General features: G+C 43.7%; 4 protein-coding genes and 1 non-coding gene across 6 annotated transcripts; 2 read left to right on the forward strand and 3 right to left on the reverse strand.

Annotated features, from left to right (window-relative positions):
- Window positions 1-17,145: 17,145 nt before the first annotated feature.
- Window positions 17,146-17,733, reverse strand: LOC123440099 (wax ester synthase/diacylglycerol acyltransferase 6-like). The gene is made up of 2 exons (XM_045116681.1): window positions 17,583-17,733; window positions 17,146-17,421 (listed from the first exon to the last, which is right to left on the reverse strand). Exons 1-2 carry the CDS (start codon window positions 17,724-17,726, stop codon window positions 17,224-17,226), a joined length of 342 nt encoding a protein of 113 aa, XP_044972616.1. The 5' UTR covers window positions 17,727-17,733; the 3' UTR covers window positions 17,146-17,223.
- A 41-nt stretch (window positions 17,734-17,774) lies between these two features.
- LOC123440101 (wax ester synthase/diacylglycerol acyltransferase 11-like) lies at window positions 17,775-19,471 on the reverse strand. 2 transcript variants are annotated; one of them, XM_045116682.1, is made up of 4 exons: window positions 18,857-19,471; window positions 18,677-18,743; window positions 18,508-18,581; window positions 17,775-18,200 (listed from the first exon to the last, which is right to left on the reverse strand). In XM_045116682.1, exons 1-4 carry the CDS (start codon window positions 19,469-19,471, stop codon window positions 17,928-17,930), a joined length of 1,029 nt encoding a protein of 342 aa, XP_044972617.1. In that variant the 3' UTR covers window positions 17,775-17,927. The 2 variants fall into 2 exon arrangements, 1 of the variants encoding a protein (XP_044972617.1); XR_006630277.1 differs by lacking the exons at window positions 18,677-18,743; window positions 18,857-19,471 and having other exon boundaries at window positions 18,108-18,322; window positions 18,508-18,584.
- Window positions 19,472-21,053: 1,582 nt separating this feature from the next.
- TRNAG-GCC lies at window positions 21,054-21,124 on the forward strand. Its single transcript has one exon. It is a non-coding gene; the product is annotated as a tRNA-Gly (tRNA).
- Window positions 21,125-22,754: 1,630 nt separating this feature from the next.
- On the reverse strand, window positions 22,755-29,576 carry LOC123444118 (beclin-1-like protein). The gene is made up of 10 exons (XM_045120735.1): window positions 29,163-29,576; window positions 28,122-28,480; window positions 27,289-27,459; window positions 26,335-26,459; window positions 25,787-25,835; window positions 25,009-25,167; window positions 24,203-24,285; window positions 23,963-24,034; window positions 23,447-23,596; window positions 22,755-23,151 (listed from the first exon to the last, which is right to left on the reverse strand). The coding sequence occupies exons 1-10, from the start codon at window positions 29,317-29,319 to the stop codon at window positions 22,962-22,964; spliced, it is 1,515 nt and encodes a 504-aa protein (XP_044976670.1). The 5' UTR covers window positions 29,320-29,576; the 3' UTR covers window positions 22,755-22,961.
- A 336-nt stretch (window positions 29,577-29,912) lies between these two features.
- On the forward strand, window positions 29,913-34,234 carry LOC123444120 (replication stress response regulator SDE2). The gene is made up of 3 exons (XM_045120736.1): window positions 29,913-30,705; window positions 31,305-31,947; window positions 33,949-34,234. Exons 1-3 carry the CDS (start codon window positions 30,086-30,088, stop codon window positions 34,108-34,110), a joined length of 1,425 nt encoding a protein of 474 aa, XP_044976671.1. The 5' UTR covers window positions 29,913-30,085; the 3' UTR covers window positions 34,111-34,234.
- The last annotated feature ends 37,202 nt before the right edge of the window (window positions 34,235-71,436 follow it).

Genomic DNA, 71,436 nt, shown 5'->3' on the forward strand with positions numbered 1-71,436 from the left:
TTTTGAGATATATTGAATGAAACGCTTATAGAAACCAGTATGACTAAGAAAACTTCTTAGACCTTTGATATCTGTTGGGCAAGACATTTTCTCTATTGCATAAACTTTGGCCTTATCCACCTCAATACCACGTTCAAAAAATTTATGCCCAAGCACTGTACCTTCATTTACCATGAAGTGGCACTTCTGCCAATTCAAGACAAGATTAGTTTCTTCACATCTCTGCAAAAATCGATCAAGGTTGCTCATGCAATCATCAAAGGAAGTACCATAAACTATAAAAATTATCCATGAAGACCTCAACAATATTTTCACAAAAATCGGAGAATATAGCAGTCATACATCTTTGAAAGGTAGCGGGTGCATTGCATAAACCAAAAGGCATACACCTATAAGCATAAGTTCCAAAGGTGCAAGTAAAGGTAGTTTTCTCTTGGTGCTGTTTTGACACATGTATTTGAGTAACCATCAAGAAACCAGAAGTATGTGTGCTTAGATAATCTTTCTAACATTCTATCAATAAAAGGCAAGGGGTAATGATCTTTTCTAGTAGCCTTATTCAATTTCCTAAAATCAATTACCATCCTATAACCAGTTACTATCCTTTGTGGAATATGTTCGTTTTTATCATTAGGAATAATAGTTATACCACCTTTCTTAGGAACACAATGAAAAGGACTCACCCATCTACTATCAACAACAGGATAGGTTATACCTGCTTCTAGAAGTTTTAGTATTTCAGTTCTTACCACCTCTTTCATTTTAGGGTTGAGACGACATTGATGATCAACAATTGGTTTAGCATCAGGTTCCATATTAATCTTGTGCTGAGAGAGAGTGGGGCTTATGCCTTTAAGATCATCAAGAGTATATCCAATAGCAGCCATGTGCTTCTTTAAAGTTTTGAGTAATCTCCTTTCTTCATGTCCTGAAAGGTTAGAACTAATAATAAGAGGATATACCTTCTTGTCTTCAAGATAAGATATTTCAAAGTAGCAGGTAAAGCCTTATGCTCAGATACGGGATCTCCCTTGTGGAGGAGGATCACCTAAAATTTCAACTCGCAAATTGTGCTTAACGATAGGTTGTTGATCAAGGACTATCCTATCTGTTTGATTCCTGTCATTCAAATTCATATCATTATCATGGTCTAGCAAATACTATTCTAATAGATCGGTAGGAGGTACAACAATAGAAGCAAGACCAATTATTTCATCCTTACTAGGCAATTATTTTTCATGTGTCTGCTTTCTAAATTTAGAAAGTTAAACTCATGAGAAATATCACCAAAGCTCACTTTAACCTTGTGAGTAGCACAATTAATTTCAGCATTAACCGTATTCAAGAATGGTCTACCAAATATGAGGGGACAAAATTTATCTTGTTCTGAACCAAGTACTAAGAAATCAATGGGGTACTTGACTTTTCCGCACAAGACTTCAACATGTATAACAATCCCAATTGGCGAAATAGTATCACGATTTGCAAGCTTAATAGTGACATCAATCTCTTCAATTTAAGAGGGTGCTATAGCATGCATAATTTCTTGATATAATGTAAAAGGTATAACACTAGTACTAGCACCAATATCACATAGGCCATGATAGAAATGATCTCCAATTTTAACTGAGATTACAGGTGTGCCTACCACCGGTTTATTTTTATCGAGTTCATCTTGTTTGTTTCTAACAGGTTTTGCAATTCTAGAAGCTTCATCACAAAGGTAAATAACATGCACATTGATATTATTAACTAGGATATCTTTAACTATAGCTACATTAGGCTCAACATTTATTAGTTCACAAGGTCTAGGTGTTCTAACATAACTCTTATTAACCATTGTTGTAGCTTTAGCATGTTCTCTAATCCTAACACGGAAAGGAGGTCTCTCAGTATAAGTAGTAGGAACAATAGGATCAACATGCTTAACAATTATTTCTTCCTTCTTAATTCTAATAGGTTCCTTGGGTAATGTTTCAATGGGAGGATGATATTTGAACCACTTTTCCTTAGGAAGGTCAACATAAGTAGCAAAATATTCACACAAAGAAGATACTCTCTCAGTGTCAAGGCCATATTTGTTACTAAACTCATGAAAATGAGAAATTACCATAAAAGGTTTGACACAATCAAAATTAAGCCTTATACCTGACTATTTACCTTCATTGAGTCCCCAATCATTAGCGTTGCATTTAATCTTTTCCAAAAGATCCCACCTGAATTCAATAGTCTTCTTCATATAGGAACCGACAGCACAAGCATCAAGTAATGTTTGATCATCATGAGAAAGTTGAGCATAAAATTTATGTATAATCAATTCCTTTGAGAGTTCATGGTTGGGGAAGGTGTGCATCATAGATTTAAGTTTTCCCCAAGCTTGAGCGATGCTTTCTCCTTCACGAGGCCAATAATTATAAATAAAATTCTGATCGTGATGAATTAGATACATAGGATAAAACTTCTGATGAAATTCCAGCTTCAAGCGATTCCAATCCCATGATCCAATATCATCCAGTAGTATATACCACATTAGTGCTTTTCCCTCCAAAGATAAAGGGAAAACTTTCTTCTTAACTTTGTCTTGTGGTAAACATGAAAGCTTAAACTACCCACAAATCTGATCGACATATGGTAATCAGGATGACTTGAACCGTTATAATGTTTAGCCAGCAGTTTCTCTACCATACCCGAAGGAATATCATAATAAATATTTTTAGTAGGTTTAACAGGTTGAGGAAAAATTTCCTCAACTTCCATTCGAGGCGAAGATGCCCCGAACAAGCCACTCAAAGGGTGGCCGTTCATAGTGATAAGCGATAGTAAATTTCAGCACGTAACAAAAATGTTTCTTTACCAATTGTAACTTACCAAAGGCACTTCATTCCCCGACAACGGTGCCACAAAAGTGTTTTCATTACCCACAAGTATAGGGATCAATTGTAGTCCTTTCAATAAGTAAGAGTGTCGAACACAACGAGGAGCAAAAGGAAATGATAATTATATTTCAGCAAGGAATTCTCTGCAAGTGCTATAAGTAGCAGTGATAGATAGTTTTGTAGCAAGATAATTTGTAACAAATGACAAGTAAAAATAGTAGAAAATGTGCAGAAAGGTAGCCCAATCCTTTCTATAGAAAACGACAGGCCTGAAAGTTCTCTCGTATGAAACAAGCGCTCCCAAGGACACATGGGAATTTCTGCCTAGTCATGTTCATCATATTAAGTTGATTCATGTTCACTACTTTGATGATTTTATATGTGGGTGGACCAGTGCTAAGGTGATGTTCTTACTTGAAATAACAACCTACTTATGATTACCCCACTCTTGAAAGCATCCGCAACTATGAAATGCGAATTAGGAATAATCTAACCATAGCATGAAACATGTGGATCCAAATCAGCCCTTATGAAGCAACGCATAAAGTGGGGTATAAGCTTCTGTCACTCTCGTAACCCATCATTTATTTGTTACTCCACAATGACTTCCCTTAGTCCCATAACATGGTGAATTTCCATGTAGTCGACATTCACATGACACCACTATGAGAAGTAACAACATCCATATCATCAAAATATCGAACCTATACCAACTTCACATGATTACTTATAACAAGACTTCTCCCATGTCCTCACGAACAATAATTACTACTCACACAACATCAACATGTTCAAGATTAGAGGTGTAATAATAATAATTAAGGATCTGAACATAATTTCTTCCACCAAGTAATCCAACAAGCATGAACTACAAGATGTAATCAACACTACTAGCAACTCACAGGTACCAATCAGAGGTTTTGAGACAAAGATTGAATACACGTGACAAACTAGGGTTGGAGATGAGATGGTCCTGGTGAATATGTTGATGAAGATTGGTCTTCCCACGAAGGAAGAAGCGTTGGTGATGACGATGGCTTTGATTTCCCCCTCCCGGAGAATTCCCCGGCAAGATCTCTCTACCGGAGAGCAAAAGGACATATGCCGAGGTTTCTGCCTCGAGACACTGGTGCTTCGTCCCGAAAGATAACTTATGATGTTTTCTAGGGTAAAACAGAATTCTAGTTTCCACATATTTCCCTCTCAGTGATGCACCTTGCATATTCAGAGAGAAAAGGCATAAGAATCTTATGATAATAATGGATAATGGACAGGATCAACACAAATATTAATAGTAATTCATGATGCAAAATGAGCGTATCACCTACCTATCAAGAAATTTCAATAGCCATTCCGAGATATATTGCCATGCAACTTCCACCGTTCCGTCTCATGACTTATGTGTTCACCATCATATTGCTTTGCATGATCATGTAGGTGACATAGTATTTGTGGAAAATCCACCGTTCATCATTACCTATATGTTATGCTAGATCATTGCACATCCTGGCACACTGCTAGAGGCATTCATATAGAGTCATCTTGTATACCTTTACCATTATATCAATTGTAAGTAAATAAAGGTGTGATGATCATCATTATTAGAGCATTGTCCGAGTGAGGAAAGGATGATGGAGACTATGATTACCCCACAAGTTGGGATAAGACTCTGGACGAAAAATGAAAAAAGGGAGAGGCCAAATGAGCCCACCGAAAAAAGAAAAAGAAAAGGAGAAATAAAAAAAGAAGAAAAAGGAAAAGAAAAGAAAAAAAGGAGAAAAAAATAAAAAAGTGAATGAGAGAAAAGAGAGAAGGGGCAATGCTACTATCATTTTGCACACTTGTGCTTAGAGGGAGCACCATGTTCTTCATATAGAGAGTCCTCTGAGTTGTCGTTTTCATATGCTAATGGGAATTTTTCATTATAGAACTTGGATTGTATATTCCGATGAGAGGATTCCTCAAATGCTCGAGGTATTCATGAGGAAGCAAGTTCGATGCATGCCCGCTTAGCTTCCACTGAGCTTTCATACACTTATAGCTCTTAGCGCATCCATTGCATGGAAATCCCTACTCCTCGCATTGATATCAATTGATGGGCATATCCATAGCCCGTTGGTCCGCCTAGTTGATGTAATACTTTCTTTCCACATCGACTCCTTTTTATATCTACCACCATACTATATTCCACCCATATGATGTATCCATGGTTCATGCTCATGTATTGAGTGAGGTTGAAAATGTTGAAGCGCGTTAGAAGTACAAGTCGATTGCTTGGTTTGACATTGAGGTGCTCATGATTTATACTTTATGCTAGGAGACTAAGCATGACAGGCTATATGATTTTGTAGGGATAACATTCTTTAGCATCGTTATTTTGAAAGACATGATTGTTTGTTGGTATGCCTAAGTATTGATTTCTTTATATCAAACGATAAACTATTGCCTTGAATCACTTGTATCTTAATATTCATGCCATGATTAGACATTTGTTAAATATTATGATAGGTAGCGGTCCACATCAAAAATTACCTTTTTATCATTTACCTACTCGAGGACGGGCAGGAATTAAGCTTGGGGATGTTGATACGTCTCTAGCGTATCTACAATTTTTGATTGTTTCATGTCAATACTCTCAACTTTCATATACTTTTGGCAAAATTTCAGAATATTTTTGGGGCTAACATATTGATCCAATGCCTAGTGCTAGTTCCTGTTGTTTTTGCATGTTTTCCAGAAAATACAATGGAGTCCAAATGTGATAAAAAATTAGGGAGATTTATTATAGAATATATATGAATTTTGGGAAGAAGAATCAGCGCAAGACGGTGCTTGAGGTGTTCCCAAACCAACATGGCGCACCCAAGGGTGGTCGCGCCCTGATGGCTTGGGACCATATCGTAAGTCGGTTGGGGCCCTTATTTCGCCACAAGAATGATAATTTCCCCAGAAAAATCCCCTCAAAATTTCAGCCCAATCAAAGTTACAGATCTCCGGATATTAAAGAAACGGTGAAGGGGTAAGAAAACAGAGCGAAAACAGAATACAGACAGAGAGAGAGACCCAATCTCAGAGGGGTTGCTGCCCTGCGGGAGCCATGGAGGCCATGGACTAGAGGGGAAAATCTCCTACCATCTAAGAGGGATACTAAGGAATAAGAAGAAGGAGGGGTCTCTCTCCCCCTCTCTCCCGGTGGCGTTGGAACGCCACCGGGGCAACCATCGTGACAGGGATCTACACCAACAATGTTGAATCCGTCACCACCAACTCTCTTCCCGTGTGTGCCGCGGTGTAAAACCTCTTTACTCTGCTATAATCTTGTTGCGGCAACAAAAGTCTTTCCCTGGCGCTTAGGAATTCTTCTTGTTACTTCTCTGGTTTGCGTCAGTTTTTTCCTTGAAGAGGAAAGGGTGATGCACCACAGGAGCAGTAAGTATTTTCCTCAATTTGAGAACCAAGGTATCGATCCAGAAGGAGGGCCTCGTCAAGTCCAAAGTACCTGCGCAAACACAAACAAGCTTGCACCCAACGCTTCAAAGGGGTTGTCAACCCCTTCAAGATTGTTTGCAAAGTGAGATCTGAAAATATGGTGTGGAGTAGACCCTGGGGGCCATAGTGTTCACTAGAGGCTTCTCTCATAATAGCAAATATCACGGTGGGTGAACAAATTACTGTCGAGCAATTGATAGAACCGTGCAAAGTCATGACGATATCTAAGGCAATGATCACACATATAGGCATCACGTCCGAGACAAGTAGACCGATACTTTCTGCATCTACTACTATTACTCCACACATCAACCGCTATCTAGCATGCATCTAGTGTATTGCGTTCATGACGAACAGAGTAACGCCTTAAGCAATATGACATGATGTAGAGGGATAATCTCAAACCAATGATGAAAACCCCATCTTTTTACCCTTGACGGAAACAACACGATGCGTGCCTCGCTACCCCTTCTGTCACTGGGTGAGGTCACCGCACGGTATGAACCCAAAACCAAGCACTTCTCCCATTGCAAGAATCATAGATCTAGTTGACCAGACAAAACCCACAACTCGAAGAGAATTACAAGGATATGAAATCATGCATAAGAGAGATCAAAAGAAACTCAAATAAGATTCATAGATAATCTGATCATAAATCCACAATTCATCGGATCTCGACAAACACACCGCAAAAGAAGATTACATCGGATAGATCTCCATGAAGATCATGGAGAACTTTGTATTGAAGATCCAAGAGAGAGAAGAAGCCATCTAGTTACTAGCTATGGACCCGTAGGTCTATGGTGAACTACTCACGCATCATTGGAGAGGTCATGGTGTTGATGAAGAAGCCCTCCGTGTCCGAATCTCCCCTCCTTTAGGGCACCAGAACGTGCACCGGATGGGATCTTGCGGAAACAGAAGCTTGCGGCGGTGGAAAAGTGATTGCGATGATCTCCTGATTTTTTGGGGATTTTTAGGGAATTTATAGGCGCAACCCCTAGGTCAGGGGACGCTCAGGGGGCCCACAAGCCTGGATGGCGCGGCCTCCCCCCTGGCCGCAAGGTGGGGGCATGTGGGGCCCCTAGGGCTCCCTTGCCTTGGCTCCCAAGCACCCCGATCTTCTTCCTTTCCAGAAAAAATCTTTTCGGGGATTTTCTTCCGTTTGGACTCCGCTTCAAAATCTCCTCTGAAAGGGGTCAAAAACATGGAAAAACAGGAACTGGCACTTGGCACTGAGTTAATAATTTAGTTCCAAAAAATATATAAAAGGCATGCAAAACATCCAAAGTTTGACAAGATAATAGCATGAAACCATCAAAAATTATAGATACGTTGGAGACGTAACAAGCATCCCCAAGCTTAACTCCTCCTCGTCCTCGAGTAGGGAAGTGATAAAGAATGAATTTTTGATGTGGAATGCTACCTAGCATAGTTGTCCTTTGCAACTTCTTTCACGTGACATGAATGTTCAGATCCGTAAGATTCAAAACAATAGTTTGCTATTGATATGAAAACAGTAATACTTCAAGCAAACTAGCAAAGTAATCATGAACTTTCAAAATAACAAGGCCAAAGAAAGTTATCCCTACAAAATCATATAGCCTGGCTATGCTCCATCATCCGCACACAACTAATGTAAATCATGCACAACCCCGGTATTGGCCAAGTAATTGTTTTCGCACTCATACTTTCTCAAACTTGTTATAACTATCACGCAATACATAAGCGTGAGCCATGGATATAGCACTATAGGTGGAATAGAGTGTGGTGGTTGTTGTGAGACAAAAAGAAGGAGATGGTCACACTGACTCGGCGTATCAATAGGCTATGGAGATGCCCATTAATAGATATCAATGTGAATGAGTAGGGATTTCCATACAAGAGATGCACTAGAGCTATAAGTATGTGAAAGCTCAAAAGGGAAACTAGTGGGTGTGCATCCAACTTGCTTGCTCACGGAGACCTAGGGCAATTTTGAGGAAGCCCATCATTGGAATATACAATTCAAGTTATATAATGAAGATTCCCACTAGCATATGGTAGTGACAAAGCAAGAAGCTCTCAATCATGAAGAACAAGGTGCTATCATGAAGCACAAGTGTGGAAAAAGATAGTAGCATTGTCCCTTCTCTCTCTTTTTTTCATTTGGGCTCTTAGGCCTCTCTTTTTTCTCTTTTCTTTTTTTTTGTTTTTTTGGGCTATTTGGCCTCTTTTTTTTCCTCGCATGGGACAATGCTCTAATAATGATGATCATCACACTTTTATTTACTCACAGCTCAAAGATCACAATGATGATTCCATAGGAAATGCCTCCGGCAGTGTACCGGGATGTGCAACGATCTAGCATGGCGTATGACGTTGAAACATCTCGCTAGCTATCTTACGATCATGCAATGGCAATATTGGAGTGACGGCACAAGTCATGAGACGGAACGGTGGGAGTTGCATGGCAATATATCTCGGAATGGCTATGAAAATGCCATAGTAGGTAGATATGGTGGCTGTTTTGAGGAAGGAATTTGGTGGGTTTGTGTACCGGCGAGAATTGCGCGACACTAGAGAGGCTAGCAATGGTGGAAGGTGAAAGTGCATCCATACCATGGGCTCACATTAGTCATGAAGAACTCACATACTTGTTGCGAAAGTTTTTATTAGTAATCGAAACAAAGTGCTAAACGCATACTCCGAGGGGAAGGGTTGATAGGTGTAAAACATCGCGCGATCCCGACCTCAACACAAAGGATGACAATCAATAGATCAATTATGCTCCGACTTCCTAACATAGCAGTTCACCATACGTGCATGCTACAGGAATCACTAACTCCAACACAAGTATCTCTAGATTCACAACACCCTAACATAACTCTCAATATTACCAAATCCACGTCTCAAAACTAATTGAAAGGAATTGAAACTTCTCTTTCTACTCAATGCACATGAAGATGGAGGTTTTTGCATCCTCTTTGGGTACCTATCACATTTGGGACTACTTTCATAGCATAAGCCAACTACCAAATCACGCACCGCTGTGCTCTAAAAGATATAAGTGAAGCACACAGAGCAAAAGTATCTAGCTCAAAAGATATAAGTGAAGCACTATGAGCATTCTAGCAAAAATCACGATGAGTGCATGTCTCTCTCTCTCAAAACGGTGTGCAGCAAGGATGATTGTGACACAACAAAAAGAAAAGACTCCTACGATACAAGACGCTCCAAGCAAAACACATATCATGTGGTGAATAAAAATATAGCTCCAAGTAATGTTACCAATGGATTGAAGACGAAAGAGGGGATGCCTTCCTGGGGCATCCCCAAGCTTAGGCTTTTTGGTGTCCTTGAATTTGGCTTGGGATGCCTTGGGCATCCCCAAGCTTGAGCTCTTTCCACTCCTTATCTCTTTGTCCATGAGAACATCACCCAAAACTTGAAAACTTCACAACACAAAACTTAAACCGAAACTCGTGATAACATTAGTACAAGAAAATAAACTACCACTTCTTTTACTATTGTAGCAAACTTGAATTCTATCTATATTGATGATGGGCTAATGTATTCTCACTTTTCCATGGCTAGTACCCCCCCCCCCCGATACTAACCATAGTTTCATCGAAACAAGCAACCAACTCAACAAAAACAGAATCTGTCAAAAACAGACCAGTCTGTAGCAATCTGTATACTTCGTATACTTCTGGTACCTCAAAATATCTGAAAAATTACGACGGCCTGGGCAAAAAGCATATCAATCAGAAGCAAAAAAGAATAACTCAAAAGCTCTTTCTGAATAAAAATGAAAAATCATCTTGTGAGCGAAAAGTTTTTGTCTTTTTCCAGCAGGATCAAACAACCATTACCAAGACTAGTCATAAAGGTTTTGCTTGGCTCAAACACAAAAAGAAACACAAAAAACACGATCACAACAGAATTGTGATGGTGCAGACGCAACAAAACAGAAAGAAAAAGATAAATTTATTGTGTTGCCTCCCAACAAGCGCTATTGTTTAACGTCCTTAGCTAGGCATAGAAGCAAAAGAATCACGTATCGTCGTCTTTGGTGCTCAAACCATAAGTAGCATGATCACTTATCATCTTAAGGTTTTCATCTTTCTTGCTAGAAGATTCACCACTACTTTTAGGAATAAAAATAGACTTGGTGATTTTATTGTGGGCAAAATTTGGAGTATTCTGCACAGCGGCAAAAGCGGAACCCAAGTTGGTTATAGCAACCTCTAGTTTGCCAATCCTAGCGGAATCATGACCTAGCTTTTCGTTAACTGTGGGTTCCTTCTCCTTTAAAATTTTTCAAAACCATTCTCACCTTGGATCCGTACTGAGTGATTTGATTGTGGATCTTTTTATCCAAATTCTCAATGAGTTCAATCGTAGCAAGTTTATTTTCAATAACGTCCAGCCTACGCATCACAGGTTCCAGAGTTAAGGTAGTTCCATTAACCATGAGTGGGGGTGAGCCTACCAAATTTATCACAGCTCCGTAGGAATCAACGGTATGGCTACCCAAGAAATTTCCACCTACGATGGTGTCAAGAATATACCTATTCCAAGGAGAAACACCCACATACAAACTGCGAAGCAAGACGGTAGTGGATTGCTTATGACTAGATCTACTCTGAGCATTGCAAATCCTATACCAAGCGACCTTTAATTTTTCTTCCTCAATTTGTTTGAAATTGAGAACTTCGCTCTCGGGAGTATCGTTCGAAGTGGTGGATCTAGCCATGAGAATGGATAGACTATCCCACATAGACGAATAGAGAATAAGCAGAGAAAAGGGGCGAACGAAAAGGACAAACGAAAAAGGCAAATTGGTGAAGTGAGGGAGAGGAAAACGAGAGGCAACTAGCAAACAAAGTAAATGCAAGAGATGAGTTTGCGACACCTACTTGGATGAGTTCTTGACTTGATCTTCCTCCCCGGCAACGGCGCCAGAAATTCTTCTGCTGCGGCAACAGAAGTCCTTCCCTGGCGCTTAGGAATTCTTCTTGTTACTTCTCTGGTTTGCGTCGGTTTTTCCCTTGAACAGGAAAGGGTGATGCAGCACAGGAGCAGTAAGTAATTCCCTCAGTTTGAGAACCAAGGTATCGATCCAGAAGGAGGGCCTCGTCAAGTCCGAAGTACCTGCGCAAACACAAACAAGTTTGCACCCAACGCTTCAAAGGGGTTGTCAATCCCTTCAAGATTGTTTGCAAAGTGAGATCTGAAGGCGGAAAGTGCAACGAAGTAAAAAGTGTAAGGCTGAAAATATGGTGTGGAGTAGACCGTGGGGACCATAGTGTTCACTAGAGGTTTCTCTCATAATAGCAAATATCACGGTGGGTGAACAAATTACTGTCGAGCAATTGATAACACCGCGCAAAGTCATGACGATATCTAAGGCAATGATCACACATATAGGCATCACGTCCGAGACAAGTAGACCGATACTTTTTGCATCTACTACTATTACTCCACACATCAATCGCTATCCAGCATGCATCTAGTGTATTGGGTTCATGACGAACAGAGTAACGCCTTAAGCAAGATGACATGATGTAGAGGGATAATCTCAAACCAATGATGAAAACCCCAACTTTATACCCTTGATGGCAACAACATGATGCGTGCCTCGCTACCCCTTTTGTCACTGGGTGAGGTCACCGCACGGTATGAACCCAAAACCAAGCACTTCTCCCATTGCAAGAATCATAGATCTAGTTGGCCAAACAAAACCCACAACTCGAAGAGAATTACAAGGATATGAAATCATGCATAAGAGAGATCAAAAGAAACTCAAATAAGATTCATAGATAATCTGATCATAAATCCACAATTCATCGGATCTCGACAAACACACCGCAAAAGAAGATTACATCGGATAGATCTCCATGAAGATCATGGAGAACTTTGTATTGAAGATCCAAGAGAGAGAAGAAGCCATCTAGTTACTAGCTATGGACCCGTAGGTCTATGGTGAACTACTCACGCATCATCGGAGAGGTCATGGTGTTGATGAAGAAGCCCTCCGTGTCCGAATCTCCCCTCCGGCAGGGCACCAGAACGTGCCCCAGATGGGATCTTGCGGAAACAAAAGCTTGCGGCGGCGGAAAAGTGATTGCGATGATATCCTGATTTTTTTGGGATTTTTAGGGAATTTATAGGCGCAACCCCTAGGTCAGGGGACGCTTAGGGGGCCCACAAGCCTGGATGGCGCGGCCTCCCCCCTGGCCGCGTGGTGGGGGTTTGTGGGGCCCCTGGGGTTCCCCTGGCTTGGCTTCCATGCTCCCCGATTTTTCAGGGATTTTCTTCCGTTTGGACTCTGTTTCAAAATCTCCTCTGAAAGGGGTCAAAAACATGGAAAAAACAGGAACGGGTGAAAAGGATCGAGATGGACCTAGAGGGGGTGAATAGGTACAGTTGCAAGTTTTAATAATTACTTAGCAATTTTAGGCAAAGGTGCGGAATATGAGCGTAGGCCTAATAATTGCTATGACAAGGAGTAACTATTTAGAGTGAAGTAAGGCAACCGGTAAACAATAATCAAATACAAGTACGTAATAAGGATTGACACAAGTAGAGAGTTAGGGTTAGGAATAACCGAAACTCCAAGAGAGACGAGGATGTATCCCGATGTTCACTTCCTTGGAGGAAAGCTACGTCACCGTTAGAGGGGCGGATGTTACCACGAAGGCACACCAACGCCACGAAGGCTCACCCTATTCTCCCTTTGAGATAACTCCACGAAGGCGTTTCTCAACCACTAGTGGTAAGCCTTGAGGTGGCTTCCAAACCTTCACAAACTTTCCGGGGGAAATCACAATGGTTTGATTCCTCTCCGAAGACTCCTACTGCCTAGGAGTCTCCAACCTCCAAGAGTAACAAGATCACGGGGATTGCTCAAAACTTGCTCAAATCACAAATCACTTTGGTGGAGAGGAGGAGAAGGAGGCGATCTATCTTTTGATTGTAACAACACTCAAAGGGACTCACAAATGCTCTTGGGATCTAAGATTGGGTGTAGACAAGAGTGAGTGAGAAGAAAGGTGTTCTTGTATGTGTTCTAGCTGTGTTGGACACCCTCTCACGAAGTGGGAGGGGTATATATAGTGGGGAGTGTAAAACAGCTGTTGGGGACACTTTAAGTCACACAGGGGTCGGACATCCGGCAGTTCACGGATGTCCGGGCGTCCACAATGACTCGGACGTCCGACAGGGGTCGGTCGTCCGAGGGATGCAAATATATCTGGAACCACTGTGGAGTTGAACAGGGACCGGACGTCCGGAGAAGGCCGGAAGTCTGAGTTATTCGACTCAAACTTCTCTGGTGCAAGATTCCGGATTTCCGAAAGGGGGCGGACGTCCGGTCCTCGGACGTCCGGAGGGAGCCGGAAGTCCGAGTTATATGGCTCAAGTTCTTCTGGTGCAGAGCTCCAGATTTCCGAAGCTGGTCGGTTGACCGGCCCTCGGACGTCCGAAGGGAGCCGGAAGTCCGAGTTATATGGCTCTGATCTCTCTGGTATACGATTCCAGATTTCCGAAGCAGGTCGGACGTCCGACCCTCGGACGTTCGGAGGAGGCCGGATGTCCGAGGCATTGGTTCTGTTTTGAGATAAGAGCAGAGTAGTGAAGATGTGGTATGAGCAGAAAAGTAGAGATGTAGTATGAGCAAATTCATCGCAAAACCTGTGATCCCCTCTTAATAGTGCGGGATCCCTATACTCAAGAATAGTAAATTTAAAGGATAGTCTGCATCATCTTTTCTCAACCCCGAGCCTTCTTGACATATAAGTCCCAATCTTCTCAGACCACTTTGGCACATAATTCTCAATCTACTAAAGTACTTGCCATCCTGAGATACACTCAACAAATAGGATTAGTTTCCTATGTATGTGTTGTCATTAACACCAAAAGTCGATTAGGGGCATGACTGCACTTTCAACAGGCACTTGGCACTGAGTTAATAAGTTAGTTCCAAAAAATATATAAAAGACATGCAAAACATCCAAAGTTTGACAAGATAATAGCATGAAACCATCCAAAATTATAGATACGTTGGAGACGTATAAAATCTCTACTTAAACATGGTGCTTAATGCTATATATTATTATCCAATGATGTGTGGCTATCCTATGATGTTTGAATAGATTTATTTTTTCCTATGGGTTAATTGTGCTATGGTGTGATTGACATGAGTTGCATGTTAATATGGTGTTGTCCTATTGTGCCCTCCGTGTCGCGCAAGCGTGAGGGATTACAATTACAATATGTTCATGAATCGCTTATAGTGGGTTGCGTGAGTGACTCGAAAACAAACCCGAGTAAGGGGTTGTTTGCATATGAGAGTAAAGAGGACTTGTTATTAATGCTATGGTTGGGTTTCACCTTAATGATATTCAGTAGTTGCGGATGATTGCTAGAGTTCCAATCATAAGTGCATATGATCCAAGTATGAAAAGTGGGTTAGCGTATGTCTCTCCCTAATTGCATATGATAAGTATCTATCATATTATATTCAATTGCCTATGGACAATCTTTCTGTTGTGTTACAAAAACTTTTTACTAGAACTTTTGTTATCTTGCAAATTATTCATAGTTCTATTCTAGCTAAGTAATCCTAGTTTTATTCTTGCAAACTTATCTTTACACCTACATAATAGTTTCATACTTGTTCTAGGTAAAGTAAGTGTTAGCGGGCATAGAGTTGTATCGATGGTCGATAGAACTTGAGAGAATATTAATTCTACCTTCAGATCCTTGTTGTGTTCGACACTCTTACTTATCGAAAAAAGGCTACAGACGATCTCCTACACTTGTGGGTTAACAAAGACCTTCGTGCCTTCTCCTTATTTGGGTCGGCCTAGAGGATCATGCCTAAGTCGTCCTAGTGGTGCCTGCTTAGGGGAGTTCCACTTTGATGAGGAGTCATGTACGAGCATGGCCCAAATTCATTGTAAACACTCAGGATTGACCTAGTATATAAAGACAAACCCTAGGTCGTCCAAGAGACAGATCCAAGTCAGAAGCTCTCGAGCCACAGGTAGCGAAACAACACCCTTGTAATCGAGATCTTCACATCGAAAACGAAAACACAAGCAGGAGTAGGCCTTTACCTCACGAGAGGGGCCAAACCTAGGTAAACTTGCTTCTCCCGTTCCTGATCAACCCCACCCAAGGCTTCGCCTAGCTGTCATGGCCTCACAACTAAGCTCTTCTATGAGGACACTTGCCATGACATCCCCACGATAGTAGCAGCCCTTATGATAGGCACCCCAGTTAGGGACAAACAACAATTTGACAACCAGAAACACTTCAAACCCATGATCTAATGGTCAAAATTGCAAGTGGGTGAGAGAGCTGAGTTTAGGTGCGGTTCTACTATCCTAAAAATGACTTCTTTTTTTCTTTTTTTTAGAAAAGGATGATGACCCCCGGCCTCTGCATCTGGAAGATGCATGCAGCCATTTTATTAATTATTCACAAAGATCTTACAAAGCAATACATCAATATATCTGAAGCCGTCCTCTTGACAATATCTGTCGCTACTCCTATACAATGATGAAGGGGTGGAGAAAGTGTGAGCCACATACCCAGACCTCTCACCTAGCCTAACATCTAAAGCCGGAGGCCCGGACCAAGCCACATACCGGGTCAGGGGCACAAACCGGTCCAACGCACCCTCATAGGTCGTCGCCGCCGCTTTCCATCAATCCATCTTCAGAAGAGTTACTGACACATCGACCTTGCAAGGCCTGCCGTCGATGCCCCCACGGCGCCAGGCAGCGCCTCCTCCCTACGCGCGCTCATCATCACGCATCCGTCGTCGAGACTTTTCTGCGCCTCGCCGCCGAGACTCCACGACGTCGATGTGTCACAAGGAACGCCGCTCCATCGTTGATGCCGACCAATGATCCCTCGAACCCGTGTGTACCTCCATGAATGACGCCCCCAAGAGGGAAACGACACCAGAGCATCGCCATCATCCGATCTACTGATCTAGGGTTTCCCCCGGAGGTAGCAAAGAGTGGCCTTGAACTTCTCCTCGGCGATGCCTTCAGTAAGGAAACGACGTAGACAACGCCGCCATTGCCGGCTTTGGCAGTAGCCGAAAGCAAGCTTTTACCCAGGTCTGTTTGAATAACCCATCTCTCCTGCACGGGCCACCACATCCTGCGACGTCCCCGGGAGCGGGATCCCAAGATCCACCGCCACCGGCAATGCCACAAGGACCCACCACCTGACCGTCATCCCTGACGAAGGGGATGGCGCCACCACCATGTTCAGATCCAGCCTCCTCCGAGAAGGAGAACCGATCTGGGGTTGTTAACCCCAGATCCGCCGGCAGCCCCGCAGCGCTGCCAGGATCCCATCGGGCCACCGCCCGAGCGCGCCAACTCCGCCTCCATGTCGTATGCCCAGGAGCGCCGTCGCATCTCAACCAGAGGATCCCTTCGTGAAGAAGGGAGGAAGGCCCGCCGTCCGCCGTCCGCCGGGCAAGCTTCGCTTGCCGACTTCCTCCGGCGGCGGAGGGAAGCAGGGGAGGAGGGAGGTCGAGAGCGGCGGCGGCTAGGGCGCCCGAGTCGCCCCCCTGGAGGTGACGCGAGCGGTTCTGCGATTGGGGGCGCGGAGATCCGGTCCTGGTGTTCGCCGCCGAGCTCGCTGCTGGTTGCGGGCGAGACTCCTTTGAGCGTGAGTCAACAAAGTACTTTGCTTGTGTTGTGTGCATTGCATGATTAGTCAACCTAAGTACAACTTATCACGATCTCTTATGTAATATGTGCAACACTCGTGAGATTATCTCCATAAACACTACTTTTATTAATAAAATAAGGCTCAGGACCTTTGGACACTTTATGTAGTCATGCATTCATGCCTCTCCATGTCCATGTTCTTCCTGGGAACACTCTTCTACAATACGTGGTTTTCCTAAAGCTGCCTCTCGAATTAGCCTCAGAGACTCGACAAAATCCTCTAAAAGACCATCGACATCTGGAAACTGTGCTTCATCTATTGCTAAGATTAGCTTAACAATGTTCATGTAACTCTGGTAATGAATAGTCAGTGCCTGTGGTACACATTAAAATAAAATATTAGGAATAGTTGCATATTAAGGATGCCGTATTTATAGGCAAAAACTACAAACGTATCCCGTGAAACAACTAAAGACAATGCTTTGATCAAAGAAGTTTTTTTTTGTTAAATTGAGATTTTTTTTTCATAACTTACATATGGTTGACCATAGATGCTTGGGGCAATGTAGAGAATGGGGTGGTCATACAAAGCAACCTGCTCAGTTGGCCCAATCATGTTGGAGAATAAAATGGTGGTGTTCTTGAACAAGGAATGGCACAAAGAAGCTGCTGCCTGCATACAAGGTTGGACTGCCAAGGTTTTCAAGGTTTACAGTGTGATCCAAGATTCCAAGTTAGAGACCTAACATTGAGTAGCATTGGTATGTATGGCAAGAATATACATGATATGACCTATCACGTGATGAAGCTAACCGTTTTAAGCCTTGTTCGATTTGGTGGGGGGTTGAGAGGGAATCCCATCTAATCCCCTTGGAGAGGATTAATTGAAAGAACACTTAAACAACAAGATGAAAATAAGATCAAAATGACGGAGGACCTTAATACCAAAGATTTTCGTTATCATCAATGCACTCCAGTTCGTGAAGACCGATTCCATGGAGCTCTTCTTCCTGTGTGCTATCCTCATTGCCTTCTCGACGTACTTGAGAGGGGCGTCGTGCTTTTCTATATGGAAAGGGAGTACCATGTAGCCAAGTTGATTTCCCCACTTCACGTCGTTCTCCTTGCCCGATTTCATCATGCTAGCTAGTGTCTGCGCATGACACAAATTGACAATTGTGCATGCATGCATGTTAAACCTAAATGAAAAAAGACTCAGGGGTCTCCTCCGCAACAACACCCCCGCGATCAATAGAAAGTTCCTCCTTTTACCCCCTGAAATATTCACGGTTGACAACAAATATATTTTTAAGAGTATTTTCATGTGAGTGCTCAGGTGGATCTCGGATGATTTTTTTCAAGCTTTGGATGATGTTTACTTTTCCAATCTTGCACATGTAAGTTTTCTGTGTACGATCTTTCTAATCTAATCAAATAGACAACTCTAGGAGGGGGCTTACATGTAGTCCAGTCATCTTCCTTAGGTTGACGATAAAGGTAGATCGCACCTTGATGTTCTTTTTGCCGCTTTCACCTGAAATTGGTTAACTAAGGCTATGCTAGTTTCATAAAGTAACAACACAACCATCTCAACAATGTACAAAAATATCTAAAATTACTTGAGCTCACCTGTTTTTCGGAAATAATACCGAGACAAGGCGGCAGAAGTCACTCCAAGCAAAACATCATTGACAGTCTGCAAGGTACACATGGGGAGCGGAATTGTGATTCACCTGTAATTGTCTTCTAACTTGAGAGAAAAAGATGAAATAGAATATTCTGCCAAGAAATAGGGAATCATGTACATACACAACACATGACGCTCTTGACATACTTGATGTCGTCAAGGCTCAACATGCGGTTCACGAAGCGCTTGGGTCGAAACTCGGCGCCCCCAGGACCTTTGAACAATGTCGGTGGGTCGCGTAGCATCGATATGGCCGTTGCAGCAAAACATACTATATCCACAACTGTGTGCCACACAAGAAGAAGCAAAGACACGATCCACACAGTGAAAACAACCATGACACCCGCGCCCGTAGATGAAGGTGAGCGTGGTGTCAAGGCTTTCATTGTGCTGACGCGGCGTGGGGCGGTGGTCGGCAACACCTTGGACGGGTCGGCGGCTGCAATGAGAAGGGATAATAGCGAGGCACCATCCCCGAGGGAGTGGTGTGCACGAAAAGCAAGGGCAGCTGTTGCATCGGAGGTGGGGAAGTCCAGGACATGAAACTCCCAGAGAGGACGGGAGTGGTCCATGGGCAGTGTGGATAGAGACGCCAAGTAGTCTTCGAGAGTCCTGTCCGGCTCGATCGACATGGCAACGGGGTCAAGGTTCGGGACGATGATGTGGTCGTCGAGTTCTACCGTGGTCCGGACCCACTTCAGGCCCGCGCCCTCTTCCAACTCATCCATCACCTGCATGAGTTAGATGCCCATGAGAAGCTTGACAACTGTTGCATTGGCGTTTTTCTTTCGGGCTTTCACTGTCACTCACTCTGGCTGGGCGCGTAGGGTGTGCGTGTGTTTTTGGTTGTCAATTTCACACGAAATGTATATTAATAATATCTAGTATAACAGATCATCAAAAACACATCACCGGATTCATATGGGAACGAAGTTTCATCACAGACAGGAGGAGTACTAACTAGTTTCTTCACAGATGTCGCTCGCAAAAAAAAAAGGTTTCTTCATAGATGAGGGTTAGTTTGGCTTTGTTGTGCACGCTGTTAATCAGACGGTCTGCTTGAACTGCGCATCGACGAACTGAAGTAGGTACTCCAGTAGGCCTCGTACGAGGGAATCGGCAGTTCTCTTTTTTCTTTTTCTTGCGGGGGAGGGAATCGGCAGTGCCTTTCACGCACAAGGCGAACCAAGGATTTTTTTCACTGTTTTGACCCAGGAGACGAAAGTAATGCACAAAATGAACTCGATCTGAAACTATTTTACGATCTAACCCTTTTAGAAACGCCAGAACCCGTGGCGTTGTTGGTGTACATAGAAACGCATGTCTACCGTGACGTTTTCGGTCCACATTCAGACGTCGGTCTAGCTCGCGTTGCAGATCATCTAGAAACGTCACCCTCAGTGACGTTTCTACACAGGCGCCAAACGCCATTATGCATGGCGTTTCTTACACAGGCAGAGCTGAGCGTAGGGAAGGAGGCCAGCTGGGAATGAGCGGAAGCCAGCTGGGACTTGGCTGGGGTACGGCCGGGACGCAGCTCCCGTCGCCGCTCTGCTCGCATCTCCCGACGCCCTGGACACGGTGCATGGACCGCCTCCAGAAAAATCCACCCCGGCCGACCACCTGCGCTGTTCCAGTGACTCGAGTCACGTGATCATTACCATAATCCATCGGCGCTTCGTAGATTTTCAACTAAAAATATTTCCACTGCAAGTGCGCAACCTAGCAATCGGACAGCAGTTTGACCACAGCGTTTTTCACTTGAATGAAAAATGCATGCCGTCGCGTCTTCACGTAGATGAAAATGAACACAGAGCCTGCCGTTCGGACGCGGCGGCTGGTTTTTGATCCCGCGCGGTTCATGGATCGGGCTCACGCGCGGCTCCTGCAGCTGGCCTCGCCTTTCGTTTGCTGCCCGAAAAAACATTGTAGTTTGCCGTGCTGTCCTCCTCCCTCCCATGTGTCTGTCCCACACACTTTACCATGCGGGCGTGCGACGGGAGCTGCGTCCCGGCCGTACCCCAGACTGGGCTGGGATGTTGGAACGTGGTGGGATGGGATGTTGGAACGTGCAGACTGTTGGCGGACGGGAGTGGTACTTGATTGGTTGGCATGTCATCATTTAATTAGCGGTAGCAAGTTGAGAAACGCACAGCTGGGACGATTTACTCTCGACCGAGCCGATGCAAATGACAGAGTGCACAAAAAAACACATGAACTCTGCAGGGCAGTCTACCGCTGTTTGCAAGTTGGTACGCTTTTGTCTCGAGTTTACAGCTGAGGGTAGATTAGTGAGCACGAAATATAAACGTCATCGACGCACCAGTGGTCTAGTGGTAGAATAGTACCCTGCCACGGTACAGACCCGGGTTCGATTCCCGGCTGGTGCATTGTTTTTTGCTTCTCATCCGAAATGCTTTGGGCCGTCATCCTAGTAGGCAGAAGAACGGGGCAGCTCAGACCGTGCCAACATGTAAACCGGCTTCTGTTTGCATGATGGGTCAAGCTCCAAACACATCAACCGAGGGCGATATCAGATTCCATAGCGGAGTAAAAGAGGGACATGCTATACATGAACGAATACTAGCAGTATCGCTACTCCGGTCCAATTGCAATCTTTTTATTGAAAAGCCCTGGCAGTATTTCGTCTGTAGTAGCAAGAATTGATACGGATGTCTTTAAGACATTTCATTATAATTCTTAGCTGTAAGATTAACTTTGCAGTTTTTCGGATCTTTGATCCAAAACGTTATACCTGTGATATTAGCCAGTATAAATAAAGCTACACGTACTTCTAGAAAAACACGAATGAGTTTAGGTGCCAGTCATAACGCTGCATTCTTTTTGTCGTTCCAACTTCTCTGCACTCTGCAGTGCTACATACTATTATTGCTTAGCTTTCGACTTTTCGGGAATATATTGGCGGATGAATTAGTCGTTGTTTTTTTTTTCTTTACTCCCCTTAGTAAGAAAAGTGTACTTCTACACCCGAACTCAAATGAGCTTGAATGAACAGTAAATTTGTAAAATATTTTTAAAATGTTTAAAAAAATCTGAATTTTTTTTACAACATACTCTCTCCGTTTTAAAAATTTTGTCTTAGTTTTATCTATAAATGAGTATATCTAAATACTAAAGCATGACTAGATACATTCATATCTAGACAAATCTAGGACAAGAATTTTAGGACGGAGGGAGTACTTTGACAAATGTTTTAGTAGTTTGCAAAATTTCAGCACAAAATCACATTTTTAAAGTCGTGGCGAAGAAACAAAATTAGGATCCAAAATGCTTTGAAAGTAGCATTTTCAAAGTTTCAATTTTTTTTGCCACGACTCCCATAAATGTGATTTCATGATGAAATTTTATGGACATTTAGAACATTTGTCAAAGTTTTTTTTAAAAAAATCAGATTTTTAAAATATTTTTCGAATTTACTGTTCATCCGAGCTCATATGAGCTCGGGTGAAAAATCATCATGTCCCCTTAGTAATCCCTATACCAGTCATGTTTCTTGGATTATTTAGAAGCGGTATTCAAGCTCTTATTTTTGCAACATTAGCCGCAGAATCGGGTCATCATCGAATTGACTAGTTTCAGCTTAGCTCAATTCATGCATGGTTCCAGATAATCTGCTTGGTTGCAATGTAAGAAATGCGTATGAATATATAGCCTAGAGTTATACTCCCTCCATTCCTAAATATAGGTCTTTTTAAAGATTTCACTAGAAGACTACATACGAAACAAAATGGGTAGATATATACTTTAAAGTATGTCTATATACATCCGTATGTAGTCTTTTAATGAAACCTCTAAAAAGACTTATATTTAGGAACGGAGGAAGTAGGAGAGAATAGAATAGACTATATTATGGAACTTTCAAAGTATATATGCATTAAGGAGGGTGGAGCCAGGCTAGATCTATACTATAATATCCTTAATGTCTATAAGTGGAGTCCTCTTTTATGCGGGTTTCCACTTTAAGCAATGATTTTAGAATCCGATTCAATAGAAAATGAGAAAATATGCAAACAACGCTGCATTCTTCTTGTCATTCCAATTTCTCTGCACTCTGTAGTACTACATACTAATGAAACCCACTCAAGTCCATATTTATATACAATGGGCAGATAACTTGCAAGCAACAAGGAAACTAGCTACGCCTGGTGTTTATGTACATAAATTTCATATTGTATTGTGATTGGTCAGCATGCAGCTACAATCACATCAACCCTTCTTGTTTGGAGACTGCGCCAAGTACAAAGATGCAGATGGAGGCGCGAAACTTGTATTGCCAATAAACCAGTAGAGAACCCACTTCAGGTTGCAAAGCATATATTTTAGAGCCTTTGTCCAGTTCTCCAGTTTATTAAAACTTAAGAAGATTGTGTAGCTCCCTACTTTGTCACCATCAATCCTGTGAAACCAAGAGATGAAATTAATGCTGCATATACTTAAGATATCTTTCAATCTTATGGTTATGTTCATCCCATAAGTGATCCGGTACTTGTAGTCAAACTAAGTTTCATAGGAACCAAAGAAAAAAAAAATACAATCACAGAAATCACTTGACCACATACAATAAGAATTTATATGGTTGCCAGTAAAACCTAGATCATCTGAACAGATTTCACGTCATGTTAAAATCATCAGTGAAATGCCGTGAAATTCAGAAATAGTGCCAGAACCAAGAAAGTTGCAAGAATCCTTACTTGTAGGGAAGCTTCAGTGACTTTTCAGCTGGAACATTGTTCTCTTTATCCAAACTTATGGCAAACTCAGAGAACTCTTGAAGGCAAGTGAGAAACCATGTCATGGCTTTGTCAAATCGGGTGCTCCAGAACAAATTCACAGGACCAAACCTGAACAACAACAATGCATCTTGTTAACTTCCAAGCTCGATAAAACTCGCACTGCTCAGCAAGAAAACAAAAAAGCAAAACAAACACCCGAAACGCACTGCCAGCAGCTAGAAAGGCTAAAGATGATTTGTAACTTCCCTTTGATATACCCCCACATGCACTGACCAACGTAACAAATGCTAAGTGAAGGTTAGATTAGCAAATGATAAATAAGTCTGTAAATCTGCAGAAGATGTTCAATCGAGCTATTTTACTACCATATACATGAACAGGTCCAATAATATAACCATCATTATTCTATTCCATGAGAGAGACCTAGATATCATCCTAGGTAAAAAGGGAGTAAATTTGGAAGATAATGCTTACAGTTCGTAGGTATTACTGTTGATGTCTGTTACTCTTGGGTAGCTTCCCATAGGGTGAATCTTGATCCGGTATCTGGACAGAAGTTCAGGAACTCACAGCAAAATCATCTCCTCTTGGAACAATTCTAGTGTACGTAAGAATTACTAAAATTTATCATTTAAGCAACTTAGCAATACAAGAATAGGGACTTGTCACTAGTAAATAGATCGAGATAAAAAAGGCCGCATGTGTCAAGGATACTGAAATTTCGGGAAGTACTGAGCCATCGTGTGTAACAGAAGAGCAGCCTGACCCCAGGCAGCATTTATCTCATCCCACTCAACCTACGGCCAAGGCAACAGAACAACATAACACAAGATAAGATAAAATGTGTGTACTCCAAATACAGATTGAATAGATCAACAGAACACAAGTGAAGCACACAGGACAGTGAATGAATCAACAAGGGGTCTGCATATCCAGTCAAAAAAATAACCAAGGGATCTGCATATCTCTCTTTATTCCAAAACTGATTCATATTGCAGGAGTGCCGCCTCCTTAATAAGCCAAATGAACTATGAAATTATAACTGTTGGATCACTACCAGTTAGGCGAGTAACAAATGGATGTGTCCCTTGACTGAATGACTGCATAGAACTTTTTCTGTACTGCAAATAGGCATATATGAACTACAGATGCATCTGAATGAAAATTTATAGTAATCTAATGTATGGCTCGGTTCAATCCAGTGTGCACACAACCACGGTGCACTGCAGCTCCAGCATAATCTTGTACAACATAATTATCCAAAGTTGCAGTGTCAAAAGCCAGCAGGTCCATGTTAAGTTAATATTTTAGTAGCCACTATAAATATCTATAAAATTGGCAGTGCCCGGTGCATAGAGTTGATCACCATCATCCACGAACACTACATGGATGTTGCATTCCGTACCAATTATACAAATGTAACCAACTAATGTCTTGATTGCCATCCTTCAAACACATTGATGTCATAATTGAAACAAATAGCAGTAGTAATGCACAGATTATATAGTTTGTATAGTTACCTGTACATTAGGCAGACGACCGAGACGGAAGCTGTTTATTGTTCCAATCACTCCATCATGTGAAATATAGAATGCATCATTGAGAACATTTGTGCGCTTTAACAATTCCAGGTGGACCTGGGAAACTTCTATCTTGGCCATAACCGCATCTCTTTCTTCCTGCAAAGTGGAGTACGCAATATATTTTCAGCCATGATTTGGAGCATCAAAGGAAAACGCTAACAAACAGTTCAGACATTAAAAAATGCATTTTGAGATGACAAAATCATGATGCTTTAAAGGAAAGCATATATGAAACATAACAATGCTGACACAGTGTAGACCACATTTGCTTTTTAAGACTAATGGAGTGTTGCTCAGTGACTAGAGGGTGGGTGCATGCCCAGCCTACCCGCTTTCGAGGTTTCGTCTCTACCAAGTGTGCTCACTGTTGTTTTCCCAATAACAATGCCAATGGTGCTAGTGCCTGTCATTCGCATTTTTTATATATTGGCTTTTTCAAAATATTTTAGTTATGCCAACAAAATACAGGAGCATAAAATAAACTATATAACTGGTTTGCTGATCTGGAATAAGATGCATGGCTGATTTGAAACATCAGTCGCAAAATGATGTTAGTTGTGGTGCCAACAAGAATGTACTCCCTCCGTTCACTATTATAAGATGTTATAAAAATAGATCTTATAATAGTGAACAGAGGGAGTATATCTCAAAATATGACAGAACGGTAATTATATATTCTTAATCTGACAATGTGTGGCCAGTAATAGGTATATACCTGGTGAGATGTCAGCTGAAACTGGAAGCTGTTGAATTCATGCCAATACCTGAATACAAGTATGACACATTAGCTTTGTTTACAAAGTAGTTGGAGCTTGACATAAGCCAACGAAAAATAAACAGATTGCCCAAAAGCACTGTTTAGTTGGAAAACCAAACTGGTGATATCTTTTGGTGTCAACCATATAGAAAACTATTTTCAGTTAACAGTATACTACCTAGTAGAACAGAATCAGTTTAATTTCGAACAGCTACATTTTGAAATGAGGAGTGTTTACTATACTAGAAACATTATAACGCTGTCCTTATGCCTTCAGTAATCTTAATGCCTTTTATTGTAACTGTATCACAGCTATTATACTCTAGAACAATACCATGCTGCATCATGAAGAAAAAATGATCAGGTTTATTGCCTCTATTGCCAAGTATACATGTTCACACCCAAATGTAAACAGAAATTAATTTGAGAATCTATCCTTCTTCTAGAAAAACTGTAAGACTAAAAATATGATGCCTGAACAGTGGCATGGTGAAGAAAACACCAACCGCTCTTCTAATTCTTCAAATTGTTTAGACTTTGTTTCAAGATCCTTCATCTCAGAGCTAACTTCTGAATACTGCTTTTCTGCTTCTTCAATAGCAGCTTTTAGTTTCTTTTCTTCTTCCTCTATCTGAAATGACAAAATACACATAATGCAAAATCGAATTTGTAAATACCTGAAATTATCTTACAAGAAACTAATGAATGCTGCCAGTTCTGAAAATAAAAGGCATCGATTAAAATTTTAACACATAAGGAATATTTTCTACAGTATACTGGCCAAAATCATGAATGGATACACTTTAATATATCTATCTATATATATATAGAGAGAGAGAGATAATTTATTACACTGTAGAATTGAAAATGAACACATTTTCATTGATGGTACTGGTGCAGAGCCTACTATGATTTATTAAAAATATATTCCTTTGTCTTCCATTATCTTCTTGACCGAAGCTGAGCACTTCTCTTAACTAGATAGGACTTAAGTCTATGTATAGAAAATTAAACATCAATTCAGCATAGCGATCATAGATTGTTTCCTACTTCTCCATGTTGTAATTAGCTTTGTTTAGAAACTACAATACAAGGTCAATTACATAACTCGTACAAAAATAACCCCGAAATCGAGCTAATAATAATATTTCATGTAATTTCCGCTATCTCTGATGTAGCTGCTCAAGCAATATTATACATATGACTCGCAAGAAAAATGTGTTTTCTTTTCTTCACAGGAGACTGTTACACATTTTCATCTATTGTTGTTTGATATGACATGAGCAAGCAGCATGAAACTGGAGTTTACTATGGTTCTTAGAATTAAGAATCTGTTGCATGTAGATCCGTAGGATAAAGGCATACATCTAGGATAACAACTACACAATAAACCCTGCATCTTGTGACCTCATTCATTACCATCTAACATGTATATGTTATTATTGAATAAAGATCAACACCTTTTCTTTCTCCTTGAGGAAATCAGTTTCACTAAGGATGTTGTAGGATTCCTGCTCCAAGCGTTGAAGACATGCATCATAAGCTTTGATATCAGTATTTACATCCTCAATCTCCTTGTCCATCTTATCAGATAGCACCCTCATACATTCCAGACAGAGTGGCTGCTCAACCTGCAATATATTTCATATTGACATATTCACACATGTGTTAGCGCTGTTTTTTTCCTTCTAAAAACCAAGACACTAATTAGTGCAGTGATGCAATGTACACAACATGCAGCAGCAAAAACAATGCAAATCTGATGAAATGGAAGCAAATGCATATGCATGCTCAGTACAAGAGATATTTTAAAGCAACTTATTGCAACTGAGTTTGTCAAGCAGCAATCTCAAAATATCCGGATTAGTAAATACAAGTAAGTTGACTGCATAGCATGAAACGGCAAGAGTTGCATATACATGAACACCACACGCTATAAATACCCAGAGTCTCTTTAATACGCAGGATTTAAAAGAAAAACAGGAATAGGAAAAACAGAGAATTGCAATGTTATGTCCACCCTAATCATATCAGATTGAATTTGTTCTATAGTTTGTCTGATCACACTACAGGAAAATAAAGGATTCTTTCCAAGAGGCTTGAGTGGATGATTTTTTTCCTTTGAAATACAGTGCAAAGGAATCCATAGGAAAAGTTCCAACGGGATTCAGTTCTACAAATCAAATAACCCCCACAGGAAAATATCCTAATGATTTTAATCCTACAAGACTCCTATGAAAATCCTTGAATCAAAAGAGGCCCAGTATGGAAATGTTTCAAGCAACTTATTTACCTGAGTTTGTGAACTAGCAATCTCAAATGCCCGCTTTAAGACAGTCACACTAGAGTGAAATCCAGAATTGTTGCCTGGTGAAGGGCTAGTAGAGTTAAGATTTGGAGGCGACAGATGTGCGCCACCTCCTTCGGAGGTAGATGTCTTGTATATGGAAGCAGCGGCAGGTGGAAGCATTATATATGACCCCTCCATTGCTCTTGTTGATTGGTTAGGCTCGACATGCCGGGCTGCTGCACTAGGTGGCCGTGGGGGAATACCAGGGCCTTGAGGTCTGTTCTGCTTGGACAACACAACGTAAGAACTGTCCATCCTGCTCGCCCCCATAATGCTGCCCTGAACAGAAGATGCATGCATACCTGATCCATAAATGGCATAAGAAGTAAGAACCGTTACTATCACAAAATACAATCTTCGAGAAACTTACTTAGTAGTGTGCAAAAAAAAAAGAAGAGAAACTTACTTAGTAAGTAGTGTGCAAAAAAAAAAGGACACTTCAAGTGCTTCAAAGACAAATCCGAGACACCGATGGATCAGTTTACAGAAAAGCAAGCAAAGCAAATGCCAAACCTTACCTTATGCTAATAGCTGAAACAGCTTGGCTTTTTATCTGACTAGCAATTATAAATAAGCAATTCCAGCAGGTAGCATCATGAAATGTAAATAAACAAGAAAGGTATAAACTCTTTTCCACCTTAAATTATCATTATATGATATTTTCTTTTACAGGTGCAAGCATTTGCTGGTTATATTCCTTTGTCCATATGAATGCAACAATATTCCTTTTACAAATCAAAAACTAGAGTTCTCCAGAAACAGCTACCAACAATTCCATCAGAACCTATATGACACAACATATACCCTTTTTTTTGCTAGAGACTTGTCACACATAATTCAGTTACGCCGAATTCTTGTCTCGCATAGAGCCAGCGCTCCCTCGATTCTTACCATGAAGCAGCGCTATATTGAAACTTATGCAATCGTTACAGGCTCGTAATAAAGAGGAACGAATCCAACGGGGGCACAAAAAAAAGGTAGTACCAGAGTTGGCGTGAGCGGGCAACCTATCGGGGAATGACTCCACGCCGACGACGACGAGCGCCCGGTGGCATTCCTGGCACTTGAACCGCGGCAGCGACGGGTCCACCCCGCGGCCCTTCTCGCCGGCGGCGGCGGCGCCGGCAACCTTGGGCTTCATGCCGCAGCAGTAACTCGGGCTTAGCTCCGGACGTTGTCGCGGTTGCGTGATTCCGAAGCTATGTGTATGCAGAAGAATTCCTCCGCCCTTCTCTCCAAGCTTGGATTCCTGGTGAACCCCGGCGTGAGGGGATCGAATCGGAGGCGCGGTGAGTCCGACCTGGACTCCACACCAGGAGGGACGGGAGGAGTCGCGGGCGGAATCGGGTGACTTCAACCGCACGCAGAAACGAGTGCGGAAGTCACCCTGACGTGGGGCGCCCACACCACGTGTTGGACCCGCCTGTCTGTCGGTGTCGAGCGGTACCTTCTCTCGTCGCCGTGGCCTGTGCTGGTGTGCGGGGAGAGGCCGGGGAAGTAGGGCGAGAACGTCGGCGCCGGGGGGCGGCGGTCGCGGTCGCGGAGCGGAGAGGAGCAGAGACAAGGCGGAGAAGGGAGAGGCGAGGGCGGGCAGCGGACCAAGTGGCGGTAGCGGCGTCGGAGGGGAAGGCGATCTGGACGTGGAGGTCTCCGCGTCGGCCAATTCCTTTGCTTGGGCAGACCGACCTGTGGAATAATCGGGTAGCGCACGTGGACGGACGGATAGGCTCCCGAACGCGAGATCCGACGGCCTAAGTTATCTCGTGCAGCTTCATATCGTAGTCAAAAAGTCTTGCCCCCTCCTTCTCTCTCTCCCTCTTTTCCCCTTCCCTTCAATTCAACGACCTCCGCCAGAGGCCAGAGGTAGGACGCTAGGGTTTCGCCCACCGCCACCGCCACCGCGCGCCATGGCCGAGGTCTCCCGGTACCAGATCCTGGTGCGGCTGCTCGACGGCCGCACCCACTGCCTCCGGTTCTCCACGCCCACCGTCTCCGGCGCGGCGCTCCTCGACGCCGTGTCCGCGCTCTCCCGCGTCCCCGCCGTCTCCCTCCGCCTCGTCACCGGCCGCCTTGACATCTCGCCCTCCTCCGTCCTCGCGTCCTTCCCCGATGGCCAATTCCCCTCCGCGTCCGCGCTCCTCCGCCTCCGGGGCGGCAAGGGCGGGTTCGGCTCCCTCCTCCGAGGGGCCGCCTCCAAGGCCGGCCAGAAGAAGACCAGCAACTTCGACGCCTGCCGCGACATAAATGGCCGCCGGCTCCGCCACGTCAACGCCGAGCGCCGCCTCGAGGAGTGGAGGGCCGAGGCCGCGGATCGCCAGCTCGAGAAGCTTGCCGAGGACTTCCTCAAGAAGAAGGCCAAAGAGTCAGGCCGCGGCGGCGGCCGGCCTGCCGAGGTCGACAAGTACCTCGAGAAGTACCGCAAGGATGCTGAGAGCTGCGTCAACGCTGTGGAGGAGTCCGTACGTGCCTCCCTTGGGAAGAGGAAGGCTGTCCCCAAGCCACGTGATGCAAAGAAGCTTAAAATTTGGTGAGTGCTAAAGGAACAACTTATCTGTTGTGGTTTGTACCCTACTGTGCACTAATTATTGTGATAAATTTGCTAAACTGATGTATAATGTTTCAATCGTAGTTCATTATGTGAATTAGTAGTAGATTATTTCATAATTGTGTTTGTTTCATCCAGAATTTTTGTGTTTGATTCGGTTGAGAAGTTTGCCAAGCCAACATTTAGTAGCTTGTCTGGTACAATTGAGTCTGGATGTCAAGGATAAGTCTGGAATGTGCTTTTTACATGCTTGAGATCATGTTTAATAGTTATTCTAGCATGGTAGCCGCAAATACAGTGGTGGTGCTCTATGTTTGATTTTATGTGACAAACATGATATATTGGTGATCTATTATATTCTTATTTTTTCTAGTTGTGCTGAAATGTATATAGTAGTTGCTCTGGTAACTGGCTAATTTCAGTCAGTTGAGGGATGGGAGGCTATAAAGGTTTCTTTGTTGCAAATCTGCGTCTTGTTTTCAGGTAGCTAATGTAGTCAAGCATGTTACGCTGAAGAGTGCTAAACTGTGTGTTATTCTATTTTACGGTGCTAACTGCTCGATTGAATCAAATTGTTTTAGGATGGGCAAGAAGAAAGTTGCAGATGATGAGAGTGATAGTGACAGTGACAGTGATGTGGATGGTAATGAGGGTGCGGATGCAAAACCCGTAGCTCTTGATCATGGGAATTGCTCAAATGGATCCAACGAAAGTGAGGAGGAGAAGATTGATCTGGCTTCAGTTTCTGGGTCACATTCAGAAGGAGAGTCCTCCGGTGAGAAGTCCCAGAGCAGTGATTCAGAGAAAAATGGAAATGCTCTTCAGGAATCCATGGAAGTAAAGATTAGTTCAGGATGTGATTTTGAGTCGGGGAGTAGTTTGGAGTGTGAGGGGGGGATGGCGGTTCAGCCTGCTCCCGTAAACACTTCTGAAAATGGAACTTCTGAGAATGGTAAGAGTACTCTTTCAGAAGAAGTTCTGAAATCAGATGCTCCTGAGAGCACTTTTGGAAATGGTACTTCTGAGGGTAAGAATACTCTTTCAGAGGAAGTTCTGAAATCGGATGATAAAACCGATGTGGATAACACCGGTTCAGCTACATCATCACTCCTTAATGACCCTGTTGTGCCTCAAGTAGAAGAATCTGCTGATGTAAATAACGAATCTCTACTTTCAGAGGAGCCTGTGGACCTGGCAACATTCAGTTCAGCAGCAGAATTGGAGGTATGTCGTGTTTTTAACCCCTCCGTGTACATATTTATCATCACAGTTACATAGTAACACTGTGCCAGACATATTGATAGGTAGTAGTGATTTTGTCATAAATAAAAGGAGACGTTGCCCTAGGCAGCTGGATTCTCGTGGAAATTCAGTAAATTGACAATAAGCCATCTGCTAGTACCTATTAGTGGCGATATAGCACAATTTGTATACGCATGTCATACTATCACAATGACAGCACAAGTTACATAAACCGGAGTTTTAAAGATTAAGTTACTTTCAGCCCATCCAAATAGCGTTCATGGTTTTAATCACATAGTTTGTTCTATGATACTCAACAAGTTCATGTTCCCCCTCCGAAATACTAGCTCATCCTATTTTATGCCCAATTTATCTTTACATGAGGTGCTGAATGGGAATTGTGAAAAAAAAGTGCATAATCAGCTGGCGCAGAAGCTCATACATATTATTTTTATTTTACTCCACATGCCTAATCAGCTCGTGTAGAACTGGCATTTTCATTGAGTTGACTCCACCTGCGATAACAGTTGACTTACAATCAACGAGGTACTATAGCTGGTGTATTGTAGTTGTGGGCCCTTAGGACAGCAGGAGTTGCCTCTTCCCTCTTGTCTGCGCCAGTATTGATGTATTTGTTTAGTAAATTAATATTAGAAATTTTGACTTGGTAATTCTAAGTAATGATCAAAATAGTTTTACTTTTCTTTAGATTGAATTTTAGAGCCTAGGAGTCTTTGGTGACAAGTTGGGTAATTTCTATAAAATAGTCTATGCATGCCATTGTATAACTTACTAGTTCAAGCAATAATATGTCTGTCTACTATCAGAATTCTTCTCTGCCATCTATGTTTGGAAGTCTTTAGGTGACAAGTTGAGTCATCTCTGTACTAGTCTGCTCATTGCATAGCTTCGGAGATCAAGCACTAAAAATAATCAGTCTTTTTATCATTGAAATTCTTCTCTCTCATCTATAGTGAATTTCTCCCTATTCTAGTATCTCGTATCCTTCAAGCTGTGTGCCACCCCCGCCCTCTATCATTTAACAAGTTATGAACTGTGGTTCATGACAAGACATATCCAGCTCCACACTACTTTGGTCTGGGTTCTTTGTTCTAATGTCCTCCTTATGTTCAGTATGCCGTCCATTCCAAATTTCCTGAAGTTCTAGCTTTGTCCTAAGTCAAACTTCTTTATGATTGATTAGGTCTATAGAAAAAATATACTCCCTTCGTTCCTAAATATAAGTCTTTTAAGAGATTCTACTAAGGATTACATATGGAGCAACATGAGTGAATTTATACTCTAAAGTATGTCTATATACATCCGTATATACTCCCTCTGTACCATAATATTTGTCGTTGGAGAGAACTAGTCTAGTTCTCCCCAACAACAAGTATTTAGGAACAGAGGAAGTAGTTCATAATGGAATCTCTTAAAAGACTTATATTTAGGAACGAAGGGAGTATCAAGATAACAACACCAAATTAGTGTTCCAGTAAATTCATCATAAAGTACACTTCCATACTTTAAATGTTTGATGTGTTGTACTCCCTCCGCTCCTAAATATAACCCCTTTTAGGGATTCCACAATATGAACTACATACGGAGCAAAATGAGTGAATCTACACTCTAAAATATGTCTATATACATCCATGTGTAGTTCGTATTGAAATCTCTAAAAAGACTAGAGTATTTAGAAATGGATCGAGTACATATTAGCACATTTTTCTATAAACTTGGTCAAATATAGTGAAGTTTGAGTTAAGACAAAGCGAGAAATTCAAATACGGAGTAATTTGGAACAGAGGGTGTATGTAAAATCTATTTGCCATCTTCTGTTAAATCTCATTTTTGTCTAATAGATTCCAATATGCACATTTTTGATTGTTTTTACACGCTTCACTGTAGAACTCTTTATATGTGTGTTGAAGTTTGAAGTATCTCTGACACATCATGTTGCTCATAAACTCTGTTGTCATCCAGGCACTTGGCATGGAGAAGCTAAAGCTGGAGCTCCAGACTCGTGGATTAAAATGCGGTGGCACTTTGAAAGAGCGCGCTGCCAGACTGTTCCTTCTGAAAACAACTCCACTGGATAAACTACCAAAGAAGCTGCTCGCGAAACCCAACTCCGGAGGGAAGTGAGATGTAATACTATTCTGTGAAAAAATTACGATGGCAAGTTCATCTGCAATACTGTACTTGTTGTAATGTGATCAGAAACCTTTCGCCTTGGCACTGAAAATTAATGAGATCTCTGTATGTATTATGTGGCCCTTCGCTGCTGCTCGATTTTATATTGTATTGCTGGAGATGCCTCCGCCGACCCGGTAAGCTTGTACATTCACATATCCTGAGGGTAAACAGGTACTGGCGCCATTATTACACTATAAGGGCGCATTTGGAATCCATGTATTTCTATTGGCCGCTGGCTAATTTAGCTCTGGAAATAAAACGACCGACGGAGACGTGTATTTATTTACAAGCGTATTCAATAAAAAACGACATTAGCATCATCTTCATCAAAGGCTTAACCTTCATCACCCATATTATTTACATCAAGTGTATTTGACCGACGTTGGTTAATCAGAGGCTTAACGGTGATGTTGGAGGCGTTTTCTAAAAAGTTTACATAATCTTCATCATCAGGTTAGAAGACAGTAACACTTTAGTAGTTCCAGAAAGCCCTTGCATATGAATTTGGTCGAACTAGCATCTAAACCATGCACATTAGCCAAAACTCATGCAAACCTTTAAGATGTGCAAGCGAAATATTGTTTTTAACAATAATAGCAAAAGAGTCCATGCGTTGCAACGGGAGAAAGAAATACCACACGGCGCACGCTTTTAATTTATAAAAAATGTCTATAATTTGAGAATTTATAGTTACCATACAAATAAAGATGGTCTTATCCTATAAAAATGTAGTTCAAAATTTCACAGGTCTTCTATTTTAACACGGCTTGCATGTAGATTTAATATGTACAAAGAATCAGTCAAGTGATCTTCAATTTCATCTCTAATCCTGATTTTGTTGACATGTTCATCCCCAACCCGGATGAGTACCGGTATGAAAGAAAGACAAATAATGACTTATTATTAAGATTGCACCCTAGATAGTATTTTTATTAAACGTTTAACAGATAAAATAATATCATATTTAAATTCTACATATTTTTCTAATCAAATTCCATGTATAATATGTTAAATTTAGAGTTACGGTTTAAAAGATATGAGTATTTAAAAAAATATTTAATATATACTACAAGTTTAATGTCATAAACAGTAAGGGCTTTTTTGTAATATCACCTCGGTGGGTTTTCCGACGGAAGCGATAGCCTCTTTATTATTAGGTAAAGATAAACCTATGATATGCAAAGAAGTGTTGATGAGCTTTGAAATTGGCTAAATGTTGTTAGAGTATATATAATATAGTCATGTACCCTTTTGTACTTATTCCATTGTATAAGAGGTTTTCTGCATATATTCCACACCTTATGAGAATACAAGTTGCATATTTCTAACATGGTATCAGAGTCTAGGTTTTTTTAGCATCATCTCCCACGTTTTCATCACCTAACATGTCATCGGATTCTACACCTTCTTCTCCGTGACTTCTTCGTCTTCACCCCCTGATTCTACCTTGGCGATTCCTTCTTGTATTCTTTCATATTTTCCTCAGTGTTACACTCTCGTTCACGTCATGTGGATGCCTCTGCGGATGTGTCATCCTCCTCGTCTCAGCCTACCTATGGCTTGCGTTCTCGTCCTCGTTCGCGTGTTGATCTCTTAGGATTTCCCGCCGCTGGTGCTGCTGTTCTTGAGCCGACTTCTTATCGTGAGGCTGTTGTTCATCCTAAATGACAGTTTGCGATGGCAGAGGAGATTCATGCTTTTGAACGCACTGGTACATGTGATCTTGTTTCTCTTCCTCCCGGTGTCCGTCCCATCACTTGTAAGTGGGTCTACGAGGTTAAGGCTCGCTCCGATGGTTCACTTGAGTGTTACAAAGCTCGTCCTATGGCTCGTGGCTTTCTGCAGGAGTATGGTCGTGATTACGATGAGACTTGTGCTCTTGTGGCCCATATGACCACTATTCATACACTTCTTGTCGTGGCCTCTACACGCCACTGGTCTGTATCTCAGCTTCATGTTAAGAATGTCTTTCTTAATGGTGAGCTACCTGAGGAGGTGTACATGCGGCCACCACCTGGGTATTCTGTTCCTGATGGCATGGTATGTCGTCTTCGTCGCTCTCTCTATGGCCTTAAGCAAGCCCCCCGTGCCTGGTTTGAGCGTTTTGCCTATCTGGTGGCTGCCGCTGGTTTTTCAGCAAGTGCTCATGATCCAGCGCTGTTTGTCCATCTTTCTTCTCATGGTCGGACTCTTCTTCTTCTTCTCTATGTTCATGACATGATCATCACTGGTGATGACCCTGAGTATATTGCCTTTGTAAAGGCCCGTCTTAGTGAGCAGTTTCGTATGTCCGATCTTGGACCTCTTCGCTACTTTCTTGGGATTGAAGTCTCTTCTACCTCTGATGGCTTTTTTATATCCCGGTAAAAGTATATCCAGGATCTTCTTGCTCGTGCTGCTCTTACTGACGAGCGCATTGTTGAGACTCCCATGGATCTCAATGTTCACCTCCGTGATACCGATGGTGACCCCCTGCCCGACTCGACGCCTTATCGTCATCTTGTTGGCAGTCTTGTCTATCTAGTTGTCACTCATCCGGATATCTCTTATCCGGTTCATATTCTGAGTTAGTTTGTCTCCGCTCCCATCTCGGTTCACTATAGTCACTGATACGTCTCAAACGTATCTATAATTTTTGATGGTTTCACGCTGTTATCTTGCCTTCTTTGTATGTTTTATGTACCTTTTTATATCTTTTTGGGACTAACTTATTAATTCAGTGTCAAGTGCCAGTTCCTGTTTTTTCCGTGTTTTTGACTCTTTTCAGATCTGATTTTGAAACGGAGTCCAAACGGAATAAAAACCCCGAAATGATTTTTTCCTGAACGAAAGAAGACCAGGGAGCCTTTGGGCCAAGCCAGGTGTGTAACGACCAAGATGCGGTCCTTTCCGATCCGGGGATCGAGTCCCCGATTTGGAAAGGAGTGCATCTAAGCGTCTCACAAACAAGGTAACAACGCACATACATAACAATAAAGAATGACAACCAGGGGTTCAATTGCCATTACATAATATATATATCAGAGTACATCACGCATACAACCAAAGTAGTTCCGCTATGGACTACAAACATGAGAAAATGCTATGCTACCCTGCCTGCTGGCCCATGATCACGACCACGCCTCAATCGTCTGGATAGCTCACGTACAGGCGGTCTGTCTCCTCATCGTACTGCCACGCCAGCTGCGTGCCGTCGGGATCACCTGTTTCTGGGGTACCTGAACCTGTGGGGTTGTGAAGGAATCTGTGAGCCACGGGGACTCAGCAATCTATGACCTCGGTGCCAGAACTAATCAAGTTATTAGGTAGGAAAAGGTGAAGTGTTTGAGGTTGCAGCATCCTAAGCTTGATTTGGTGGCTATCTTACGTAGAATATATATGAAGGTGGACTATACTAGCGGTCGTGAAAACTTGATCACTAAGTGGTCCTGAACACCTACCTACGTCAATCATAACCCCACCATGTTCCCGATCGAAGAGAGATCTTCGAGGGGACAGACACGGTTACGCACACAGTTGGCAATTTTATTAGATTATGTTTAAGTTATCTAATACCGGATGTTAACAAAATATTCCAAGTTGCCTCATAACCGCGGGCACGGCTTTTCGAAATATTAAACCCTGCAGGGGTGCTCCAACTAGTCCATCACAAACGTACACGGGCCGCAAAGTAATCCTATATCACGAATCTCGTGATCTCGTCGGATTCCTTAGAGGAAAACCTCAACTCTGGGAAGAACCAAAGCTTCACCGGGATTCCTATACGCAAGATATATCACTAAGGTAAGACAGGGCTAGCAGGACCTCCCGACGTGTCGACGACCCTGATAAGAGCCGCGTATCTCAGTCTCAGGACACGCCGGATAAGCGAAGCGTACAGTGGCCAGAGAAATCTCCCGAGTTGCCCCGGGATGGCCCCGCACGGTGCTCTAGTTTGGACCAACACTCATGAGGAGCACTGGCCCGGGTTGTTGATTAAAGATCCTCGGGGTGATCATTCCCTATGCAGATTATTAAGTGATTAGCAAATTAACACCAATGTTGGGTCCTGCCGGACAAGTCTTATCACTAAGCGATTTATCGAGGGGGTCCCCATAACAACCCCGAACGTGTTAGGAGCGATCATTATGGAATCAAACACCGGTAACCGGTAACTAAGGCGGCAATAACGGAACAAAGCACCCGGCAAAAGGCTAGGCCTTCCGTCATTTACCAAGTATATAGGTGCATTAATTAAATAACAACATTTAAGATAATAATATCAAGCTCATGTTAACACATGAGTCAAAGCACCTGCATCTAGCAACGCTAACATTAGTAGATGAGCAAAGCCTACTTAGCCATTCAAGTTTGCTAGGAAGGAATCAGTGTTTGGGTTCATGGCATATCAAGAGGCAATTTAATTCAGTGGTAGGCAGCGAGCAATATGACATGGAAACGCAATCTAGCATAACAAGTCTAGAGATGGAATCAAGGTCATATCATCTTGCCTGTGATATCCTCAGCTTGGAATGGTTCTTGATCGTCCTGCACGTACTCTCCTGACTCCACGTATTCGTTCTCCGATCCCGGTGCTACCCAACATAAGAATAACATCCAATGAACAACAGCACCTCAAGATGCAACAAGCACATGATGCATGAGATGAAAAATGAGCATGCATCACTATTTCTATCACTAGCACAAGCAAAAGAAGCTACTACAAGTTCCTAGACAGAACTGTACCCTAAGCTATTTTGACATGCATGAGAATGACATGATCAGATGCGTCTCGATAAATCGAAGCAAAACCATATAAAGAACAATACTATCGGAGCTACGGATCAACGGGAATCAACGAAACAAGATATGAAGCCCTACGTGTAAAAATCTTCACCACACACTCAAATGGCACAAATCTGGTTTTCCCAGGTTGCCAAGACATATAACAACCCAACATGAATGGATTGGAGCAAGGAAGAACACCACAACATCAACTAAGCACTCTCAAACAACAAAATGACAAAACTACACAATCTGCCATAAACTGCATCTTGGCACTTTGTGAGCTACATGCAAAGCACATACAGCCATCCAACTATGACAAATAATATATGTGGCTGTAGCTAGCCAAGAATAATACCAGCACAAGCAAGAAACACACAAAAAGGAATTAAGCACAGGAAGATACAAGGCTGCAAACTTTCCCAAAACCATCAGATCTCAGGGACTTAGTGAAAATTCCTGCACCTAACTTTCTGTCTTTGCTCTGAAGCTTTTTGACAGCAGCCAAAACAATACCTGCAGGGCTCCAAATGATATGAAATTTTACAGGGAGCTAGAAAAACATATCAGGTCCAAATTCCTAGCACTAAACTAAGGCTAGATCACAACACAATGACCAGCACAACCTCATCTACAGGGGAAGAAAATATAAACAGATTCTCAGACTTTGTGAAAATCTCAGATTTTCACTAAGCTGGAATTTCAGTCACAAGCCTACTTTGGATGGGCACAACTTGCAAACATGGATTCCAAATCATGAATTGAAACCAACATGTGGTAGAGGGGGTCACCCTCTACTACCACAACCAAGAAACAAATACAAGAGCACTTCACAAGTCATGGAACCAAGCTCTAAACTTAGAAGAAAAATGCAAATATGACTTTTCCTGAATATGTTCCAATGGAAAAAATGATTTCACCAATGGATTCCTGGGATCTTTCTACCCCAAAACATATATAAAACATATGCACTTGCTTGGAGCAAGTGAGCACAAACTAGAAAAGAAAATCAACATAGAATCACATATAGAGAATAGTGCATCATCACATGTGCTATTCACTAGAACAACACCTACACAAGCACTTGCACACTCTCACAAGTCTAATGGTGCACATGAGGGGTGGACCCCATGTTCATGTGCTTTAGCACACCACCACACACACTCATACATCAAGCACAACATATAGCTAGTCCTACACATGCTAGTTAGAACATACACTAACTACACTCACATCATGATTCCAACACCTACACACCCAAGCTTGCTCATGTGCACGTCAAGGCACATCATGCCTTGGCATGCGTGAGACACACACACACATCAATCACACTAGCACCACATGGTGCAAGAGCCCAACACCAAGCACAAGAGAAACACACTCACATACATAACTATTCTAGTGCAAACCACAAGCTAATACACACACATACAGCAAGATATCTAGTTCACTTAACACACACTCACCATGAAGCTTGCACCTACACAGATGCACCTACACAAACTAGTGCAAATACACATGCTACACACTCACATCATGGTGTAGCTCATACCTACACTCATGCTCACAAGCCTACACCATCAACTATTCACATACTAGCAAAACACGATGAACAACATGCTGTTTGAGGGGAGATAAAATACCACAAGGTGCCAAGCCTACCACATGCAAGTAAGGAAGTGAACAAAACAAAACACAAAAGAAAAAGACAAAAATAAATAAAAGGTTTGGGGGGGGGGGATCGAACCCCAGATCCCCTGGACACCACCTGCAGCTCATACCACTCTACTACTGTCATTAGCTCGACAGAACAGAGACGACCAAGCAAGGTAGGTTACTACCTGCAGCTACTGTGCTAGTGTGCAAACAATAACAACAAAAAGCAGGGAGGGGGGCTTGTTGCCTCTGGGACTCGAACCCTGGATCTCACGAGAACAACCCCACACACTTGCCACTGCGCTATGCTACGAAGTCTGACAGAGGGGGAGACCTGAAACAAGTAAACTACTACGACGCCCTGCTCGGCTCTGCACAGCGAGCCGACGACAGAGTGGTCGCCGTGCTCTCTGCTGCTGTTGTTGCTGCACGAAGAGAGGGAAACGTCCCTGCTACTGCACGCCTGCTACCCACATACCGCGGGCGCGCACCAACTACTGCAACAACATCAGTCTACACTGGATAACGCCCACCACCACATATGTTGTTGCAGCTCGGCACAGAGATGACTACCACCAAGATCGTCGGATCTCTACGAGGTGGAAGGGAGGAAGGTGTACGGCTCACCTTGGAGAAGGAAGAGGAACCGCACGGTGGAGAAGTCTGGCCGAAGAGGAGGTTGAAGCACGGGAGGAGCCCCTGTTGCAGTTTACTGTCGAACTGAGGAAGACGAAGCAGACCACCGAAGCCGAGCCGTTGACGAGGTCGAGCTCGTTGGTGAGGACGCTCCTCGTCCTCAGCGACGGCGGGAATGGAGCGCGGGACGCACCCCCGAGCTTCTGGACATGGCCGCCGTCGCCGGAGACGACTGAAGGCAGGGGATCGACGACGGGCTCCTTCTCTGCTTCTCTGCTAACTCCTACAGAGTACTTACCTTGGGGAGGAAGGGAGAGATGGAGGAGAAGAAGAGAGGTGGCGGCGGCAGGAGGGAATGGAGAGGAACCCTAGGCGAGGGGGGGGCATGGACGCCCAGGTTATAAGGGGGTGGTCCTCGACGTCTGTGCACGGCGGCATCTCTCTCTCTCTCTCTCGGCCTGACGGAAAGGTGCGCACTGGGGGTGACGGCGTCAGGAAGAAGAACGAAAGGAAAACAGGCCTTGCTGCGCGAGAGAGAGGGAGTGGGCCGGCCAAGTGAGAGCAAGCCCCCAGGATGGCGACAAATAAGAGAAAAACATATTCCTGGCCTTCCTATTTACAGAATAGAAGAGGGAAGGAAAGAAAAGCATAAGGAAATCTACTGGGGATAAAAATACAACAAAAATGCCCCTGTGCTTGGAAAAATCTAACCTATTTGAATAAAAATGCAAAATTAATATTAGGGGCAATCAAATATTTTACAAAACAGCAATAAGTGGGCTGTTTTGTAATTATCTTGCACTTGTCAAAGCTAAGTTAAAACAAAGACTTCACTTCACCACACCCAACTCAAATCAACCTAATACATAGGCATTTTTAAAGCAGAAAAGGAAGAAGGGTTTTGTGGAGCTAGGAATAAAAGAGAAAGGAAAGGTTTTAAAACCTATGCCATCCCAAGGTTGCTCCTACTAGCACAAGGCATACTTCACACAAGATCATATCTCACATCACCACAAAAGATCACATGTAATCCCAGGGTACATAATCCACAAGATCACAACCACCACATGAAATGCTAAGACCAAATTGCAACAACACAAGACAAGGGCATGCAATGATATGCTATGCATGCATGCAAGGAAGGAAAAAAAATACAAGGAACATCACAAGAAGTCATGGCACAAATGATAACATCAAATCTCTGACAAGGTGGACCCACTTGCAATAGGTTCCAAATAGGGAAGGTTTACATCTGAGGCACTACAAACTCTCCCACACTACAAAGAAGATCTCACCCTCGAGATCTAAGACTGAAAGAAATCGGGAAATTCGGAACGGAGGTGATCCTCTCGTTCCCACGTAGCCTCTTTATTGGAATGGTGAGACCACTGCACTTTGAGAAATTTGACAGTCTTGTTACGGGTCTTGCGCTCAGTCGCCTCGAGAACCGCAACTGGATGCTCACGATAAGAAAGGTCAGGCTGAAGGTCGATATCTTGAAGATGAACAGTGCGCTCGGGGGGTCTTGAAACACCTCCGAAGCTGAGAAACATGGAACACATCATGGACATTTGCAAAGGTTGACGGGAGCTCGAGCTGGTATGCAAGGTCGCCTCTCTTGCCAACCACTCTGAATGGACCAACGAAACGAGGCGCAAGCTTGCCTTTGATGCCAAAGCGCTGCATACCCTTCATAGGCGACACCTTGAGATAGACAAATTCATCAAGCTCATAAGACATGTCACGGTGCTTACTATCATAGTAGCTCTTCTGACGGGACTGAGCTGCTCTGAGGTTGTCGCGAATGATCCTACACATCTCCTCAACTTCTTCTATCATATCATTGCCAAGGATCTGACGCTCGCCGGTCTCGGACCAGTTGAGCAGAGTACGACACTTACTACCATAGAGAATCTCAAACGGAGCCTTGCCAGAACTAGCTTGATAACTGTTGTTATACGAGAACTCCGCAAAAGGCAGACAATCTTCCCACTTCATGCCAAAAGATATAACACAGGCTCTCAACATATCCTCAAGAATTTGATTCACTCTCTCCACTTGACCACTAGTCTGAGGATGGAACGCTGTGCTGAAGCGAATCTTCGTGCCCATAGCAGTCTGAAAGGAATCCCAGAACTTGGAAGTGAAGATACTTCTGCGATCTGACGAGATCATCATAGGTACGCCGTGCAAAGAGACAATCCTGGAGGTGTACAACTCTGCCAGCTGAGCTGCTGAAATGGACTCCTTGACTAGAAGGAAATGAGCCACTTTGCTCAATTTGTCGATGACGACGAAGATAGCATCATTGCCCTTCTTGGACTTCGGAAACCCGGTAACGAAATCCATCTCAATGTGATCAAACTTCCACTCAGGAATCGGCAACGGCTGCAAGAGACCTGTTGGGCGTTGATGTTCCGCTTTCACCCTTCGACATACATCACACTCGTTTACGAACTGAGCAATCTCACGTTTCATACGAGTCCACCAGAATGTCTGCTTCAAGTCATGGTACATTTTGAAGCTTCCAGGATGAATAGAGAGCAGAGAGTTATGAGCTTCTTCCATGATTACCTTCCTGAGATCACCTTTCGGGATGACAAGGCGATCCTCGAAAAACAACGTGTCCCTGGCATCAACAGTGAAGCACTTATACTTGGGGAGACTCTTTCCCACGCCAATCTTGACCTTCTTCACCATAGCGTCAAGAAGCTGAGCTGCTCTGACTTGATCTTCCAAGGTAGGAGAGATCTGAAGGTTCGCAAGAAATCCCTGCGGTACTAGCTGAAGGTTAAGCTTCCTGAAAGACTCACAAAGACCCGGCTGGAGAGGTTGTAGAATCACACTGTTGCAATATGCCTTCCTGCTCAATGCATCCGCCACGACATTTGCCTTGCCTGGCGTGTACTCAACACTCGGATTAAAATCCTGGAGCATTTCCACCCAACGTGTTTGCCGAAGATTCAAGTTAGGCTGAGTGAAGATGTACTTGAGACTCTTGTGATCGGTGAAAACTTCATCCTTACGTTCCAACAAGAAATGTGTCCAAGTCATCAAGGCGTGTACAACAACTGCTAGCTCGAGATCATGCACAAGATCGTTCTTCTCCGTAGGCTTCAACTGCCTGGAGGTATAAGCAACCACCTTCTTATCTTGCATCAAGACTGCACCAAGACCCTGGAGAGAAGTGTCGCAAAAGACCTGGTACGGCTTGAAATCATCCAGAGGGGCCAAAACTGGAGTGGAGATAAGCTTCTCTTTGAGTGTATCGAAGGCCAGTTGACACTCTGGAGACCAAGCATACTTAACACCCTTCTGAAGAAGACTTGAGAGCGGCTTGGCAATCTTGGAGAAGTTCTCAGCGAACCTTCTGCAATATCCAGCAAGCCCGAGAAAGCTTCAAAGCTGCTTCACATTCTGCGGAAGCTCCCATTCAACAATGGCTTGAACCTTGGACGGATCAACTTTAATGCCCTCGGCAGAGATAATATGCCCAAGATAAACCACTCCTTTCAGCCAGAACTCACACTTGGAAAACTTGGCATACAACTTGTACTCTCTCAGCTTATCAAGCACCAATCTGAGATGTACTTCATGTTCTTCCTCAGTCTTAGAAAAGACTAGAATGTCATCGAGATAGAGCAAGACAAATTCATTCTTGTACGGGGAGAAAATATAGTTCATCAATCGACAGAATGTCGGAGGAGCATTAGCCAGACCAAAATACATGACCGTATACTCATACGAGCCAAAACTAGTCCTGAATGCCATCTTCGGAATGTCTTCCTCGCGAATGCGAATTTGATGATAGCCCATTCTGAGATCAAGCTTGGAGAATACTTTAGCACCTTTCAACTGTTCGAACAACTGAGTTATGTTCGGAAGTTGATATTTGTTCCTGATTGTCTTCTTGTTCAATGGACGGTAATTGACACACAATCGGTCCGTGCCATCCTTCTTCTTGACAAACAGAACACCACAGCCCCACGGAGACGAGCTCGGTCTGATCAAACCCAAACGCTCCTGCTCATCGAGTTGCCTCTTAAGTTCCTTCAATTCTTCTGGACCCAGCTTGTATGGACGTTTGCACACTGGCTTTGTGCCTGGCTCAAGCTCAATGACAAACTCAACTTCACGGTGCGGAGGCATGCCTGGCAGCTCCTCAGGAAACACATCTTGATATTCGCAGACCACTGGGACTTGCTCAATAGGATTGATCTCGCCCTTTTCATTCAAAGCGAACAAGCGGATTGTATCATCGCGCGTCGCGAATATAATCACATCCTCCGAAGAGTGGGTAAGCTTCACTTCTTTGGCTTCACAATCAATTGACGCCTTGTTCATTGCCAGCCAGTACATACCAAGAATCAAGTCAATGTCGGAATTGCCCAAGACATATAGAGAAGCCAGAAAAGAATAATTGCCCAACTTGACAGAAACATCGGGAACTCTACAATTTGACCTCATCTGAGCACCCGGAGAAACAACACCCAAAGGTCTATGCAAACTTGTCGAGGGAAAATCATGCTTGATGAAAAATGACTTTGACATAAAGCAATGCGAAGCACCATAATCGAACAAGACTTTAGCAGGAAAATCATTGACGAGGAGGTTACCCATGATCACATCAGAGGAGTTGTCTGCTTCAGCTGCATTCACCATGTTGACTCGAGCTGATCTGGGATTGAACTTGACAATAGCATTGCTTGGAGGTTTGCGTGGAGGAGGAGGCGGCAAACGGAGCTGAGAAGTACATTTGTTGGCATAGTGACCCTTCTGCCCACATTTGTGACAAGTGACATCTGCTGGCTGCCGGAACTGAATCTGAGGAGGTCCTTGCTTCTGATGCTGAAATCTCTGCTGGAAGCCAGGGTTGGGTGGGTGGGAAGAACCACGACCACCTGAGTGCTTCAGCTGCTGTGAGTGCCGAGGAGGAGGAGGAGAAACCCAAAACCTCTGTTGCTTCTGAACCACCTAAGTCGAGGAAGAGCTGGAATCTTTGAAGCGCTTCTTGGAATTTTCCACCCTGAGCAAGGCTGCCTCTGCTCTGAGAGCTAGGTTGTAGAACTTGTCGAATTCCTCAGGATCGTGCAAGGCAAGAGCTAACTACAAGTCTTCTTTCAAGCCACCCCTGAACTGATAGATCTTGCTCTTCTGATCCAGGATATCCTGCAGCGCATAACGGGCCAGCTCGTGGAACTCGACATTGTACTTGTACACGGAATTGCCGCCCTGCTTCAAACGCCTGAACTTCTCACGCATATCCTCCACAAAACTGGAAGGGATGTAGTGGGACCTGAAGTCACTACAGAACTCGTCCCAAGACATCACCCTGGCGCCTCTGGAGTCCTTGAGCTGTTGCCACCATATAGAAGCCTGTCCCTTCAACTGAAATGTTGCAAACTTGACATAGTCCTCCGAACGCACATTGCTACACTCGAAATGTTTGTTCATATCACGGATCCAATCTTCTGCATCAAATGGATGGTCGCAAGAAGTGAACGTCTTAGGCTGGTTCGACAGAAACTGACTCAGACTCGCAAACTGATTTCCACCATGTTGAAAATTGCCCGGCTGTTGGTTGGCTCTCTCTTGCAGCAACTGAATCAGCATCTGAGTGTTTGCATTAGTAGCTGCCATCACCGCTTGCCAGGCCTCTGCAGGAGGAGGCGGCGGCGGAGGAGGAGGAGGAGGTGGTGGAGGCGGCATATCCTCACGCCCTGGGTTCTGACGAGTCGGTGGAGCCATCCTGAAGACGGATAGCATATTAGTCCACAGAATAATTGAAATATTGTTGAATCAAAGACAGAATATCTGAACAGAATTTAGCAATTGCACTTGAACAACATAGCAAGAATGCATCCTCAAAGTGAAGGACGACAAAATTCCGATAAGGACCACTACAAACAAGTGTGAGCTAGACTTTCTCGGAACAAACATATGATCGAGATTCCCCAAACCTCAATCAAGCGTCTGTAGGAAGATAACATCCAATGAACAACATCACCTCAAGATGCAAGAAGCAAATGATGCATGAGATGAAAAATGAACATGCATCACTATTTCTATCACTAGCACAAGCAAAAGAAGCTACTACAAGTTCCTGGACAGAAATGTACCCTAAGCTATTTTGACATGCATGAGAATGACATTATCAGATGCGTCTCGAGAAATCGAAGCAAAACCATATAAGGAACAATACTATCGGAGCTACGGATCACAGGAATCAACGAAACAAGATATGAAGCCCTACGTGTAAAAATCTTCACCACACACTCAAATGGCACAAATCTGGTTTTCCCAGGTTTCCAAGACATATAACAACCCAACATGAATGGATTGGAGCAAGTAATAACACCACAACATCAACTAAGCACTCTCAAACAACAAAATGACAAAACTACACAATCTGCCATAAACTGCATCTTAGCACTTTGTGAGCTACATGTAAAGCACCTACAGCCAACCAACTATGACAAATAATATATGTGGCTGTAGCTAGCCAAGAATAATACCAGCACAAGCAAGAAAAACACAAAAAGGAATTAAGAACAGGAAGATACAAGGCTGCAAACTTTCCCAAAACCATCAGATCTCAGGGACTTAGTGAAAATTCCTGCACCTAACTTTCTGTCTTTGCTCTGAAGCTTTTTGACAGCAGCCAAAACAATACCTACAGGGCTCCAAATGATATGAAATTTTACAGGGAGCTAGACAAACATATCAAGTCCAAATTCCTAACACTAAACTAAGGCTATATCACAACACAATGACCAGCACAACCTCATCTACAGGGGACGAAAATACAAACAGATTCTCAGACTTAGTGAAAATATCAGATTTTCACTAAGCTGAAATTTCAGTCACAAGCCTACTTTGTATGGGCACAACTTGCACACATGTATTCCAAATCATGAATTGAAACCAACATGTGGTATAGGGGGTCACCCCCTACTACCAAAACCAAGAAACAAATACAAGAGCACTTCACAAGTCATGGAACCAAGCTCTAAACTTAGAAGAAAACTGCAAATATGACTTTTCCTGAATATGTTCCAATGGCAAAAATGATTTCACCAATGGATTCCTGGGATCTTTCTACCCCAAAACATATATAAAACATATGCACTTGCTTGGAGCAAGTGAGCACAAACTAGAAAAGAAAAGCAACATAGAATCACATATAGAGAATAGTGCATCATCACATGTGCTATTCACTAGAACAACACCTACACAAGCACTTGCACACTCTCACAAGTCTAATGGTGCACATGAGGGGTGGACCCCATGTTCATGTGCTTTAGCACACCACCACACACACTCATACATCAAGCACAACATATAGCTAGTCCTACACATGCTAGTTAGAACATACACTAACTACACTCACATCATGATTCCAACACCTACACACCCAAGCTTGCTCATGTGCACATCAAGGCACATCATGCCTTTGCATGTGTGAGACACACACAAACATCAATCACACTAGCACCACATGGTGCAAGAGCCCAACACCAAGCACAAGAGAAACACACTCACATACATAACTATTCTAGTGCAAACCACAAGCTAATACACACACATGCAACAAGATATCTAGTTCACTTACACTCACCATGAAGCTTGCACCTACACAGATGCACCTACACAAACTAGTGCAAATACACATGCTACACACTCACATCATGGTGTAGCTCATACCTACACTCATGCTCACAAGCCTACACCATCAATTATTCACATACTAGCAAAACACTATGAACAACATGCTGTTTGAGGGGAGATAAAATACCACAAGGTGCCAAGCCTACCACATGCAAGTAAGGAAGTGAACAAAACAAAACATAAAATAAAAAGACAAAAATAAATAAAAGGTTTGGGGGGATCGAACCCCAGATCCCCTGGACACCACCTGCAGCTCATACCACTCTGCTACTGTCATTAGCTCGACAGAATAGAGAGGACCAAGCAAGGTAGGTTACTACCTCCAGCTATTGTGCTACTGTGCAAAGAATAACAGCAAAAGGGGGGGCTTGTTGCCTCTGGGACTCGAACCCTGGATCTCACGAGAACAACCCCACACACTTGCCACTGCGCTATGCTACGAAGTCTGACAGAGGGGGAGACCTGAAACAAGTAAACTAGTATGACACCCTGCTCGGCTCTGCACAGCGAGCCGACGATAGAGAGGTTGTCGTGCTCTCTGCTGCTGTTGTTGCTGCACGAAGAGAGGGAAATGTCCCTACTACTGCATGCCTGCTACCCACATACCGCGGGCGCGCACCAACTACTGCAACAACATCGGTCTACACTGGATAACGCCCACCACCACATATGCTGATGCAGCTCGGGACAGAGATGACTATCACCAAGATCGCCAGATCTCTACGAGGTGGAAGGGAGGAAGGTGGACGGCTCACCTTGGAGAAGGAAGAGGAACCGCACGGTGGAGAAGTCCGGCCGAAGAGGAGGTTGACGCACGGGAGGAGCCCCTGTTGTAGTTTACTATCGAACCAAGGAAGACGAAGCAGACCACCGGGGCCGAGCCGTTGACGAGGTCAAGCTCGTCGGTGAGGACGCTCCTCGTCCTCAGCGACGGCGGGAATGGAGCGCGGGACGCACCCCCGAGCTTCTGGACATGGCCGCCGTCGCCAGAGACGACGGGAGGCAGGGGATCGACGGCGGGCTCCTTCTCTGCTTCTCTGCTAACTCCTACAGAGTACTTACCTTGGGGAGGAAGGGAGAGATGGAGGGGAAGAAGAGAGGTAGCGGCGGAAGGAGGGAACGGAGAGGAACCCAAGGCGAGGGGGGGTACGGACGCCCAGGTTATAAGGGGGTGGTCCTCGACGTGTGTGCACGGCGGCATCTCTCTCTCTCTCTCTCTCGGCCTGACGGAAAGGTGCGCACTGGGGGTGACGGCGTCAGGTAGAAGAACGAAAGGAAAATGGGCCTTGCTGCACGAGAGAGAGGGAGTGGGCTGGCCAAGTGAGAGCAAGCCCCCAGGGTGGCGACAGATAAGAGAAAAACATATTCCCTGGCCTTCCTATTTACAGAATAGAACAGGGAAGGAAAGAAAAGCACAAGGAAAACTAATGGGGATAAAAATACAACAAAAATGCCCCTGTGCTTGAAAAAATCTAACCTATTTGAATAAAATGCAAAATGAATATTAGGGGCAATCAAATATTTTATAAAACAGCAATAAGTGGGTTGTTTTGTAATTATCTTGCACCTGTCAAAGCTAAGTTAAAACAGAGACTTCACTTCACCACACCCAACTCGAATCAACCTAATACATAGGCATTTTTAAAGCAGAAAAGGAAGAAGGGTATTCTGGAGCTAGGAATAAAAGAGAAAGGAAAGGTTTTAAAACCTATGCCATCCCAAGGTTGCTCCTACTAGCACAAGGCATACTTCACACAAGATCATATCTCACATCACCACAAAAGATCACATGTAATCCCAGGGTACATAATCCACAAGATCACAACCACCACATGAAATGCTAAGACCAAATTGCAACAACACAAGACAAGGGCATGCAATGATATGCTATGCATGCATGCAAGGAACGAAAAAATAAATACAAGGAACATCACAAGAAGTCATGGCACAAATGATAACATCAAATCTCTAACAAGGTGGACCCACTTGCAATAGGTTTCAAATAGGGAAGGTTTACATCTGGGGCACTACAAGGTGGGCCCCAGGGAGCCCACAAGCTCCCACCACGCCACCAGGTGAGGCGGCGGTGGGCAAGCTTGTGTCCACCCTGGCTACCCCCTGACCTAGATCTTGCGCCTATATATTCCCAAATAAACCGCAAAAATCAGGGGAGCCTCGAAAATACTTTTCCGCCGCCGCAAGATTCCTTTTCCGCGAGATCTCATCTGGAGATCCTTCCCAGCACCCTGCCGGAGGGGACTTTGGAGGTGGAGGGCTTCTTCATCATCATCATCGCCCCTCTAATGACTCGTGAGTAGTTCACTTCAGACCTACGGGTCCGTAGTTAGTAGCTAGATGGCTTCTTCTCTCTCTTCGATCTTCAATACAAAGTTCTTCATGATCTTCATGGAGATCTATCCGATGTAATCTTCTTTGGCGGTGTGTTTGTCGAGATCCGATGAATTGTGGACTTGTGATCAGATTATCTATGATATATATTTGAGTCTTTGCTGATTTCTTATATGCATGATTTGATATCCTTGTAAGTCTCTTTGAGTCTTGGGTTTTGTTTGGCCAACTAGATCTATGATTCTTGCAATGGGAGAAGTGCTTGGTTTTGGGTTTTGCCATGTGGTGACCTTTCCCGGTGACAGTAGGGGCAGCAAGGCACACATCAAGTAGTTGCCATCAAGGGTAAAAAGATGGGGTTTTTATCATTGGTTTGAGATTATCCCTCTACATCATGTCATCTTGCTTAAGGCGTTACTCTGTTCTTATGGACTTAATACACTAGATGCATGCTGGATAGCGGTCGACGTGTGGAGTAATAATAGTAGATGCAGAAAGTATCGGTCTACTTGTTTCGGACGTGATGCCTATAGAAATAATCATTGCATAGATATCGTCACGACTCTGCACAGTTCTATCAATTGCTCGACAGTAATTTGTTCACCCACCGTCTACTTGCTTTCATGAGAGAAGCCACTAGTAAACACTACGGCCCCCGGGTCTATTCACATCCATCTTTACATCTCAGCTTTTACTTTGCTTTGTTACTTTGTTGCTTTCAGTTCTCACTTGGCAAACAATCTATAAGGGATTGACAGCCCCTTCATAGCGTTGGGTGCAAGCTTTTGTGTTTGTGCAGGATCTTGAGATACTCTTCCGCCGGATTGATACCTTGGTTCTCAAACTGAGGGAAATACTTACCGTCACTGTGCTACATCACCCTTTCCGCTTCGAGGGAACACCAACGCAAGGCTCCAAGGCCACGGGGGAAATCCTTTGCATACTTGCCTAGGAAGTCCCTTAAGGCGTAGCCGTAGCTAAAGGATTCCTGGTGCCGTCGACACAACTATTTCCTGGCGCCATTGCAAGGGATAGACAACAGAACAATCAGAAGTATTTCCGGCGCCATTGCCGGGGATCCTTTTGAGGTAGCAAAAGTATTTCTGGCGCCGTTGCCGGGGAGGAGAAATCAAGATCTATCCAAGTAGGTCTCACAAACTCTTCTCTTGCATTTAATTTTGTTGCCAGTTGCCTCTCGTTTTCCTCTCCCCCACTTCACATTTGTCGTTTTCATTCACCTTTCTCCTTTGCCATTTTCTTTTGCTCGCCCTTTTCTCTCGCTTGCTTTCTGTTCGCTTGTGTGCCATGTGCCCTCAATATGCTTGCATCTTCGCTTGCTGAAAATCTAGTGATATGGATCCTCATCCACTTGCTAGTCTCTTTAAGAGACCCACTCGTGTGGAACAAATTGCTAGTGAGTTGAGGGCAATTGACTATTTCTTTGGAGTTTTGCGTAAGATGCGTGAATCTGAAAATTGTGAGTAAGAAATTCATGAAGTGATTCACGAGGGCTCCTTGGATGAAAAGCATGATTGCAATGATTTCACTATAAATTCTATTAGTGATAATCATGCTAAAAATATGCAAAACCCTAAGCTTGGGGATGCTAGTCTTGCTATGACCACTACTTATTGCAATAATCATGATTGGGGTGATGATCTTTTTTATGATCTTGAAAATTTGTTCAAACCTCATGATGAATATGATATTTGCAACAATACTGAAAGTGGGATTGGAGAAGTCATGACTTTATTTGATGATAATCCCACTATTTTTGAAGAGCGTCAACTTTGCATGCATGTGGATCATGAAAAGAATATCCTATGGGATAGCCATATTGTTGAATTTGAATATGATCCCACATGTAATTGCTATGAGAGAGGAAAATATTGTGGTAGAAACTTTCATGTTACCAAAATACCTCTCGTTATGTTGAGATTGCTATTGTCTCTTTCTTCTTCCTTGCATATGGCAACTATTGGTTGTCTTTACAATCTGTTTTCCTATAAAATGCCTATGCATAGGAAGTACGTTAGACTTAGATGTGGTTTTCACATGCCTTAGTATGCCCTCGTTGTGCTTCAATTCTTGTCTTTTGTGAGAGCATCATTGAATGCCTAGCTAAGGGCGTTAAACAAAAGCACTTGTTGGGAGGCAACCCAACGAATCTATCATTTTTCTTTCTGTTTTGTGTTTTCCACACTTTCATAATTCTGTTATGATTGTGTTTTTTGTGTTTCTTTTTGCGTTTGTGCCAAGCAAAACCGTTATGATTAGTCTTGGGGATGATCGTTTGGTCATGCTGGAAAAGACAGAAACTTTCTGCTCACGAAAATAATTTTCATTTTTTTTCTGTAAGAGCTTTTGAGTTGATTCTTTTTGCCGCTGATTTCTACGCAAATTCTTCAGACTTTCGTAATTCTTCAGAAGTTTTGAAGTATCAGAGGTATACAAAACATACAGATTGCTACAGACTGGTCTGCTGTTGACAGATTCTGTTTTTGTTGTGTTGATTGGTTATTTTGATGAAACTATGAGTAGTATCGGGGGGTATTAGCCATGGAAGATTGAAAGTACAGTAACCAAACATCAGCACAAGTAGAATTTGAGTTTGATACAGTACCTAAGGAAGTGGTGATTTGCTTTCTTGTACTAATGTTATCACGAGTTTCTGTTTAAGTTTCGTGTTGTGAAGTTTTCAAGTTTTGGGTGAAGTTCTTATGGACAAAGAGATAAAGAGTGGCAAGAGCTCAAGCTTTGGGATTCCCAAGGCACCCCAAGAGATTCAAGGATGCCGTAAAAGCCTAAGCTTGGGGATGCCCCGGGAAGGCAACCCCTCTCTCGTCTTCAATCCATCGGTAACGTTACTTGGGGCTATATTTTTATTCACCACATGTTATGTGTTTTTGCTTGGAGAGTCTTGTATCGTAGGAGTCTTTTATTTTTGTTGTGTCACAATCATCCTTTCTGCGCACCTATAGAGAGAGACATGCACACAACATGATTTTGTCGAGCTTCACTTATATCTTTTGGTAGACAATTCAGTTCACATGTGCTTCACTTATATCTTTTGAGCTAGATACTTTTGATCTATGTGCTTCACTTATATCTTTTAGATCGCAGCAGTGCGTGTCTTGGTAGTTGATCTGTGCTTTGAAAGTAGTCTCAAAAGGGCTAGTTATCCAACGGGATACGAAAACTTCCACCTTCATGTGCATTGAATAGTTAGAGAAGTTTGATTCATCTCAATAAGTTTTGAGTTGTGGTTATGGTAATATTGAAGTCATGCTAGTAAGGTGTTGTGGATCTAGAAATACTTGTGTTGAAGTTAGTAATTCCCGTAGCATGCAAGTATGGTGAACCGCTACGTGATGAAATCTGAGCATGATTAGTATATTGATTGTCATCCTTTGTGTGGCGGTCGGGATCGCACGATGGTTTATACCTACCAACCCTTCCCCTAGGAGTATGGGTTGAATGCTTTGTTTCGATTACTAATAAAACTTCTGCAACAAGTATATGAGTTCTTCATAACTAATGTTGAGTCCATGGTTTAGATGCACTTTCACCTTCCACCATCACTATCTTCTTAGTGTCGTGCAACTTTCGCCGGTGCACAAAACCCACCATTAGCCTCCCTCAAAATAGCCACCATACCTACCTATTATGGCTTTTTCAAAGTCGTTCCGAGATATATTTCCATGCAACTACCACCATGACATGTGCCACCACGTCTACATGTCTACATTGCCATTGCATGATCGTAAGATAGCTAGCATGATGTTTCCATTGATGTCTATGCCATGCTAGATCATTGCCACGGTACACTACCGAAGGCATTCCATATAGAGTCATAGTTTCTCTAACTTTTGAGTTGAAAGTGTGATGATCATCATTATTGGAGCATTGTCCCATGTGAGGAAATAAAAGAGGCCAAAGAAGCACATAAAAAAAAGAGGCCAAAGAGCCCACTAAAATAAAAAAAATGAGGGAAAAAGATAGAAGGGACAATGCTACCACTTTTTCCACACTTGTGCATATTAAGCACCATGATCTTCATGATTGAGAGTCTCTCATTTTGTCACCACCATATAGCTAGTGGGAAATTTTCATTATATAACTTGGCTTGTATATTCCAATGATAGGCTTCCTCAAAATTGCCTTAGGTCTTCGTGAGCAAGCAAGTTGGATGCACACCCACTAGTTTTCTTTAAGAGCTTTCACATACTTGTAGCTCTAGTGCATCATTTGTATGGCAATCCCTACTCATTCACATTGATATCTATTGATGAGCATCTCCACAGCTCATTGATATGCCTAGTTAATGTGACTATCTTCTCATTTTGGTCTTGCAACCTCCACCACATTCCACACCATCTATAGTGCTATAACCATGGCTCACGCTCATGTATTGCGTGAGAGTTGAAAATGTTTCAGAAAGTAAAGGTGTGAAACAATTACTTGTCCAATACTGGGGTTGTGCATGATTTAAATTCGTTGTGCAATGATGATAGAGCATAGCCAGACTATATGCTTTTGTAGGGATAACTTTCTTTTGGCCTTGTTATTTGGAAGTTCATGATTACTTTGCTAGTTTGCTTGAATTATTATTGTTTCCACGTCAATAGCAAACTATTGTTTTGAATCTAATGGATCTGAACATTCATGTCACATAAGAGGAATTACAAAGGACACCTATTCTAGGTAGCATGAAAGCATCAAAAATTCATTCTTATCACTTCCCTACTCGAGGACGAGCAGGAGTTAAGCTTGGGGATGCTTGATACGTCTCAAACGTATCTATAATTTTTGATGGTTTCACGCTGTTATCTTGCCTTCTTTGTATGTTTTATGTACGTTTTTATATATTTTTGGGACTAACTTATTAATTCAGTGCCAAGTGCCAGTTCCTGTTTTTTCCATTTTTTGACTCTTTTTAGATCTGATTTTGGAACGGCGTCCAAACGGAATAAAAACCCCGAAATGATTTTTTCCCGAACGAAAGAAGACCAGGGAGCCTTTGGGCCAAGCCAGGTGGGCCCCAGGGAGCCCACAAGCTCCCACCACGCCACCAGGTGGGAGGCGGCGGTGGGCAAGCTTGTGGCCACCCTGGCCGTATTCCCAAATATTCCGCAAAAAATCAGGGGAGCGTCGAAAATACTTTTCCGCCGCCGCAAGCTTCCGTTTCCGCGAGATCTCATGTGGAGACCCTTCCCGGCACCCTGCCGGAGGGGACTTTGGAGGTGGAGGGCTTCTTCATCATCATCATCGCACCTCCAATGACTCGTGAGTAGTTCACTTCAGACCTACGGGTCCGTAGTTAGTAGCTAGATGGCTTCTTCTCTCTCTTGGATCTTCAATACAAAGTTCTCCATGATCTTCATGGAGATCTATCCGATGTAATCTTCTTTGGCGGTGTGTTTGTCAAGATCCGATGAATTGTGGACTTGTGATCAGATTATCTATGATATATATTTGAGTCTTTGCTGATTTCTTATATGCATGATTTGATATCCTTGTAAGTCTCTCCGAGTCTTGGGTTTTGTTTGGCCAACTAGATCTATGATTCTTGCAATGGGAGAAGTGCTTGGTTTTGGGTTCTGCCATGTGGTGACCTTTCCCAGTGACAGTAGGGGCAGCAAGGCACACATCAAGCAGTTGCCATCAAGGGTAAAAAGATGGGGTTTTTATCATTGGTTTGAGATTATCACTCTACATCATGTCATCTTGCTTAAGGCGTTACTCTGTTCTTATGGACTTAATACACTAGATGCATGCTGGATAGCGGTCGACGAGTGGAGTAATAGTAGTAGATGTAGAAAGTATCGGTCTACTTGTTTCGGACGTGATGCCTATAGAAATAATCATTGCATAGATATCGTCACGACTCTACACAGTTCTATCAATTGCTCGACAGTAATTTGTTCACCCACCGTCTACTTGCTTTCATGAGAGAAGCCACTAGTAAACACTACGGCCCCCGGGTCTATTCACATCCATCGTTTACATCTCTGCTTTTTACTTTGCTTTGTTACTTTGTTGCTTTTAGTTCTCACTTGGCAAACAATCTATAAGGGATTGGCAACCCCTTCATAGCGTTGGGTGCAAGCTTTTGTGTTTGTGCAGGATCTTGAGATACTCTTCCGCCGGATTGATACCTTGGTTCTCAAGCTGAGGGAAATACTTACTGTCGCTGTGCTACATCACCCTTTCCGCTTCGAGGGAACACCAACGCAAGTCTCCAAGGCCACGGGGGAAATCCTTTGCATACTTGCCTAGGAATTCCCTTAAGGCGTAGCCGTAGCTGAAGGATTCCTGGTGCCGTCGACACAACTACTTCGTGGCGCCGTTGCAAGGGATACACAGCAGAACAATCAGAAGTATTTCCGGCGCCATTGTCGGGGATCCTTTTGAGGTAGCAGTCACCTCCTTCGTGTTCTCCAATATCTTCGGGGCACGATCTCTCATCGTCTATTCTTTCCTCACTCCAATTCTTTACAGCTTCATGCCTATTTGGATGCTACGTGGGCTAGTGATCCTTCAGATCGCCGTTCACTTTCTTCTTACTGTATTTTTTTTGTGGTTCTCTCATTGCCTGGAAGACAAAGAAACAGACCACAGTTTCCCATTCGAGTGCAGAGGCTGAGTTGCGAGCTATGGCTCTTTTGACGGCAGAGGTGACTTGGTTACGGTGGTTACTTCAGGATTTTGGTGTTTCTGTCACTACACCCACTCTGCTCTTATCTGACAATACATGTGTGATGACCCACAAGTATAGGGTATCGATCGTAGTCCTTTCTATAAGCAAGAGTGTCGAACCCAACGAGGAGCAGAAGGCTCTGATAAACGGTTTTCAGCAAGGTAATAACTACAAGCACTAAAAGTAGCGGTAACAAGTGATGGTGTAGTGAGGTGAAACGTAGCAAGTGAAAAGTAACAAGTAACAAGTAGTAGCAACAGTGCAGCAAAGTGGCCCAATCCCTTTTGTAGCAAGGGACAAGCCTGAACAAAGTCTTATAGGAGGAAAAGCGCTCCCGAGGACACACGGGAATTTCTGTCATGCTAGTTTCATCATGTTCATGTGATTCGCGTTCTTTACTTTGATAGTTCGATATGTGGGTGGACCGGCGCTTGGGTACTGCCCTTACTTGGACAAGCATCCTACTTATGATTAACCCCTCTCGCAAGCATCTGCAACTACGAAAGAAGAATTAAGACAACGTCCAACCATAGCATTAAACTTGTGGATCCAAACCAGCCCCTTACGAAGCAACGCATAGACTGGGTTTAAGCTTCTGTCACTCTAGTAACCCATCATCTACTTACTACTCCCCAATGCCTTCCTCTAGTCCCAAATATGTTGAAGTGTTATGTAGTCGATGTTCACATAACACCACTAGAGGAAAAGACAACATACATCATATCAAAATACCGAACGAATACCAAATTCACATGACTATTATCAGCATGACTTATCCCATGTCCTCAAGAACAAAAGTAACTACTCACAAAGCATAATCATAATCATGATCAGAGGTGTAATGAGTAGCATCAAAGATCTGAACATAAACTCTTCCACCAAGTAATCCAACTAGCATCAACTACAAAGAGTAATCAACACTACTAGCAACCTTACAAGTACCAATCGGAGTCGCGAGACGGAGATTGGTTACAAGAGATGAACTAGGGTTTGGAGAGGAGATGGTGCTGATGAAGATGTTGATGGAGATGACTCCCCTCCGACGAGAGGAGTGTTGGTGATGACGATGGCGACGATTTCCCCCTCCGGGAGGGAAGTTTCCCCGACAGGATCGTCCTGCCGGAGCTCTAGATTGGTTATGCTCAAGTTCCGCCTCGTGGCGGCGAGAATCCACGAAAAAGCTCCACCCTAATTTTTTCCTGGACGAAACCCTTCATATAGCAAAAGAGGGGGCCAGTGGGCCGCCAGGGTGCCCACAAGCCCTATAGCCGCCACCATGGGGGGTGGCGGCTACCAGCCTTGTGGGCCCTTGGTAGCTCCCCTCTAGTACTTCTTTCGCCCAGTATTTTTTTTATATTCCCTAAAAAATTCCACGTTGATTTTCAGGGCATTTGGAGTTGTGCAGAATAGAGGACTCAGACTTGCTCCTTTTCCAGTCCAGAATTCCAGCTGCCAGTATTCTCCCTCTTCAAATAAACCTTGCAAAATAAGAGAGAAAAGGCATAAGTATAGTACCACAAAGTATAATAACAGTCCATAAAGCAATAAATATCAACATGAAAGCATGATGCAAAATGGACGTATCAATGTGCTATTAGCATTGCGCGCGATCCTGTGAAGCATGAGCTCACCATGAAGATCATGGAGAACTTTGTATTGAAGATCCAAGAAAGATAAGAAGCCATCTAGCTACTAACTACGGACCCGTAGGTATGAAGTAGACTACTCACGAGTCATTGGAGAGGCAATGATGTTGATGTAGAAGCCCTCCAGCTCCAAAGTCCCCTCCGGCAGGGCACCGGGAAGGGTCTCCAGATGAGGTATCACGGAAACGGAAGCTTGCGGCGGCGGAAAAGTGGTTTCGTGGACGCCCTGATTTTTTCTGGGATTTTAGGGAATATATAGGCCAAAGAGCTAGGGCAGGGGAGCTCGAGGGAGGCCACAAGCCTGGTAGCCGCGGCCCCCTGGCCGCGGCTACAGGGCTTGTGGGCTCCCTGTGGGCCTCCTGCCTTGGCCATAAAGTCCCCCGATCTTCTTTTTTCTGGAAAAATTCATTTCGGAGATTTTATTCCGTTTGGACTCCGTTCCAAAATCAGATATGAAAAGAGTCAAAAACACAGAAAAAACACGAACTGGCACTTGGCACTGAATTAATAAGTTAGTCCCAAAAAAGATATAAAAGGTATATAAAACATCCAAAGTTGACAAGATAACAACATGAAACCATCAAAAATTATAGATACGTTTGAGACGTATCAAGCATCCCCAAGCTTAACTCCTGCTCGTCCTCGAGTAGGGAAGTGATAAAGAATGAATTTTCGATGCTTTCATGCTACCTAGCATAGATGTCCTTTGTAACTCCTCTTATGTGACATGAATGTTCAGATCCATTAGATTCAAAACAATAGTTTTCTATTGATGTGGAAACAATAATACTTCAAGCAAACTAGCAAGATAATAATGAACTTTCAAAATAATAAGGCCAAAAGAAAGTTATCCCTACAAAATCATATAGTCTGGCTATGCTCTATCATCCTTGCGCAACGAATTCAAATCATGCACAACCTCGGTATTGGCCAAGTAATTGTTTTCACACCTTTACTTTCTCAAACTTTTTCAACTCTCACGCAATACATGAGCGTGAGCCATGGTTTTAGCACTATAAGTGGAATGGAGTGTGGTGGAGGTTGCAAGGCAAACAAGGAGAAGATGGTCACATCGACTAGGTATATCAATGAGCTATGGAGATGCTCATCAATAGATATCAATGTGAATGAGTAGGGATTGCCATACAAATGATGCACTAGAGCTAAGAGTATGTGAAAGCTCTGAAAGAAAACTAGTGGGTGTGCATCCAACTTGCTTGCTCACGAAGACCTAAGGCAATTTTGAGGAAGCCCATCATTGGAATATACAAGCCAAGTTATATAATGAAAATTTCCCACTCGCTATATGGTGGTGACAAAACAAGAGACTCTCAATCATGAAGATCATGGTACTTAATATGAAGCATAAGTGTGGAAAGGAGATAATAGCATTGTCCCTTCTCTCTTTTTCTCTCATTTTTTGGTGGGCTCTTTGGCCTTTTTTTTGTGGGCATCTTTGGCCTCTTTTTGTAAATGGGCTTCGTTGGCCTCTTTTATTTCCTCACATGGGACAATGCTCTATCAATGATGATCATCACACTTACAACTCAAAACTTAGAGCAATGATGACTCTATATGGAATGCCTTCGGTAGTGTACCGTGACAATGATCTAGCATGGCATAGACATCAATGGAAACATCATGCTAGCTATCTTATGATAATGCAATGGCAATGTAGAAGTGGTGGCACATGTCATGGTGGTAGTTGCATGGCAATATATCTCAGAATGGCTTTGAAAATGCCATAGTAGGTAGGTATGGTGGCTGTTTTGAGGGACGCTAATGGTGGGTTTTATGCACCGGCGAAAGTTGCATGGCACTAAAGAAGATAGTGATGGTGGAAGGTGAAAGTGCATCTAAACCATGGACTCAACATTAGTCATGAACAACTCATATACTTGTTGCAAAAGTTTTAGTAGTAATCGAAACAAAGCATTCAACGCATACTCCTAGGGGAAGGGTTGGTAGGTATAAACCATCACGTGATCCCGACCGCTACACAAAGGATGACAATCAATAAACTAAGCATGCTCAGACTTCATCACATAGCGGTTCACCATACGTGCATGCTACGGGAATCACTAACTTCAACACAAGTATTTCTAGATCCACAACACCTTACTAGTATAACTTCAATATTACCACAACCACAACTCAAAACTAATTGAGATGAATCAAACTTCTCTAACTACTCAATGCACATAAAGGTGGAAGTTTTCATATCCCTTTGGATAACTACCCCTTTTGAGACTACTTTCATAGCATAGATCAACTACCACGCCACGCACTGCCGTGCTCCAAAAGATAGAAGTGAAGCACATAGAGAAAAACAAGTAGCTCAAAAGATATAAGTGAAACACATGTGAGCTGAATTGCCTAACCAAAGGATATAAGTGAAGCTCGGCAAAATCACGGTGAGTGCATGTCTCTCTCTCTAGGTGTGCAGCAAGGAAGATTTTGACACAACAAAAATAAAAGACTCCTACGATACAAGACGCTCCAAGCAAAACACATAACATGTGGTGAATAAAAATATAGCCCCAAGTAACGTTGCCGATGGATTGAAGACGAAAGAGGGGATGCCTTCCCGGGGCATCCCCAAGCTTAGGCTTTTTAGGCATCCTTGAATCAACTTGGGGTGCCTTAGGCATCCCCAATCTTGAGCTCTTGCCACTCTTTATCTCTTTGTCCATAAGAACTTCACCCAAAACTTCAAAACTTCATAACACGAAACTTAAACAGAAACTCGTGATATCATTAGTATAAGAAAGCAAATCACCACTTCCTTAGATACTGTAGCAAACTTAAATTCTATTTATGTTGATGTTGGGTTACTGTTTTTCAATCTTCCATGGCTAATACCCCCCGATACTATCCATAGTTTTATCAAAATAAGCAACCAACTCAACAAAAATAGAATCTGTTAACAGCAGACCAATCTGTAGCAATCTGTATACTTCGTATACTTATGGTACTTGAAAAATTCTGAAAACTTACGACAGTCTGAAGAATTTGCGTAGCAATCAGAAGCAAAAAGAATAAACTCAAAATCTCTCACAGGAAAAAAATAAAAATTCTTTTCGTGAGCAGAAAGTTTCCGTCTTTTCCAGCATGACCAAACGATCATCCCCAAGACTAATCATAACGGTTTTACTTGGCACAAACGCAAAAGAAACACAAGAAACACAATCATAATAGAATTATGAAAGTGTGGAAAACACAAAGCAAAAAAGAAAAAGGATAGATTCGTTGGGTTGCCTCCCAACAAGCGCTATTGTTTAACGCCCTTAGCTAGGCATAAGGTGATGGAATCACGTATAGTCATCTTTGGTGCTCAAACCATAAGTAGCGTGATCATTTATCATCTTAAGATCTTCATCTTTATTGGATGACTCACCACTAGCTTTAGGAACAAAAACAGAGTTTACGGTCTTTTTGAGAGTGAGATTTGGAGTATTTTGCACAGCGGCAAAAGCGGAACCCAAGTTGGTTATGACATCTTCTAGTTTGCAAATTCTAGAGGAATCATTAACTATAGGTTCCTTCTCCCTTAAATTTTTCAAAACCATTCCCACTTTGGATCCGTACTGAGTAATTTGATTGTGGATCTTTCTATCCAAATCCTCAATAAGTTCAATTGTGGCAATTTTGTTTTCAATGGCGTCAAGCCTTTGCATCACGTGTTCCAAGGTCAAGGTAGTCCCATTAACCATGAGCGGGGGTGAGCCTACCAAATTCATGATAGATCCATAGGAGTCAACAGTATGGCTGCCCAAAAAATTCCTGCCTATGATGGTATCAAGAATATACCTATTCCAAGGAGAGATTCCAACATAAAAACTGCGAAGAAGAACGGTAGTGGATTGCTTACGAGTAGATCTACTTTGAGCATTGCAAATCCTGTACCAAGCGTCCTTTAAATTTTCTTCCTCATTCTGCTTGAAATGGAGAACTTCGTTCTCAGGGGTATCGTTTGGAGTGGTGGGTCTAGCCATTGATGGACTATCCCACACACACAAACGAGAAGGAAGTAAGCGAGTGAAACTGGCAAAAGAGAACGGCATAAAGGCAAATGAAAACGGCAAAGAAGAAAGGCAAATGAATACGACAAATGTGAAGTGGGGGAGAGGAAAACGAGAGGCAACTGGCAAAAAAGGTAAATGCAAGAGATGAGTTTGTGACACTTACTTGAATAGATCTTGACTTGATCTCTCCCCGGCAACGGCGCCAGAAATCCTTCTGCTGCTGGCTACGCCTATAGGGATTTCCTTGGCAAATATGCAAAGGATTCCCCTGCGGCCTTGGAGCCTTGCGTTGGTGTTCCCTTGAAGAGGAAAGGGTGACGTAGCACAATGGCGGTAAGTATTTCCCTCAGTTTGAGAACCAAGGTATCAATCCAGTAGGAGGATCGCGTCAAGTCACAAGTACCTGCACAAACACAAAGAGCTTGCACCCAACGCTATGAAGGGGTTGTCAATCCCTTATAGATTGTTTGCAAAGTGAGAACTGAAAGCAAAAAGTAAACAAAGCAAAGTAAAAGTAAAAGCTGAGATGATTATTGTGAGTAGACCCGGGGGCCGTAGTGTTCACTAGTGGCTTCTCTCATGAGAGAAAGTAGACGGTGGGTGAATGAATTACTGTTGAGCAATTGATAGAACCGCGCAAAGTCATGATGTCATCTATGGCAATGATCATACATATAGGCATCACGTCCAAAACAAGTAGACCGATACTTTCTGCATCTACTACTATTACTCCACACGTTGACCGCTATCCAGCATGCATCTAGTGTATTGAGTTCATAAGAACAGAGTAACGCCTTAAGCAAGATGACATGATGTAGATGGACAATCTCAAATCTATGATGAAAGCCCGTCTTGTTACCCTTGATGGCAACAACACGATGCGTGCCTTGCTGCCCCTTCTGTCATTGGGAAAGGTCACCGCACGGTATGAACCCAAAACCAATCACTTCTCCCATTGCAAGAATCATAGATCTGGTTGGCCAAACAAAACCCTAGACTCGGAGAGACTTACAAGGATATCAAATCATGCATATAAGAAATCAGCAAAAACTCAAATATAATTCATAGATAATCTGATCACAAATCCACAATTCATCGGATCTCGACAAACACACTGCCAAAAAGGATTACATCGGATAGATCTCCATGAAGATCATGGAGAACTTTGTATTGAAGATCCAAGAGAGAGAAGAAGCCATCTAGCTACTAACTACGGACCCGTAGGTCTAATGTAGACTACTCACGAGTCATTGGAGAGGCAATGATGTTGGTGTAGATGCCCTCCAGCTCCAAAGTCCCCTCCGGCAGGGCACCGGGAAGGGTCTCCAGATGAGATCTCGGGGAAACGGAAGCTTGCGGCAGCGGAAAAGTGGTTTCGTGGACGCCCTGATTTTTGGTGGGATTTTAGGGAATATATAGGCCAAAGAGCTAGGGCAGGGGAGCTCCAGGGAGGCCACAAGCCTGGTAGCCTCGGGCCCCCCTGGCCGCGGCTACAGGGCTTGTGGGCTCCCTGTGGGCCTCCTGCCTTGGCCCTCAAGTCCCCCGATCTTCTTCTGTTCTGGAAAAATTCATTTCGGGGATTTTATTCCATTTGGACTCCGTTCCAAAATCAGATCTGAAAAGAGTCAAAAACACAGAAAAACAGGAACTGGCACTTGGCACTGAATTAATTAGTTAGTCCCAAAAAAGATATAAAAGGTATATAAAACATCCAAAGTTGACAAGATAACAGCATGAAACCATAAAAAATTATAGATACGTTTGAGACATATCAATGCTCCCGGTGGCCGCCGCCGCTTGTTGTACCTGCTCTCCTTACCGCCACCCCTCTAGCACTCCGCTCCTTCGTCGAACAGTGCCCGACCGTCTTTGCAGCTCAACGCCCACAAGGTGTTCGGTAAAATACTTCCAAGTTATATATTGCTTACTTTCTATATTTGTAGATGCATTTTTGCATGTTTTTTGTAGTTTAAATTAGTTTTAGTTCAATTTCGTAGATAGGTTCGTCATATGATTCTTCCGATGAAGAATTTGATCTTCAAGAGGAGGAGGAAGACTTGATTTTCACAATGCACAAGCGGCGGCTAGAAAAATATATAGAGAGCTTTTGAAGTTTTGCAATCCTAGTTTGCTATTGTGGGAGGACTCACTGTATTATTGGATCAAAAGATCCTTTGATACATCATGAAAGTTTGTTTGATCATGTATAACATGATTATCGAGAATGAGCGTGGACAAGATTTAAACTATTCTCAGTACGAGTTGATGGAAAGACCCGTGCGAGTGCGGAGGAGCCCTGCAAGGGTGGCCCGCTTTGTTGCCTCCTGTCATGCCATTCGATGTGCCGACACGCATCAAAAGGATCTAGACGAGGAGTGGTGATCATGAAATGGACAACGTGCAAATTGATGTTATTTGTTTGAGTTGAAAATAAACTATTTGTTGCATTATTACTCATGAACTCTTTCTTGTATTATTCATGAATTATTTGTTGTAATATTCATGAACTATTTATTTGAGTTGAAATAACTATATATTGTTCATTTATTTTGTATTATTTGGTCTTTTTGGTTCTATGTTTGAGTAGGAAATGTGTTTTCGTTGGACAGGCGTGCTGTATATTTAGTGTCACTGTTGGAGTGCGCCTTGCAGTGCGCTAAAGTTTTCAGCGCCTGCTAAAGCCAACATACATTTGCGCATCCAAAAAGACTATTTCAACGTAAAAAAAATAGCATGCCGCGCTACGGCGCGTCTGTTGGAGATGCTCTAATGAATGTACTCTTCCTCCGTATTTAGATATAAGCCCTTTTATATGTTTCACTAGCTGATTACATAGTGATATATAGACATATTTTAAAGTATAGATTCACTTATTTTCCTTTCTATGTAGTTTCTAATGAAATCTTTTTTTTCAAGGGGGGGGGGGAGGGGGGAATAGAACTCCCCCACCTGAATCTATTGATATACCAAACAACGGCAACCCTGCACGACCAACTAGTACAATAGCATGGGGGGACAAGAAACTACAAGCGAAGGGCACGCAACCAAACATCCACGTGGTCTTTCATATTAGATCGAAATCTGCCGCGCCATAGCGCGGCGTCATCGCGGCACGTCTTCAACATTGCGGCAAGGGAGGGGACTCTCGCGTAAAGACAACGACGTTAGGCCGTTTCCACAGGTGCCATCAACACAACAGAGAAAAGGCCCGAGGGGACGCATGGCCGACCGCATGGGAGGCGTCGAAGAGGTGTAGCTCCCGAGTCGAGTACCCCGTGGTGTCTAGTCCAAACGCAGCCCAATAGGCGCACGCAAAGGGACAACTGAAGATCAGGTGGTCCGACGTTTCTAGGACAGCCCCGCACTAAGGACACCCACCGCTGCTCAACTCAACAATATGCTTCTTCAAGAGGGCGTCGCGGGCGTGGATCCTGCCCAGCGAAAGAAGCCATGCAAAGAACTTGACCTTAGATGGGACGGGGCAGCTCCAAAGAAAGGTGTTGTTCGCCACCACCTCACCGCCGAGCCGCGAGGCGCAAGGGCTTGTACGCGGCGGAGGAAGTGAGCCCACCCCTCCCTCCCGCAAAGCGGCAAGACCCAGACGTCAGTAGTTTCAGCAGAAACCTCACCCATAATGGGCAGCACCAGCAGACACTCCTGATCGGCGGCACGGAGAGGTGGGGGACCAGGGCCGCATCAAGGCCCTGCGAGCGCACCGTCCATACCGAAACCTCCGGGCACGTAGTATGGGAGGTAAGGGCCGGGACGACATGTCGCAGAGGCCCGCAGGGGAGCCAAAGATCCTCCCACAAGGACGTCATCCTCCCGTCCCCTAGCATGACACATGACATCGAGCGATAGAGAGGCACACACAATGTCCACCGATGAGTGCAGAGCTCCGCGAGTCGAGGAGGAGGCGCCCGTCGAGGGAGCTCCAGACCCAGTCCGCCCATCTCGACGTAGATGTAGAGTGTAGCCGATGCAGGATCTTCAGCAAGAGCAAGTTGTTCTGGGTGGCGAGGTCGCGGACCCCCAGACCCTCCTCGTTTGCGTGACACACACGGTCCTAAGCGACCAGGCATTGCGCACCGGACGCATGGTCAATGGCATTCCAGAGGAAGGCGTGACGGAGGGAGTCCAGAGCCCGGACCACCTTGAGAGGCAGCTTAGGCACGCCCATGGCATAGGAAGGGATAGCATCGAGGGCGGCGTTGATGAGCACCAAATGTACCGCACGAGAGAGTAGTTGCGCATGCCATCCAACCAAGTATCGATCCACCTTATCGATGATGAAGTGGAAATCAGCGAGCACAAGTTTGGAACACAACAGGGGAAGCCCCAGATAGGTCTGAGGGAAGCTCTCCACCCTACAACCCACCACGTCGACCACTGCCATGAGAGCGGAGGCGTCAACGTGCATGGGGACTAGCGTGCTCTTGGAGAAGTTGATGACAAGCCTGGTGGTAGCAGCAAAGGCGTAGAGGATGGTGCGAAGGCGGGCGCAGCAACGAGACACACGCACATGATGATGAGTGTGTCGTCTGCATACTGCAGCACCAGAGGGGGCACCCCATAAATCAGGGGGTGCCTCATCAAGTCATCACTGTGAATGAGCCGCTTGAGCACGTCCGTGACCAAGAGGAAGAGGTAGGGAGATCATATCCCGTGCCCGAAGCCCACATCATAGAGGGAACCACTTCCCTAGGACACCGTTGAGGAGAACAACAGAGCGACATGACAGGAGGATAGAGTCCATCCAGTCACACCATAGCACGGGAAACCCCCGCGCGAGCATGATCGCCCACGGACTCGCCTAGTTGATGCTGTCGAAGGCTTTGGCGAAGTCAAGCCTGAATACAAGCGTGGGTGTGACAGCCCGATGCCAACGCTCCAGAAGATTCCCCCCTTCATTCTGTTTCCGTCGTGTGGCTATTTTATATTGTTGGTTGCATCGTCAAGTAGTTTGCATCATTGCATCATGCATGGCATCATGTCATCTGTGTGCTTGTCTTGTCTGGCTAGTTGCACCTCGTTGTTTGTGTGTGAGCGCATGTGTGTATGTGCCTTAGAGCCTTGCAACGTGATTGGATGCAACAAGTTCAAGCTCGTAACCCTGTCGCACCGAGGACCTAAAACCTTCACTCCCCTCCTCTCCTCTTTTATCTGTTTTGGCAGTTTGCTAAAGTTTCCCGTTTTAAACCCCTATTTAAAAAGGGTTCGTCTTCTTCTTTTCAATAAAAGGTCCTTTTATTAAATGCGGGGGCAACCCTTGGGTTTTTATTTTATTTCTCCTTGTGTGTTATTTTGAAACCCTCTCATTTTCTTTTCTCTTTTAAAGGGCTTTTATTTTATTCTTTAAACAAAGGAGGTTTTATTTATTCTTCAAAAGGGTTTTATTTTTATTTGTTTAAAAAGCCCAATCTATTTTTAGAGTTGGGGTTTATTTTTAAAGGAGCAAAGACATTTTCTTTATTTTATTATTTATTATTTTTTCTCTTTTCTTTGTTAAAAGCCTTTTCTTTAGTTAAAACTTGTCTGATTTAAAAAAGGTTTTTTTAAAAAAAACATAGGGGGAGGGAGCCCAGCCGAGCCGGCCCAGGCCCAGCAGCTCCCCCAACCCTAGCGAGCCTGCCGATCCCCTCGTCCTCCCATGCGCCTCCTCCTCTCGATTCCATGGCCCCAATTCCCTCTTCTCTCGTGGAGCTTCCCCCTCCTCTGCCTAGCCCCGAGCCCCTGCCGTAGCCCCTCCAGGGCCCCTCGCCTCGCCTCGGTCTCGCCTCCCGCGCCGCCGCGCTCTCAGCCGCCGCGCGCCGCCCTCGGCCCGGCCGCGCCTCCTGTCGCTCGCCTCCTGGCCCGAGCTGACGTCGTCGTCGCCACGCCACCTCCCCTGCCGCTGTTCCCGGAGCCGTGCTCGCCTTGTTGTTGGAGACGTTGACGCCGCTGTTGTGTTGTTGCTGTCCCGTGCTGTTGCCCTGTTTACCTTACCCGGTGCTGCGTGATGTAGCTGTTCGTGCTTGCTGCCAAGCTAGCTGCTAGCCGATGCTGTGCTGCCTTGCTGTGCCTTGCGTGCTGCTTGCTGTTCATGCTGCCGTTGCTGTCCCGATTAGCTGCTGCTAAGCTTGCCTGGTGCTGCTGCCGCTTTGCCTTGCCGTGCCTGATGCCTTGCTAGCTGCTTTGCTGCTAATGCTAGCCGATGCTAGTTGCTGCTAACTTGCATGCTGTTGCTAGGCCTAGTGGATGTTGCTTGCCTGATTGCCTGCCTAGCTGCTTGTGCCGATGTAGTTTGCTAGTTAGTTTGCTGCTGCTGCGTTTGCTGTTGCTGTAGGTTGCTAACCGCTGTTGTTAGTTGCTTAGGTGCTAGCTATTGCTTGTACTGTCGCTTGCCGCCGCCGCTTGTTGTTGCCTTGCCCTTTTGCCTGTTGGAACGACGCCGAAGACCCCGTGCACCATCTCTACCGCCGTGGAATCGACAAATTCGCTGTGTACAACGACTTCCTCAACGACGCCGAAGACCCATCTACGTCCTCGACGACCCCCGGAACGAGTTCGACTACCGTCGCTGAAGACGTGAACCACAACGCCAAGCGAACGACTACCATCGACGAGACCGAGTACCTCGACTTCCATGACGACCACGACGACCACTACTTCCACGACGTCCACGACAATCGTTGATCTCCTTCACCGAACCGATCCGCTTCGAATCGCACGCTTCGAAGGTATACCGATGAGACGTTGTCGTGAACCGAACGAATATGATGTATGAGATGTATGTATGTATGCACCGTATGTTTGACCGTTGCAAGTTGTCCCTCTATGTTGTGCCCCCACACATGGGAACCCGGTAACCGGGATCACCCTATCTTTACTTACCGTTCCCGCACGCGTTCCCAGTACGTTGGCACGATATCTCGACGAGTTATCAGGATAGGAACGTTGTCGTGACAACGTTTCCGTCTTGCGGCCATGGTTCCCTCTCGCTCGCCGTGGCGACACCTATTTCTTTCTCTTCTTGCCGTGGTGTTGATGAACTTGCATGCATGACGCATTCATGGCATATATCGTGTGTTGCATGCCTCTTGTGCCGTAACTCCGTTCTATGCTCCACGTGTTAACCGACTAGGATGACACGTAGAATCATTGCTTCACCCCTTGCCATGCTAACAACAGTTTAAAATTGCCGTGTAAATAATCGGGAGTGAACCAAATAATCAATCGTGGAGTTTCGTCGATATGTAACCCGTTGCATATCGAGCTTCACTTAATGTGTAGTGTTTGCGTGAGGTGAATTGCCATGCCATCCCTTGCATTATGAACTGATCATGCATCATATTAGGGTATGCATCATGTCTTGCATTTGCCGTGGTGAATATTTGTGTTGATGTTTGTTTCCCGTTTGCTCCGTTCCGATAGAGTTCCGCAAGCGTGTCGGAATGTGAGGACCCGTTCGACTACATTGGTTTGCCGACTCCACCGAGTTTTTCTTCTTCCAAGCAGGATCTCAGACAAGATGATCATTTCCCCAGATACCATTACTATCATTGCCATGCTAGTTTTATCGCTTCTATCGATTATGTCTCGTTGCCTACCACATGTTAAATATCAGCCTCTCAACAATGCCATGACCACCTTCAACCTGTACGACCTAGCAAACCAATGTTTGGCTATGTTACCGCTTGCTTAACCCTGTGTTAGCGTTGCTAGTTGCAGGTGCAGATGCTTCCATGTGACAACATGGGTCCCTTGTCATATCACCATATGAAATGCTATTTAATTTAATGCACCGATATACTTGGTAAAAGGTGGAAGGCTCGGCCTTTCTAGCCTGTGT

The sequence above is a fragment of the Hordeum vulgare genome, chromosome 3H (genome assembly GCF_904849725.1).
Source record: "Hordeum vulgare subsp. vulgare chromosome 3H, MorexV3_pseudomolecules_assembly, whole genome shotgun sequence".
In the NCBI taxonomy this organism is placed as follows: Eukaryota; Viridiplantae; Streptophyta; class Magnoliopsida; order Poales; family Poaceae; genus Hordeum; species Hordeum vulgare.

What these genes read in the sequence shown, in the direction of transcription:
- LOC123444120 (XM_045120736.1), top strand. Translation starts at nt 30,086, where the DNA reads ATGGCCGAGGTCTCCCGGTACCAGATCCTGGTGCGGCTGCTCGACGGC. An exon ending in GCAAAGAAGCTTAAAATTTG is followed by an intron (nt 30,706 to 31,304) that starts GTGAGTGCTAAA and finishes AAATTGTTTTAG; the next exon opens with GATGGGCAAGAAGAAAGTTG. An exon ending in GTTCAGCAGCAGAATTGGAG is followed by an intron (nt 31,948 to 33,948) that starts GTATGTCGTGTT and finishes GTTGTCATCCAG; the next exon opens with GCACTTGGCATGGAGAAGCT.
- LOC123440099 (XM_045116681.1), bottom strand. Translation starts at nt 17,726, where the DNA reads ATGCAGGCAGCAGCTTCTTTGTGCCATTCCTTGTTCAAGAACACCACC. An exon ending in GCATCTATGGTCAACCATAT is followed by an intron (nt 17,422 to 17,582) that starts GTAAGTTATGAA and finishes TGTGTACCACAG; the next exon opens with GCACTGACTATTCATTACCA.
- LOC123444118 (XM_045120735.1), bottom strand. Translation starts at nt 29,319, where the DNA reads ATGAAGCCCAAGGTTGCCGGCGCCGCCGCCGCCGGCGAGAAGGGCCGC. An exon ending in TTGCTAGTTCACAAACTCAG is followed by an intron (nt 27,460 to 28,121) that starts GTAAATAAGTTG and finishes AATATATTGCAG; the next exon opens with GTTGAGCAGCCACTCTGTCT. An exon ending in AACAGTAATACCTACGAACT is followed by an intron (nt 23,597 to 23,962) that starts GTAAGCATTATC and finishes GTTGTTGTTCAG; the next exon opens with GTTTGGTCCTGTGAATTTGT.
- LOC123440101 (XM_045116682.1), bottom strand. Translation starts at nt 19,471, where the DNA reads ATGCAGGTGATGGATGAGTTGGAAGAGGGCGCGGGCCTGAAGTGGGTC. An exon ending in TCAAGAGCGTCATGTGTTGT is followed by an intron (nt 18,744 to 18,856) that starts GTATGTACATGA and finishes TGTACCTTGCAG; the next exon opens with ACTGTCAATGATGTTTTGCT. An exon ending in GTATTATTTCCGAAAAACAG is followed by an intron (nt 18,582 to 18,676) that starts GTGAGCTCAAGT and finishes AACCAATTTCAG; the next exon opens with GTGAAAGCGGCAAAAAGAAC.